At 32.4% G+C, this 72,089-nt stretch overlaps 3 protein-coding genes and 1 long non-coding RNA gene across 4 annotated transcripts; 2 read left to right on the top strand and 2 right to left on the bottom strand.

The window, feature by feature from the left end:
• Positions 1–20,710: 20,710 nt before the first annotated feature.
• On the top strand, positions 20,711–23,325 carry LOC139516023 (uncharacterized). Its single transcript, XR_011662901.1, has 2 exons — positions 20,711–21,241; positions 21,598–23,325. It is a non-coding gene; the product is annotated as an uncharacterized lncRNA (long non-coding RNA).
• A 20,839-nt stretch (positions 23,326–44,164) lies between these two features.
• Positions 44,165–45,468, bottom strand: LOC139514808 (uncharacterized). Its single transcript, XM_071304425.1, has one exon. The coding sequence runs from the start codon at positions 45,439–45,441 to the stop codon at positions 44,395–44,397; it is 1,047 nt and encodes a 348-aa protein (XP_071160526.1). The 5' UTR covers positions 45,442–45,468; the 3' UTR covers positions 44,165–44,394.
• A 1,294-nt stretch (positions 45,469–46,762) lies between these two features.
• On the top strand, positions 46,763–47,779 carry LOC139515116 (putative nuclease HARBI1). Its single transcript, XM_071304678.1, has one exon. The coding sequence runs from the start codon at positions 46,763–46,765 to the stop codon at positions 47,777–47,779; it is 1,017 nt and encodes a 338-aa protein (XP_071160779.1).
• Positions 47,780–48,255: 476 nt separating this feature from the next.
• Positions 48,256–49,459, bottom strand: LOC139515115 (myb/SANT-like DNA-binding domain-containing protein 4). Its single transcript, XM_071304677.1, has 2 exons — positions 48,997–49,459; positions 48,256–48,590 (listed from the first exon to the last, which is right to left on the bottom strand). The coding sequence occupies exons 1-2, from the start codon at positions 49,457–49,459 to the stop codon at positions 48,256–48,258; spliced, it is 798 nt and encodes a 265-aa protein (XP_071160778.1).
• Between the last annotated feature and the right edge of the window lie 22,630 nt (positions 49,460–72,089).

Here is a 72,089-nt window from a genome sequence, read left to right as displayed (position 1 = left end):
TAGTTCCGTAACTTTCTATCCAGTCGTATAAACGAATCGTCGGCAAGTGCGTACATTTTTTTAAATCAATATTTCTGGTCTGTTCCAATATGTCCTTCACTATTAACAATGACTATATATTACATTTTCCCAAATTCACCCTTGGAAAAAATATTTAAATAGATTTTAATTTCATCAAATCTTATTTTTTGGGTATTATTTATATGTTTATGAATTATATTCTTTACACCAGAAATGTTATTTATAAACAAGCGTATGAGTTTAGTAATGACAAGTAACAGAGTTGTATATTATTCATCTGATAGTTCAAAATGGAAAGTTATAAGTTATAAGTTATCAGCCGTGTGCACTGATCAATACCTACAGAAGTGAAACGATGCATGAACTTGCAAGCCCGACAGGAAATCGCTTGAATACCTGGACGTGTCACCTCACACCCCTCACAATACCTTTGGAAGTAATACCTTTAGCCATGCTGGTGATCAGATGAGGGAAGATCAAAATATATTTGTTTATTACTTTAAAGAATTATGAACAAATTAGATTTTCGAAAACAATTTTCACGGAATACTTATTTATGATTTCAACTTTGACTTTTCACCTAATTCCAATATCAACAGTTTAAAAACAACAGACCATGGTAATTTAAAAAAAGTAAGAATATTTTTCGTATCAAGTTAGTTAGTCGGATAAAACAACCGTACGATTGACAAGATATCGACACGCAATTACGACTACATCGGTTACTGTAGTTTTGTTTCTTTGTGGTTTATAGACATATCGTTTTTATTAATCGGGAAAGAAGACAAAATGGCGGATCGCAGAGAATTGATACTCTAAATTTAAAATCGATGGTGATCGTTTATCTAGCGGAATAAAACTTTAATTTCTATGAATGTGAGCATTTTTATACAGAATGAACATAATATCAATTTTTGATTTTTTTGCGAAGTTTCCCTTTAATTCTTAAAAAAAACTAATATATAGCGCGATTTCTTTTTCAATGCATTGTATAATAAATGAAAAATACTTTTGTTTATAATGTAAATGGAAGCGATAGTTATATGAATTTTCAACCTTTATAAGGATAGATTCTGAAAAAAATCTGCTTTCGATATTTTCGAAATTGTCAGAAACATATCCTTTTAAATATTTTCCCCGAATAAAAAGATCGGTACGCTATAAAGAAAGACAGAAAATGTATAATTTGGGCGTCCATCTGCAAAGTATATTGAAAAATAATGTTAATAATCAAAACCAAGAAAGTTAACTTATAATAGGTACGGGATATGTTTGTTATGTGATTTTATGTCAGTAAAATAAAATTGGGAATCCGGAAAACCACGTGATCAATAAAAATGCAATATTTCTATCATGTTTCGTGATAATGAAAAAAATATCATATGAACGATTATGCAAGTGTGGGATTATTTAAGTCTTGGAATACTTTTTTTAAACTTAAGAGACGTATTCAATCAAATTTGATGGTTGGCAATAACCCGTCCCATTACGTCCGTACGTCGAGTTAAGTGCATATGTCGTTTGATTGGAAATCTCTAATACGTAGCGAAATAACGGGACATTTTTATTCAAAACGTAGTTGAAACATATCATTTTAAAACGGAATAAAACGTGACATTGTGACTGGGGCTTAAGAAAATGTCGCGGCGTATTCAAATTGCGATTGAATTTGACTGCCATTGTCTGGAGAAAATGGTAAGTTACTACTGCAATATTCTGAAGTTATTCCTGTCTCTTGCAATCTTAATGTAAAGTTTAATTTAACTTGTATATTGAGATGTTATACCAGTTATTACTAAAAAGCGGTCGAGTGAAAATAACACACAAGGGAAAATAATATTTTGCAAGATGTTTACTATCTTTATTTAAATAAAAAACTTATCACAAGTTTGCCCAATCGCCGGCGCAGAGCTCACATCCGTTCCGTACTTACTTCGTATCACTAAACTAAATATGACCTCTGCCACACGTTGTGTGGAATTTGTCTCCAAACCGATTTACAACGCTCAAGATTACATAAAATCTAGTGCATAAAGATGGCCGACTACAAATCGCACCTTCGTGTACTGAACAAAGAAAGTTTTAATTTAAAAGAAAGGCAAATAGAAATATTGGATATGTTACAGAAGGGAAAGAAAGAAATAATTGGAATTTTACCCACTGGATTTGGAAAAAGTTTGATTTATGAAATTGCACCACTTATGCTTAGCGGCACTGTTATTGTAATTTCTCCACTTACATCAATCCAGGTGGAACAGTTTCAGCGTTTGAGAGAAACACCACTCAAAACTTGTATTTTAAACGTGAAGGTGACCGTAAATTGTAGTTAGGCCTACATTAATGTTTCAAAAACATTCAATCACTTTAACATTACGAAAAAAGTAAAATCCCACATATAGGAAAGTAATAACCTTTGAACGTACATATTTTTACTCAGTTTTTATACGACCGCAAAAATTGAAATTTTTTTGGTCGTATATTGGTATCACGTTGGCGTCGTCGTCGTAGTCGTCGTCGTAGTCCGAAGACATTTTGTTTTCGCACTATAACTTTAGTATAAGTAAATAGAAATCTATGAAATTTTAACACAAGGTTTATGACCACAAAAAAAGGTTGGGATTGATTTTGGGAGTTTTGGTCTTAACAGTTTAGAAATTACGGGCCAAAAAGGGCCCAATAAGCATTTTCTTGGTTTTCGCACTATAACTTTAGTTTAAGAAAATAGAAATCTATGAAATTTTGACACAAGGTTTATGACCACAAAAGGAAGGTGGGGATTAATTTTGGGAGTTTTTGTTCAAACAGTTTAGGAATTAGGGGACAAAAAGGGCCCAAATAAGCATTATTCTATTCTTGGTTTTCCCACAATAACTTTAGTATAAGTAAATAGAAATCAATGAAATTTAAACACAAGGTTTATGACCACAAAGGGAAGGTTGGGATTAATTTTGGGAGTTGATTTCCCAACAGTTTAGGAATTAGGGTCCAAAAAGGGACCCAAATAGGCATTTTTCTTGGTTTTCACACCATAACTTTAGTATAAGTAAATAGAAATATATGAAATTTAAACACAAGGTTTATGACCATACAAGGAAGGTTGGGATTGATTTTGGGAGTTTTGGTCCCAACAATTTAGGAATAAGGGGCCCAAAGGGTCCAAAATTAAACTTTGTGTGATTTCATCAAATATTGAATAATTGGGGTTCTTTGATATTTGTTTACCAATTTACTGTTATCAAATGAATATCGTTCATTTTTTTAACGCCGCCAGGGTATTTGCCAAAAGGATATGCCTTTTTTACCCTCTCTGCAGTGGTATTTGCCAAAAATACTCTATCTGACTGGACGCTTGGAACGTCACGATCATCAATGCGTTTTTGAACATTAACATTCGGTGTAATTAAACAGATATATCATGTTCTTGAGGGGTATTTGCGAAAAATACCAGTCTTGAGAATGAATTTCCTTCGCCTTACGGCTCGCGAAATTTAACATTCTCTCGACTGGTATTTTTCGAAAATACCCCTCCTATACATGATATATCTGAATAAAATCATTTAAAGATAAATGCATGTAACAGAATAATTTATACTTACACACTGTCAGTTCTTTTGCACTGTATACCATCCCCATTTTCTTGGATTTCATGTAAAGATGCTGGAGATCTATATTTAGACATAAAGTTAAAAGAAAGAACATACTACATTTGTACATACATATTTGAGTCATCATTAGTAACTACCTAAATAACTGAATTTTCTTTTATCTTAATATGACACACATGACACAAATTCTGACATAAAAGAAATGAAGCAAATTTTTATAAGATGAATAAAGTCAATAGAGCTTTCTTAATATACTGAGAAGATACAAGCCTATGAACACCTTTAAAACATGGCAATTTTCAAGGCAAATAGCTTTTAAATTTATCATATTATATAGAAATATTATAAGCTCTTTAGAAGCAGTCAAATGTGTTTAATTTTTTTGGACATTTGTGCCATTTTAAGTCAAAATACTCATAGGAAGAAAATTTACTTTTATAGCACTATCAAATAATAACTCAAATGAGAGATTGTTACTAATTTGATGAATAGTTCCTGATTTTGGGGTTGCCCCCACCCTGATAAATATAATTCAAAACATAACCTTAAAACTGAAAGGGGATATCTTTGATATTTCAAAAGTTCAGTTAATCACAATACATTTTTAAAGGTATCTGTCCCAAAAAATGATATAATTTCATTTTACTGTTTAAGTATATCATTTTGTTTTGTGTGTTGTCTCTTTTTATGGTTTTCACTTTTGAGTTTTGTACCTTTGTTACTGTTATTATCAGTATAAGACTTTTTGAGAGTAAAATTAGTAGGCCACAACTATGACTTGAAGATGCTATTTTGTGTTGCAATTTAAGTTTTGATTTTGAAGAAGATTGTGTCTCATAATTTTCTCTGTATTTTTTCTCGCGTACATTATTACATCTGGTACCTTAGCTTTGCCACAAAAGTGTTGACCCTTGTCATAAATGATCTGCAGTTGTAGCAAAGGATTACATTCTCTTGGACTTGATCAACACAAAATAAGGAACAATTTTTTTTTGTAAAACACTTCTTCATCTCCAGATATGTTTATGTATCTCCATGCCTTCACTCCTTTACAGGCCGAACAGATTTTCATGATACTATTGTTTTCTGTTTACATTTTCATGGATGATTGCAGACGACAAAATGCCTTACTCTCAAAGCACACATACACCTTTTTTATGCGCATTTCCATGTATTTTTATTATATTTTTTAATTATTAAAAATACTTTTAATTATAACTTTATCTTTATCTAAAAGTTTTGAAGCTCATTATTTTTTTTTAGTAATTATATTTTTTAGAGACTTGGAAAGTAGTGCATTACTTTGCATAAAGAAGCGGGGCTTAAAACAACGTACGGCAGAGGTCATTGTATTGTAGTGTACTAAGTATACGGAAAGGAAACGAGCGCTGTACGGAGATTGAAGTTTGCTAGCAAGGTCAACCATTTAACTAAACAAATACGTCGTCTTGCATTGATACATTAAGGTTTTCATATTTATTGTAGTATAGTGTGTATTCTAAATTAAGCTACTTTTTTCTCGACCTTGGATAAGAACCTGCAACACATTCCCTTCGAATTTTATAGATGACTTATCTATTGGCATTTAGTACTATTTAAAATATATTTTTACCCGCATTGATCATGAAAAAGGCCATATGTGTGTCAAATATGTAGATAGGGCTTAAACCTATTCATCAAATTTGAAGTCTTTCGCGCACGTGTTTAAAAAAGATGTCAACGTTGACCAATTTCTATCAAAAAACTTGAGTTGGGTCGTCACATTAAATTTTTTTAATAAAGTGTAGGTCATGTCCGAACTTAGAAAAACTAATTGTCATTGTTTATTTACATCTAGATACACGATTGAATTATGAAACTCAACATGTTTTTGATTTCGTGTACAGTAGATCCTGCATATACTGAGGTCAGATATTGTCAATTGTTAACAATAATACGTCGAATATCTCTGATGTTTACTAATAATTCACAGTTTCTGTGTCTATCAATGTTTTGAATATGGCAATACTATATTAGACAGAGAAGGTTTATTTGATATCTTATACCGAAGAAAACAGACACAATGATATCCCGTCATCACATTAATCCATGGAAAAGTGTAAGATTTGGTTATAGATACCAAAAATGACTAGTTAACAAAAATATAGTATATGTTTGATGGCATTTTTTAGGTAAAAACTCATTCCTCAACATAATTCGAATAAAAACAAAAAAGCTGCACACTACCATTTACGGTTTTAGATAAGAGAAAGTTTCGATACATTCTTATTATGGGTTAAGGAGAAAAGAATTAAAACAAATGTAAAAAATATCACAAAAGTCCTGTCGACGCTAAATGTTTGGCTTTGAGCGTTCCTGATGAAGGTAAATCCAAAAAAGCGCTTCGGACGCAAGAAATTATTAAACGTGTGAATGTATTCATTTTTTTATGTCAATCCCAACAATTCCTTCGGACGAAGAAATGAAATTAGATATGGAAAAGTACACATGGTTTGTTGTATTGACAATACATGAAACACATAATAATGCAAAAGACGTACTGTAAACAGGAAAAATGCGAAGAAAATCATTCACTACCAGTCCGCAAAAAAACTGTCTGATATGTTACATTATCGATTGCCGGTATTACGTTTAAAGTTGTCACTGTGAATTTTTTGCAGATTTTAATTTTTTTTAGAAACAACAAACGTTATTTTGTTACACTTTTTTCATCCATTTTAAGTCCCCACCTACTATATGGACCCATAGTTTTGCATAACTTTCTACCAATCCCCGAGGGTATCACCAACTTAGAACTAACTACCATTCCCCGAGGGTATCACAAGCTCGGTAATTAGTACTTCGATACTGTTTTAACAAATATTCTTAAATCTCCTGTTATAAATTCATAAATTTTTCAAGAACTAAAGTTTTAACTCCCCTAGGACCTTAAGTGCCTATTAGTTTTATGTTCTTTCTGAAAAACTAGTTCTTCAGCTGTTTCTTACACACTGTGTTTCATCGCCACCGGAAATTGGGTACTAACGAAGCGGAGAGAAATAGAAAAAAAAGTAAACAAGTTAAGAATTCATTCAATTTAAAGCATTTCCACTCATTTGATGAGGGTGTCGCTTAAAAAATGATTTTCTGATATACAGTGAAACCTGTCCAAACCGAACACCCACGGGACTCTGCGTTTTGTTCGGTTTTCACAGGTGTTCGGATTGTAGAGGTAAACGGAAGTCGATACCAAAATAATTTTGGCACTTACTGACAAGGGATAATAGGTGACACAACAGACGGCTATTTATTTTCGTGATGATATAGATGTAAACGTAAAAATATAAGTAGATAAAGATAGACCTATTGCTACATTTTTGTTTATTAATCAAACGCCACTCCGTCAATCACGCTCGTCGTTATATGAAACTACAATGTATAAATCGTTCAATGATGTCCGACGTGGAGCAATTTTGCTTTTAATAATTATTTTCTAATCCATTAATTCACTGACCAATTCATATTCCAAGCCACTGTCAAATGACGATTCCGTAGTTGAGTCGAGATCGTCATTGTACACACGAGTTCTCGGACTAAACTTGCCACCCGCTGACTGATACTTCGCAACACGCTAAGAGTGAAACAACAGCAGGGGTCCAGTTGTGTCCAGTTTATTCTCGGACTTTATCGTTGTTAAATAGCTTACGGAAGTCTTCAGGAGCATCCGAATCAAATATATAGAGCCTCTAAAGGGAAACCAGCAATCGAAAGCCATTGACCTTGTCGTGTAGCATGACTTCCTAATCCAGTGAAAGGCTTTACAACTTTAAAACTATTACTTAATTAAATAGTTTAGCTACAGAATGGCAGTCACGATAATTATTTGAGTAACGTACATTTAATTGATCTAAGGGAAAGTTCCTTTCTTGTCATTTTCGGCGATGGGGGCAGCTGACCAGTTTAACGTTTCTTTACAACATAAATCATTTGATCACTGAATACATAGACACAAGCATGCTAATTAGTTTGTCATAACAACTCACCAGTTAATTTAACCTCAAATACCCTCGGGGATACTCTGTCATCCTGTGTTTGTTTAATGACATCATGCAAATAATTAAAAATCCTTTTTTGTTTTGATTGCTATCGATCGATTTTTACAGGTAATTTTTAAATACATATTTACTATCGAGCCTTCAAAAATCGTTCGGAATTCGGTGTTGACAGGGTTCGGGTTTTTCAGGTTAGATTAACGTTAATTGATAGGGAAATTTTGTGGGACTTTGAAAATTGTTCGGTTTAAACTGAAATTCGGTTTTATCAGGGTTCGGTTTACCCAGGTTTCACTGTATAATTCTTTAAATTATTAGGCCGATAAGTACAAGATTAATACAAGATTTTGTGTAATACTCCAAAACTTGTCTCTTAGTGCCTGAAAATTTCGAGGTCGATCGTCCTCTGTCGCCCCATTCTCAAGATATTTAACTGTTTTTCATTATTTTTCCAGACACGTTTTTAGATTATTATAGTGTGACATCATATTTACTGAAATTTGTTGTCAAAACATGTTTTTAAAGAATATGGACAAAATCATTGTTTGTTTGTTGTACGGCGAATTGCAAAATAACAACTTTTGTCTGTACGGCGTCTTGCAATATATTAGTAATTTTAAGAGGAAATTAATCACTGTTTAGATAATATCAAGTGATGATATTTTGTTGATATCAAAGCTTTTTAGGCTTACAAATATACAAAATGTCTTGCTTATCAACTATTATGAAATATATTCCGTTAATTCAGTTCAGAAGGCCTCTTTGCCTATCGATTTTGTACAAAAAGTTTTTTTTTCAACCATATTAACCTAAATACATCCATAGATCGTTATACTACTAACGACTGTTGTCTTATTTGTTGTTAGGGTGAAGTTTTGTAAGTTCAATAAAATAAACCGTCCATTCATCTTTTGTTGGTGCTAGCTGTTTTTAGATAAAAACAGTGGAGATGTGGTATGATAGCAAATAAGATAACTATCCATCAGGATCAAATAAAGTGTATGTAAGCAATTATATGCTATCGTACGGCCTTCAACAACGAAAACTCGTATCTTATAGTCGGCTATAAAAAGCATCGACCGAAAAATGTGAAAGGACTCAAGAAAACTAACGGCCTAACTCATAACAAAACAATTTATGAAAGCAACAAATAAGATAGAGATGAAGCAACGTCAACCACAGAATTCGGACAGACACATAAAATTGTTTAATTATTTAATTTCTGAAATGATTCGTTTGTAAAAAGAAAAATTAAGAAAATACTTTGTTTTCACCGAAAGTTAGGAGAAACAAATCGTGAATTGCATTTCGAATTAATTTTCTTGTCAGTTTCTTTTTGAAAATATATAATTTGTATACATCTTAAACGCTGTCAAGCAAATGGTATTTCTATCTAAAGCATTTTATCTAATGCATAATTAGAAGGGGGTAGGGGGTCTGTTAACATGTTAACAACACCTCGATTTTGGCAAAAACAGTTAACAACAAATTTTAAATGCTGATAAGAGTTAACTGCAACTTTAATTTACCCTTTTTTCCAAACGAACCCGAAAGCAATGAAAAGGAGAAGTGCATATCTTCAATGTATTAAAAAATTTGAAAACCACTGTACAAAGTCGCAGAAATGCCAAGCTCCATAAGGAATCTTTTATAAAGCTGACTAATTTTCAGAATACACACGCAAGTACCATATTTTTTTATTGACACATGGACAGACAATTGAAGGGATGGAAAATCAGACAGAGTGATTGACTCCAAGAAAAAGGACTTTGTCATGAATAATCAAAAATGCTTTAAACAGCAAAAGGAGGCTTCTTCTAGTTATGTATATTGTTGAGTAAATGTTTTATGTCAATCAGTCGTAGCAAACTTGGGTTATCGCCATGACGTAGGAAAGTGTAACAAACAGATAGAATGAGTGAATACTATAGGGCGCGAACATTATTTTTTTTTATGGCGGTGGCTCTCATAAATTATGGTTACAATCAGTCAGGGTATTCATACGACTCATTGCTTACATAATTTTATTAAAAGGAATTACGAAGGTTTACTATAAAAAAATTAAATCATCAAAACCAGTGTATAAATCAGAAAGTAACATGTAAGGTGTCACAAGTTGAAGCACCCTTTCATCTCCAAGTCCCAATTAAGAACTTTGAGCTGATATAAAAAAAGCCTTGGTCCATCTTTACATTTCTGAAGTCATAGACTAGCAAATTTGACATCAATTTGAGAACCAAGTCCTCATTTTTCGACCTCTTCTACCAGGACACACTGTTCAGTTATTTTACGCAGTGCAAATTGAAAAGGTACTTTATTTTTGAAAATTCCGTCCAGGTACTTTTGGTCAATATAACTTATCAAACATTCCATATACATCTGAATTATTTTCATCATAGGACTGACCAGGGTTTTAGCTGGATAAGAAGTGGCCTTTCCTTTTCACGTTTTGGATACGTTCATTACAAATAGAAGCCAGAAATAACTACATTGGTTAGGCGTATAAAGAGGGGCATGAGATATCCCTTAACATGTTTAACACTGTCGCATTTGTTGCACCTGCATGACCCAACTTGAGTCCGTAACCTTTGCTTGATAGTCTTGTATTTATTTCATTTTAAAAATTTTGGTTCATTTATATGTTTCAAGAAACAAACATTGAACTTCTGCCCCCTTTTTGTAGTTAAATGATTGCTCACTTAGGAGACAGTTTCAGGTATACCAATACACAGTTACAAGTTTAGTTTCGCATTATAGCCATGGTGAATTTTTTAAATAAATTTTGTACAATTGAATTGATTTGTAGATACTGTAAACCAACTTATTTTCGCGGATACTTTATTTCGCGTTTGACCCTTTCTTGACCACTTCGCGGCTATTTAATTTCGCGATTTTCTGATTTACTTGATGAAGTTTAATAAGGAAAGATCCAAGGTTTACATATTCGCGACGATTTATATTCGCGTTATTTTTGTACTCGCAAAAGTCGCGAAATTAAATCGCTCGCGAAAATAAGTTGGTTTACAGTAGTTGAATAATAATATAGCCTTCCTAGTGGGTTTATATGAACATTTAGATTGTTTTTAGCATGTTTTATAAGCCATTTTTCAGTTTGACCGTCCATACGTTCCTATCCGTACCGCCATAGATTTAGAAATTTTGTATTGTTTTTCAACAAAGATATGAGGCTCGATCTTATCAATTCAATTTTATGGAAAAACAGCAGAAATGCATATGATTTTTTTTTACCTCTTGATAGATATATGTCTATGGTTTCAGGAAAGGTATAACTCTTATTGATTGAAATTTTCCTTTGGACCAAATTTTTGAGATCTTTGTGACATGTTCAACCCCCTATTTTGCAATGTATGGTATCAAATAAATGCTGATTGTTGCCATGGTCACACAAAAAAAAAGAGATTATATTTCACCATTATTACTATTGGAAATCAAATCTATGGACGATTCTCTTTCCATAAATATACACATGCATAACTCAAATATTAAGCCTTATTTATTAGGAAGGACGGGAAAGAGGGTGTTTAAAAATTATGAGTGTCAATTCTGAGTTTTTTCCTATCTGTGAATTGACACCCCACCCTAGTGCATAATGTTCTCGCTGCGTTGGGCTGTTTCTTCTATTTGGTCGGCCTTCTGTTTCTTTGACATTTTCCTCATTTCCATTCTCAATTTTATCATAAGAATTTACTATACTCAAAGATTTTTTAAGACATGTACAGTTACATATATGCTGTTTATATCCCTCCTTTGCGGAAGCAACGCAAAGAAAGAGATGGACAGCAAATTGTAATGTGATTCTTGTAAATAACTGTTAAGATCAGTTAACAGAGAAAATAATGTCAAAAACAGTGAACACTTTAAGTATTAAGTAACAGATAACAGGAATCTCAATTTCAAATAAACAGTTAACAACATTGCAAATTTTAACTTAACAGATTACAGACAATGTGTCGAAAACAGTTAATAGTTTTTAAAATTTATCAGTCAAATAACAATTTTAAACACATTTAAACCTTGAAAAGGACAAAACAGTTTAACATAAAAAGGTACCCACCCAAAAAACACCTTAGATATTTGAACTTAATACTTTATTTTCTTTAAAAGGACGGTAAATAACTATTCTAAAATTAGCAAGTTGCCATACAGTTGAAAACAAGTTGCCATACAGTAAATTTGTCAACACTAACAAGTTGATGTACCATAGACTTTATTTTTTATGATCTATATTCTTTAAAATACATCTTTTTGACAACAGATTTCAGTAAATATGATGTCACACTATAATAATCTAAAAACGTGTCTGGAAAAATAATGAAAAACAGTTAAATATCTTGAGAATGGGGCGACAGAAGACGATCAACCTCAAAATTCCCGGTACTAAGTGGCAAGTTTTGGAGTATTACACAAAATCTTGTATTAATTTTGTACTTATCGGCCTAATAATTTAAAGAATTATATATCAGAAAATCATTTTTTAAGCGGCACCCTCATCAAATGAGTGGAAATGCTTTAAATTGAATGAATTCTTAACTTGTTTACTTTTTTTTCTATTTCTCTCCGCTTCGTTAGTACCCAATTTCCGGTGGCGATGATACACAGTGTTACACATCTTTCGATAATACAGAGTCTGCTTTGGGCATTTCTTTACATCAACATCACTTTGTCATAGAGAAAGATAAAGATATTTACCAAAGTAATAATTTGAAAAAAGAACCGGGAATGTTCATTGCAAAGCAAAAACATTATCAAAACAATTATATTACTCAAAGGTTATGTATTGAATGAACACAATATTTCATAAGGAATTTTGCATTCTCACTTTTTGTAAATATCACAAAAAAAATCAGCCGAGAAGTTTATTAATTTATCATTAAAATACCAGTTAACGTTACTTTATGCCATATATAACTCAGAACCTTCAAGATGACGTAAACCACTGAAAATGGATCACTTAAAATCTCCTTTATGATAAAAATTCCTTTAAAGTATAAGCTGACGACAGTTAAATAAGACTAATAGCTCTTAGTTTGTATTGTCATGCTATTGACACAAAAATAAGACCTGACATTGAATCGTCCTATACAAAAGGCCTTCTTGTCATCATTTCTTTTTAATTTTCCGTGATTTATTGCAATAAAATGCTAAGTAAAGATGTATTGATGAACGTTTATAATTTATTCACAAATTGAAAGCAGAACTATAGTACTGTTTATCCATATGGGCCATTCAGAAATATTGATGAAACCAGAGGAATAGTGTTGATATAATTTATTGAAAGTGAAAGCGTCATTCTGTATATTATGTAAAATAAGGGCGTTTAAAGTTTTCGTGTTTGTTTTGGGGACCTATTCTGGTTTCAGTTTGATACCTCTGGGGACAACATGACTGTTTATCTATATAAATGTCAATACTAATATCTGTGTATAAGAACTTACGTTTCAGCTTTAAGGGTAAAACTCTGTTTGAGAAATTCAATGCATAGACGAGTATTTCATATAAAAAATAATACCGAGCTTGTGATACCCTCAGGGAATGGTAGTTAGTTACCGAGCTTGTGATACCCTCAGGGAATGGTAGTTAGTTCTGAGTTGGTGATACCCTCGGGTATTGGTAGTAAGTTGTGCAAAACTATGGGTCCATATAGTGGGTAGGGACTTTAAATGGATGAAAAAGGTTCAGCGATGAACATCGTAGTAAAGAATTAGCTTAGAAGAATGTTTACTTTATTTCGTATATTAGAATTTATTGCAAAGGAAAACATCTTCTTCATAAAAGGTGTCTAACATTGTCATGATAGGTATATATATTTTGGTAGCCCTCTGGTATCTCATTTCATACTTTCATATACGAATATCATGAAAAAAGGCATCAGTAGTATCCGCTGTTCAAAAGTCATGAATAAAAACGCGGGTTTCAAACTAAAACCGAGGGAAACACATCAACTATTAGAGGATAATACAAGGAACACTGAATTACAAAAAAACACCCAACGCCAACATACATAGAAACGAACAACTTGATAACAGCATACATAAAAACGAACTATTTAATAACAAATGTGTTCAATTTTTAAAAACAAATATTTTGTACTGATGTCACAACACGGAAAAAAAACCCACATTCATATGAAACTGAACTGGATGCATTAAATGAATGAATTACAGTTATTTGGTTTTGAAAGCATTTAGAAACGGATTTAAACTTCAATACTATACTAGAACACACCCGTGAAATCTCGGGCATTTAAGCTTGGTTGAAAGTATGTAAACTGTTGTAGGGAGAACTTTTGTAAAAGATACTATATCTGGAGAATTTCAGAAAAGGTATCAAAATTCATAGCTACTTGGAGGCAAGACAATTTTATTAAAGCCCTCTCCCTTTTTTCCAAAGTCCGTTATTTTTTTGTTTTCTTTTAAATTCCATTATTTTCGCGTTTCTGTATACTATGAACATACGTATACTATAAATAAAGTGTATTTGCTATTAACTATCAATTTCAAGTTTCTTCTCGAAGGCTATCACTGCTATATTATATGTATGTGACCTACCGAATTAGACTAATTACCGGATTTGGTATCACATAAGCAACACGAATGGGTGCCACATGTAGAGAAGGATCTGCGTACCCTTCCGGAGCACCTGAGATCACCCCTAGTTTTTGGTAGGTTCGTGTTGCTTATTGTTTAGTTTTCTATGTTGTGTCATGTGTACTATTGTTTGTCTGTTTGTCTTTTTCATTTTTAGCCATGGCGTTGTCAGTTTATTTTCGATTATGAGTTTGACTGTCCCTCTGGTATCTTTCGTCCCTCTTTCATATAGCGAAAGGGAGAATTTTAGTAAAAGATTTTATGTCAGGGCAATTTCAGAAAAGGTATCAAAAACCATATGTACTTGGAGGCAGGACAATTTTTAAAGCCCTCTCCCTTTTTCAAAAGCCCGTTATATTTTAGTTTTCTATTAAATTCCATTATTTTCGCGTTTCTGTATACTATGAACATACGTATACTGTAAATAAAGTGTATTTGTTATTAATTATCAAATTCAAGTTTCTTCTCCAAGGCGATCACTGTTATATAATATTTATAGAGAGTCTCTATTAACGCGAAAATTATTGACCTGTCCCCGAGTACTCGGCTTACTTATATTCTTCCGACTCGGGTTAAAAGATCGGTGTTGATGCGCATGTGCGCAATATTTCCGAATCGAAGTCAAAATTCTTTCATCGCTTTGACTATCATAAGGGAAGTGAAAAAAATAGTATCTATTGACTGAGCATTCAAATCAAAGAGAAATACATTATGTTTCAGAAAAAAAAGTCCTGATCCTGTATGCTTTAGAGAAAAAAATATCTGTTTTATTTATAAACATCACCGACAGTTGATACACACATGAACAATATTTGTTTATTTAAAAAAAAAACCAGACAAAAATAAAATTCCCATTGTCAGCCACTTTCTTCGGCTGTATTTTGTCAAAAACCAGTTATTTTGAATCAATTTTTTGTGTTTTCCATTAATTGAAAAGTATGTGCAAGTTTAAAACTGGAAGTCTTGTATGACTTATAAATTAAAAAAGCCCGTTATATAAAAAAAAAAGCCCGTTATATAAAAAAACATAAATAAAAAAATTAAAAGGCTAATAGATTACCTTAGCCGTATTTGGCACAACTTTTTGGAATTTTGGATCCTCAATGCTCTTCAACTTTGTACTAGTTTGGGTTTATAAATATTTTTGATTTGAGCGTCACTGATGAGTCTGATGTAGACGAAACGCGCGTCTGGTGTACTAAATTATAATCCTGGTACCTTTGATAACTATTTACACCACTGGGTCGATGCCACTGCTGGTGGACGTTTCGTCCCCGAGGGTATCACCTGCCCAGTAGTCAACACTTCGGTGTTGACATGAATATCAATAATGTGGTCATTTTTATAAATTTCCCGTATAAAAAACTTTGAAATTTTTGAAAAACTAAGGATTTTCTTATCCCAGGCATAGATTACCTTAGCCGTATTTGGCACAACTTTTTGGAATTTTGGATCCTCAATGCTCTTCAACTTTGTACTAGTTTGGGTTTATAAATATTTTTGATTTGAGCGTCACTGATGAGTCTGATGTAGACGAAACGCGCGTCTGGCGTACTAAATTATAATCCTGGTACCTTTGATAACTATTATAAGTTGGTCTGATGACAGAAACAATATCCGGACGCCTTTATTTTCGTTTTTCTCCCAAAATAACCCAAACTGAATAGTCATAAGAATAGGTGACAAATGCGACTATGCATGGTACTTATACAACACAGAGGTATGATGATTAATTTATTGTGGAAGGAAGAGAAGCGACATACAAATTAGGTCTTCTCGTTTAATAGTATAGATGAACACACGTGGATCCTACACTTTGACAAAACATTCTGTCTTACTAGATTAGATTACCATATGGTAAAACTATTTAGAATTCCGGGTCCTCAATGCTCTTTAACTTTTAACTTATTTTTTTTTTTAACTTTTTGATTAGATTGTCACTCATGAGTCTTATTTTAGACGAAAGTGCGTCTGGTGTACAACATTTAAATACTGGTTTCTTTGATGAATTTATTCATCCCAACGACAAGTATGTATTTGTTTCTGCAGATAAATCCGTAAAAAAAGTATTTGTGTTTGTATTATCTTACAATAGAACCTGGATTTGAATGCAGTTCGTACAATCCAACAAATACACATTCATCATTTACGAACAAGTTGATTTTTTTAAACATATCAGTGTCCTCTTCATTTCAAGTTGGAAATGTGGCAGTTGTTTTTCCCTTGTTCATTTGATTGATAGCGTTTGATTATGTCAGGTTTAAGTGACTTATCCTTTAGCAGATCACTGTGAAGTATTGTTACAATACTGTTACTGTGAGTGTTTAGTTTGGTTGTTCTTTCACATTTTCCATATTTCCATTTCAAATTTATAGTAGGCACGTCTCGATGTTGAACTAAACACCTTCTTTAATTTTACTGTCATTCTTTTTGTGGTAAAAAGGGCCGTCAACATTATTGCGACTCATTTTTTTCTCACTTTGTTTGTCATATACTTTACTTTCAACATTGTGCATCAGCTGACCCCTACACAAAAATGATAAAAGACGCCATACTAAACTTCAAAACATAAAAATGAACAAAAATTAAAAAAAAACCAGACAAGACTAACAATTAAAGGGTAGAGGGTCCTGACTTGGGACAGACGCAAAAATACATATGTCTACTTGAACTTCCTCTCACTCTGTTCGTCATTCAATAGCATACTTGCCTCCTTTCTGGTCTTGTTTTCAATCTCACTTAAAATTTAGAATTTTTCTTGGTGTTTGGTATTTTTGTTATTTTACATGTTTCTCAAATATAAGTATATATAGAGAAGAACTCACTAGCATAACGAAACAAACAAGTAAGGTTTTTTTATTTTTTTTATTTCAGGTTTTGATTGGAGTTTATTTATTTCAAGGCTTTATATTTTGTTTCTTACTGCTCTGTTGTTTTATACATCTGTCGCTTTGTTTTAGAATTGATTCAAAATATGTGGTTCTCTAAATCTCGAACTTTAATTTATCTAACGTTAGTTCAGTTTTTTTTTAATATCATTATCAGAATATCAGTGTTTAGTATCAACAATAATTTGGGCGAAAAAAATCCAAGATATATATAAATACACTAACATTAAATAAAAATAAAAGCCATAGCTTTAACATGGATCACGAAAAGCACAATAAAATGAATCGCAATGGTAAATTTTAATTTTGATATAACTGCATTTGCTCAAAATAGATGCAGAATACCAGGAGCCGATATTTTTATACTGTACAAATATGGTATACACAAAATTTAGTTATCTTCTATCTGTACAAGAATAAGGTGATTGTAGGAATATTGGTACATTTTTAGACATTATGGCTAGCCTTAGAACAGGCAATTGATTTGAAAAAAGAAAATCCAAAACAAAAACAAAATGGTCTTGCTTGTAAAGATATATTTGTACATCCTTTTAATCTTATAGTAAATAAGTTCGACACAATTAAAATAATCCTCTTGAACATTGAAGATATAAATTCCTTGTAAGTAACTATACAAACAAACAAATGTTTGATTAATTCTGATTTTTAGATAAAACACAAAAATCCATTTAAAAACAAACAGTTTGTCAAAACGTACGGTACTCGCTTGTAGTAAAGACGAATATTGGTCTGATATTCTACTTGAAAACAAATCTGCCAGAAAAATATTGAGAAATCTATGTATGCAAAGGTTGTTTTTTTTGGTAATTTTCAAATCAAAAAAGAACTCGCTTGTTCTTTGATTAATTGTATTGTAATTATGCCATTTCCCTGAAAAGATTATTAATGCACTTAAAGAAGGATTATAACACAGCTTGAAACAGTTCCACGTGTGTACAACAAGTGTTTATGAAATATCCTTTCCAGTGTCCATGTCGTTTGTTTATGTGTTACATATTTGTTTTTCATTCATTTTTTATTCATAAATTATACCGTTAGTTTTCTCGTTTGAATTGTTTTACATTGTCATTTCGGGACCTTTTATAGCTGACTATGCGGTATCGGCGTTGCTCATTGTTGAAGGTCGTACGATGACCTGTAGTTGTTAATTTCCGTGTTATTTATCTCTTGTGGAGAGTTGACAATCATACCACGTCTTCTTTTTTTCTATATTAAACCAAAATGTCTGGAGAGTCAAAAGATACAATATCTGCGATCTAAAAATGCCAAAAGGGATTAAACAAAACCCTATCCCGTCACTGTCAGTCGAGTTATTTTCCATTCGACAATTTTGGCCTCTTGTGGAGAGTTGGCAATCATACCACGTCTTCTTTTTTCTTTTTTTTTTTTTTTTTATATTAAACCAAAATGTCTAGAATGTCAAAAGATACAATATTTGCGATCTGAATGCCAAAAGGGATTAAACAAAACCCTATCACGTCACTGTCAACCGAGTTATTTTCCATTCGACAATGCACCTCCTACACTAGTATGCGTTAATTTTTCACAATGTTTTCCCTTGCAATGGATTATAAAGGTTAATACAGAAAAGCTTCGAACGCTTTTAATATTCGTTAAGTTTTTACACAAGGATAGTATGAAAGACCCATATCAGTTTGATATTCATTGTATAAAGAAAGGCAATAGTAGTATACCGCTGTTCGAAAGTCATTAATCGATTGAGAGAAAACAAACCCGGATTACAAATTAAAACCGAGGGAAACACATCAACTATAAGAGAAAAACAACGAAACAAAAACACTAAAGTGCAACAAAAAACAACAAACGACAATGTACCACACACAGAAACGTATATGTGTTTTTCTACTTTATAATAATTAAATTAAAGTTCAAAGTAGTGCCTTTAGCTAACATTGAAAATGTATTTTGTATATCCCTGTCGCAATAGAAGTGTTATCGTTGTCCGTCCGTCTCAAAATTTGTTTCCGTTCTTAGATTTGCCTCAACTAAACTTTACAAAGACTGCTGATTACCACAAAACACAAAACACCAACCAATTCCGATTTTGGTGTGGCGTGACGTAATATCACTTTTCAAATGGAAAATTGCTGAATTTGTCATTCCCGTTCTCTCACTCTCTCTCTAAAGTTTGCCTCTATCAAATATTATGAAAAATATAAATATAAACAATACTTATTACCACAAAAACATATCAAGTTCGAATTTGTGTGGCGTCAATTTACCCGTACTTGAGTAATGTCTCTTTACAACTTTGTATGCAAGCGGGTGTATGGGCAAATGATCCATTTATTTAAATATCGGATGATATTAAGAGTAAAATCCATCGCTTCCTGTTGCGTAAAAACGTATATCGATAAAACCGAAATGTTATTTTGGGCAATATACATTGATGAAGGTAAATCCAGAAAAGCGCCTCGGACGCATTGAAATTATTCAACGTGTTGTTTTCATTTTTTTACAATCACTGGGTCGATACCTCTGCGTGTGGTCTATAAGTTCCCGAGTGTATCATCAGCTCAGTAGTCAGTACTTCGGTACTGACATGATTTTACAAACTTTTCAAAAATTGTCCGTTTATAAATTTTGAAATTATTAAGAAACCAAGGTTTCAACTGCCTAATCCAAAGTTGACTTGAGATGAATTAGGCTCTCAATTTTAGGTATTTTTGTCATATAGTTTTTGACGCTTTCTGTACTTATACATCCTTAGATTTCAAATGTTTGACTTTGAGCATTCCTGATGAAGGTAAATCCAGAAAACCGGTTCGGACGCATTGAAATTATTTAACGTGTTGTTTTCAATTTTTTACTATCACAGCTAGTGCAATTTTGAAACATAGATACATTCTAAAGATACTTCCATCTTTGGTTTCAAAGAGATTGGACATAACTTCTCGAATCTGTGTTGATAAAAATAAAAGCTCTCTATATAAAAATCATAGTTAGTGCAATTTTGAAAAATAGTAATAGTTCTATAGATAGTTACATAATTGGCTTAAGAAAGATTGGACTTGGCCTCTCGAATCTGTGTTGATGCGATAAATCCAGCTATATCGAATGTAGACTTCAGTTAGTTAAATAGTTCTTGGGTATGTAAAAAACAATGATTAAAATCTATATTTTCATGAATCAGGGAAATTTCGATATATGAATATTGTAATAGGCCGTAGTTTGAAGATCCGTCGTTTCCTTAGTGCGAATATACATAAATAATGTTTGGTATTCAAATCAATTTGCGTTAGTTGATCAAATTTCTTTAAAACTATAGAAGACGAAAGGAAAATTAAATTACTGATGTTTAGGTCTGAAAGTTAAGAAAGCTGCGTTTGACCCATACTGTATTAATAACTGTGGAATATCAATTAACGTTTTAACTTCACAAATTTAATTAGTTTCGTTTTTGTTTTCATTGTTCCATGTTTGAACCTTTAAATAATTAAATGTTATTGTTACTTCTAATATTTCCGATCATTACACGTCAGTGGGTAATTGTGCAGACATGTAAACTAAGCTTTATACTGACAAAGTTCACATAATTGGAAGGACGTCAAACCTCGAAATGCAAATCACCGAATGTTCAAAAGGTTAGGAAGAAATGTATATGTTTTATCGGAAACATTTACAAAAGTGTTGTTAGTTTAAAGATTTTTTGACATGTTGGATGACCATTTAAAGTGATTTAAAAGAAATTGTGATAGCTTATAAAAATCTATCGTGAATGGTATCTTAGGCTCTTGTCGCACCACAAAAAGTACTTTAAACATATCAGTAATGGATTTTTCACTATGTTGAACGACCTTTTCAGACGACAGGTAATTATTTTAACATAAACACCGCCCGTCATGTGTATTGGGTATAGCTAATCCGATCACAAATACACCTAAATAGATCCATGAATATTTAAACATCAACAATGCACTGATTTCATATGTTAGTGATTAATTTGAACAGTAGGTTGAGGCGTGTCGGTCTATAGATATTGGTTTGCTCCTTCATCTTCCATCAGTTGGAAAGGTATTTTACGAGCAGACGGTTGAAAATGGAAGGTAAGCACATAATTAATAATTATAAAGGTTTTCGGTCCATTTGAAAGAACGGTGTGATATTTTTCGGCTATTTAAAATTTAATTGGATGTGTATTGAACATATTTTTCAATTTAAAATGTGTATAGAAATGAGTTCGTTTGGATTTTGGAAAGATATTTTCGTAGATTTTTGTAGATGTTTTCCATAACATACAGAGTTCAATGGAAAAAGAATTTAAATTGATGTAGCTTGTAAAAAGAACAATTTGAACCATACATGATTATCTAAATCGATTTTTCAGTTTTAAATGTAAAATTCACGACAGCTTGAAAAACAAAATATCTCCATGAATTGATTTAAAAAAATACTCTTTCAGATTTAAGACAACTATTCATTGGTCTGTTTTAATGAGAGAGAAAAAGAAGAATTGTGATTCCAATGTAGAAAGAAGCCATGAGAAGAGATAATGTGATAGGGAGTGTTAAAACCATTAGATTAATGGATACACTACCAAAAACTACGAAACAGCATTCCAGTAAGCATATAACGGGGACAACATCAAAACCTAAACAGAAAGACAATGGAGCTGTGAGTCGTCCTAGACGATATAGTGTTGATATCGTGAGCTCAAAGCCGATTGTAAGTCACAACAATAAAAATGGTCATGAAGGTGCAAGTGACAGACGATTCACGCAGAGACGATTTTCTCTATGTACAACTAAACTTGAAGGTGACAAGTCAAAGGAAAATAATATTTCAAATAAACAATCCGAAGTGAGATCAATATTGAAATCTGGAGTGAGTTCAGTGTGTAGTTCTTCTGTTCATTCCTCAGAAACGGAATCATCAATATCGGAAGAGAAACAATCATCTGATATAAAGTGTTCATATAGATTACCGAAAAGTACAGGCACAGGAAAATTAAGGAAGTGTGTATCATTTAGGGAAGATGAGTTTAATGGTGAAAGTAGAACACGACGCTTTTCCTCGCCTGCTATGGATTTGTCTGCAAATTTCTTGTTATCCCCATCACCTGTTTAAGAGATATTGCTTAAATGTAATTTCGATTATGCTTTTAAAGATTCGAATACTTGATCATATACTACTCTGCAGTCAACTCCTTTTTATTACATTTTTTACAAATACCGTTGAAAGTTCCTTATACGATTACAATTTAACACGTGTCATTGTATTTTTTCGACTGTTTGTCGTAAGTTATCTATCTAGTTATATTTGATGTGGTTAATAACAGACAATTTAAATTCATTTAGACTTTCCTTTAGTACGATTCACCACGGACTTTCTATACTAACTAGTATAGAAATTCCCTGGATAAAACAAATTTCAAAAGTCCATTCGGGAGATTTACAAGGGTGTGTTACCAAGTAATACTTTTGCCGATCGTCACTGACGGTAGTTCGTTTCGAAATTTTCAATGCAAAATTGACAAAGAAAAAAGGTGTTTATAGTCATAGTAACTATTATCCAAAGGAATCAAATATACTAGTATTATGTTTACTAAGCTGGGACAAGATACGTATAAAAAGAAGAGAAATGAAATGGAACCTATTTACTTTTAAGAATCGGCATCAGTATCAAACCATTAAATTTAGGATACAGTTGATTTCAATATTCACCATTTTGATTTAAAAAAAGAAAAGACAAAACACCAAACATTGTCGATTATTTTCTTCGTTAGTTCTACAAATGGATTAACCCATTTTGATCCTGTTACATATTTTCCGTGTATTAAAGTTAAAAACATGCATTTAAAATATTGATGATAAGTTTATGTTCATTGAGAATCATTTTCTGAAAAATTCTTTTGTGTTTTGTGTAATCGAGTTGGTGCCTTTATGATTTTAATGACTGTATCAATGATGTTTACCCAATTCTCGTTAAGTTTATTTATACTATTAGAGAAATGAAAGTAATGTTGTAAATGTGAACATGAAGCAAGCGTGTGAGCTGTGTGATGTATGATTTAATGAAAATATGTGTGAAAAGTCTGCATGTTCAACTCGATTTTCTGAGCTGTTGCATTATTTTGTCCGACATGCCAATTTTGTTTATTTTGTATAGTATATAAAAGTGCTAACTATGTTAGATGTGTAACTTTTTATCAGTCGTTAAATTGAGGTAAAAAAAAAACCAAGAACCGAATATCAATGTGTGCGCAAGTATAAAGTATTCATTTTTTGCTGAACCCAGTATACATTTTCGTTTAGGGGCCGGCTATTGCCTGCCTCGGAATGCTGGATTTTCTTGCTGTGTTGAAGACTCATTCCCCTTTTCCACCTCAAAACTTATTTGGGTCTCCTTTTGACTATCTGTACGTTGTTTTTATACACCATTGTACCGAGACACAAAACATTTCTTTTATTTAGATTACAAACTAAATGAATGAGTAAATATTCAAATAAATACCAAATTAGAGATAAGAATTTACAACATAAAAAACAACATATCTTGAAAAAAAGAGGAAAAAATACAATATATTCATTTACATGATCATTTCTTCATGCATAATTTATGAAATTGATGTTGTGAAAACTACATCTAAATCCGATGTTATTAAATTTTGAAATGAATGTTATTACCGGTGACTTCAACATTGTCAATACAACTTCCCTGTGAAATGTGTTATCCAAAGGTCCGAAATATCGTGGGCATCAAATGTAAAAACACTTCAACATACTGGTCGATTCAGTCGAGGATTATTGGGTCTATCAATACCCATCCTACGTCACTCTTTAAAGACCAAAAATGTTGCAAAACATTTGTCCTAACTACATGCCAAATAAATTGTCCCAGCAGATAAAGCCCCAAACAACATTGTCTGTGTGTGTAAATATCATTACCTTAACTGCCTGATAAATGAATTAGGTATAGACAATTCACTTGGAAACTCAACATATACCTTACCAAAGAGGAAATCCTGGATAATCATAGGTCTGTTCTATGTTCCTTTGGAATTTCAACCAAAGATAAAGAACTGGATCTTTCATCATTGTATTGGATACCTAAACTACATACGTGTCGTTACAAACAACGGTAAATCGCTGGGTCTTCGTAGTGTTCCATGAAACCTCTCTCTAAATTATAAACATCAATGTTATCAACAACAAAGCCGGGCTTCATCGATATTGAGAAACACTAAAAAAATCCAAAGATCTTTTAGAGTACATACAATTTAAGACTCTTTAATCTTGCAATAGCATTAAAACGACTTTGTTCACTTTACACAAATACTCCCAATTCCAAACAAAAAGATAATTTGTAAGAATTGGTTTGATTTGTTTCATAAAAAAAGAATGACCAACGTTGAAACAGGTATCTTATCTTAGGGAGGGATAAATCCTACTTTGTAAATACTCACTCTGATTCAAACAAAACATTTTCTGAAACTGACATTATCAAGATGCTTCATTTCTTGTTTGGCAAAATATTTGTTACGTTTGGAGGACGTGCTTTTCAACCAAATATCGGCATTCCCATTCCTAATTGTGCCTGTCTTCTTGTCGACTTGTTCCTTAACTCTTATGAGGCTGAGTTCATACAGCAACTTCCTAGAAAGAAAGAAAAGTAATTATCAATATCTTTTAACTATTCTTTCCGCTAGAAAGATGATGTTCTCTCACTAAATAATTCAAAACTTGGTGATTATGTTGAACGCATATATCCCATCGAAACATGATAATAAGGATACAACAGATACAGTTAAGTCTGTCTCAACAGTTAAGTCTGTCTCATATCTTGACTTACATCTAGAAATGAGGGTTGGTTAAAAAAAAAACCTTATATCTCCTAATAGATACGATATTCCCTGGCTTGTTTTTCCTATCATGATTTCCTTTATAGAGAGTTGCTACTCAAATAGAAGCTATCACACTAAGAAATGCATATAGTGAAGTTGTAATCATCCATTCGTCAATTGTATGAACGCCATCACGAGTTGGTTGACAGTTATTAAATATCCGTTTCACAGATGATGTTGTAACTACAATCCCGTTTCCTTTTCGTGAATGTGATCTACTGAATTAGACTGTTTACCGGAGTTTGTAATAACATGAGCAACACGAAGGGTTCCACATGTGTGACAGATTCTGCTTACCCTTCCGGAGCAACTAAGATCACCCACCAGTTTTCGGTGGGTTCGAGTTGCTTATTCTTTAGTTTTCTATGTTGTGCCTAGTGTACTATTATTTTTTCTGTTTGTCTTTTTCTTTTGTATGCTCTAGTTGACTATATTTATACTGTTTTAAAAATTCGAAAATTAGGCTTGAAGACTAAAGGTATGCCTTTATTTTACAATTAACAAAAAAGTTATGTTCTTTATATGCAAACGTCCTCTGCTAAAATGTTTATCAAAACAATATGTAATATTGTGTTCTCGTTTTATTTATTTACCAATATGACCTACGTTCTTATTAACGGGGAATTATATTGACGTTTTTAAGCTTAGTTATAATCCAATTATGGGTATTTATTCTTATATACTTTAACAATGAGCTACATAGATTAAGATTCAAATCCTATTATTCCAGATTATTATCTCTTTATATTTAGTGTAAAACTTTCCACCTTAGTTTAAAAGGACACACAATTAGTGCAGTAGAATTAAAAGTTGAGACTGTCGAGTGACACATTATCTGAAGGTGGTATATGCGAAGTTTTACTCAAAATCGAAACGGAAATTCTAATATAAATGTATAGTTATTGTAATAATAGGTTAACAGTACCTTAATTTTTGCAAAACTTTCACGAAATATATATTTTATCAATGTCGTCGGTTGTAAATAGTTATTCTGTATCTAGTTCACAAGATCATAATATAAATCTGACTTTCCATATATTATGAATACTATGTAATTCAAGATTATATAGTTATATTTTACTTATACAGGAGTGTGCTCCTTACGCAAAAAGTGCTTCAAAAAAAGTTATGAGGAGGAAAGATTAAAATAACACTCCGTAAATTTTATCGACACCATCACGAATTGGTTGATCGATACGATGTGTCTGTTTCTAAAATAATTAAGACATTTTACCTTGTCTTAGATTATGGTTTACCATTTACGTCGTCTGGTCTTTTAAGTACCGAACATGACCTATTCTCGAATATGACTGTTTTGCTGAGTGTGAATTCGCACTGCTATAAGACGTGTTACGGTACTTGTTTATCAAACATTCATGTATTTAATTATGATAGTGTATTTGTCATTCGGATCGGATATTGTTATAATGTTATAATGTTTATCGTTTGTAGTTGTAACTTCATGTTTTTTTTTAATTTTCTATTCCATATAAAAGAAAAGATAAGTAATCACCCAGTTCATTTAAAAAGATTTTAGTTTAAAGCAACAATATGTACACGATTTATTTGTTTTACAGTTGATATAGAAGAAATACCGACATAGCTAGATAATATAATTAATTATCTAATTACTAACACAATTCTATATTAATATTCTTGTAATTGTTATAAAATACATCATATAACGTAATTACAACCCTGATCTTGAATTATATCCAATTTTTAGAAATTAACCTGTGACGTTACTTTTGTGCCGTTGATCCAGTCGTGTGACGGACAGTTCGTGGTTGTGTTGTGCAGTTTTAGTGTGCTGTCCTAAGTTGTTTTACGTGTTCTTTTTATTCCGTAGTTAGCATGTCGAAATGTACTATTGTATTATTTATTTGTGTATTTATCTGTCCTGCTTGTTCTTGCATTTATTTGGTATGTATTCCTCTCATGTAATGTTGTCATTTTAGTGTATATTTAACTTTGCCATAAAAGCGCGAGGTTTGGCTAGCCACAAAACCAGAGTTAACCCACCATTTTTCATAAAATGTCCTGTACTAAGTCAGGTAAATGACAGTTGTTTTCTTATAGTTCGTTTCTGTGTGCGTTGCATTGCCGTTTTTTGTTGTTGTTGCACTTCAATGTTTCTGTTGTTTCATTGTTTTCCTCTTATAGTTGATGTTTTTTCATCGGTTTTAGTTTATGACTCGGATTTGATTTCTCTCAATCTTTTTTTGACTTTCGAACAGCGGTATACTTCTGTTGCTTTTATTTATATTCAGAAAAACACAATCTTTCAGGACCCGACAGATCCTTGGTTTTTGTATGTACATGATTTTTTTTCCAATTTTTTAATCAATATGCATCAAAGATTAACATTTTTTAGAATTCAATTTTACAACCTTTTCATACAGTTATCTCGATAACTTCTAAACATAATACATCGTGTGTTTGCATGTATATTTCTAATAACAGAGTTTAAAAAATGTACAATTGTGGTTTAGGAATTACTTTAGAACTGTGTCGTCACCGGCATTGTTTTGTTATTGATTTTTAAGACAACTGAATTTTCTATTGTTTTCGTTCACTAGACTCCAGACGTTTCGAAATGCAAGTACCTAGATATATAAACTATGACTTTTCGGGAAAAGATTCAGTTTTCGACTGATCTTTATCATTCAAACGTATCTATTCATGGACCCCTCTGTTTTTAAAATGCCATTTGGTTTGATTACGTAAGAAGATTATGTGTGCCAATTTTTATAAAAACGTTAATAGTGCAATTTTTTTAAATTTGATAAATATACAGCAAAAAATGACGTTTTATATCTACTTGCGTGAACATTTGATAAGTATGTTATATTTGAAAAACAAATTGCACAAATTGAAAGGACATTTATATAAAACAGAATTTACAAATGATTTAACAAAAAACAGCTTGTGTGTTTATCTGTCGAAAGAAAAAACACGTCCACAAATTCGAATTTTCAGCAAGAATATAAAATTTGGACCAAACATCCTTAAAAGCTTATTGTAGGTGAATCTTTATCAATCAGTATACTAACTTGAAAACAAGTTCACACTGTGATTTATGTAGTAGAGAATTGATAAGACGTAGTGGATTCGTAAACGATAATCAACGAGCGACTTTAGTCGCGAGTTGATTATCAATTTCGAATCCACTACGTCTTATCAATTCTCTAGCTTAACCCATTTCTAGTAAAAAGACTACCTGTTTCATGATCTGACAATGATTCAACGGAATTTCATGAAAAAAAAATCGTTTTTCGTCTTTTTAATCTTCTAATAGCTGGAAATGACAAGATCCACACGGTTTACATTTATATTTAACTTAATATAAGTTCAATTTAACTTAAATGTATTGTTATCTCCCCTTTTTATTACAAGATTTTATATTTGTAAATTATTATTTCATTTAATTTTAAATTATTACAAATAATTTATTACAAATAATTTATATTGATTAGATTTTAGTATTTATAATTCATTCAAAAAGGCATATAATTACAAAAAAGATAAAAAAAATTCCATATATTAATATATATGGAATTTTTTTAATCTTTTTTGGAAAGTAAAATAAATGTAATTACCAAAATTTAGAAACCTGAAATATATACATATATAGTATTTAGCAACCTAGTATGCAGGTCAAAGTCGTTTATATCTCCCATTTGGTTGAATTTACAACCCACATACAAAATGACTATAAACATTTTATATGTAAATGAAGTGTTAATTTCACACTAACACCACTTCACTAGACACCAGTTGATGACAATATATACAATGATTGGTCTTAATTGAAAAAATATATATAAATTTTGTGTGAACTGGTTCCCTTTCATTATGTTTTGATTGTTTTAACGTTATTATATTTGGCATCCAACGTCAATCAGTTCATGAACTAGTATTATTTGTGGTACGCATTCTGAAACCCAAGCATAGTTGCTTTTGCTACAAATGTACAATATATAATTATGTCAATTTTGCAATGTATCATGTAAGCTGTTCATAGCCGTGATCGTCCAGTCGTTGGTACCGAAAGAAATAACTGTGATATTAACAGTATCAAGTTCAAGCCTAGTAACCGGAATTTATTTGTAATGTCTTTCTCTACCAAAATATTGTTTTTAATCTTAGAAGTATCTGTATTTTATTTTTACTATAAAGTTGACGATTTTGTTTCTGGTTTTACCGTCAAAGAAGTAGTTTTACAGTCGTAGCTTATCACACTTTATTCACATAAGAGTCAGTTAAATGTTGGTGTATATTTGGACCATTTATAATCAAACAAAGAAAAACTAAGTGATCATAGTATGATATCATTATAATCCTAAAACCAATATAAGCATTTGCTATGATGAAAAGGGAAAGGCCTTGCAAAGCGATAAGTGTAATGTGTACATGGGTGTTTATTTTATCAAGTTATTGTACTAATAAGTAATATTTACAACTCCTTGATTTGATAGAGTTAATATATTTTATTAGATAACAAAAAGACAGAAATACAGTTTATTGACATGCATTGACAGCTATACGCTATAAGAGTGATATTTAAATAATAATTTATATCAGCACTCGTGGGCTAGTGGTAACATGCATAGACTACAGACTTTGCTGTCGAAAATACGTGCGAGTTCGAACCTTTCAATAGTCATTCGTTTTTGAGAGGATAACATATCGTAAGTTAAAAGTTTAAAGATATGATATAAGTTATCTTAAGTTAACATGATGGTCAGTGGATTCTTGAAAAAATAATCCACCATAAGAACAATACACTGACTTCAGAGAAATTGGTTAATATATGGTAGTATGTATATAGGGACGTACATAGGCTGTTTAAATTAGTTCTATATCATCTAAATGTAACTAATGTATTAAAAGAATTGTTCAGGTTTACCATTTGAAAAAAATCACATAAAAGTGACATAGACTTGTTTACACCAACAAACCTTAATGCCGCAGTGTTATTTGAACTTTCGGTGGATTTGTACTGACTAATACTTTAATCTGGGAGAGCATGATTTAGGTTACTAGATTTTTTGGCTTTGGATGAGTTTTCAAAACTGCTAGTTCTCTTAAAATGATTGGTACTTTGTATATTTGCCGGGTCTGGCTTGAGGGCGGGAGGGTGAACGGTGGAGAAGTGAGGACCGAATTCGTATAATCACGTCCTTGTGTAGTTTTCAACCTAGATCCCTGAAAAATAAGAAGAAGAGTGCACATATGATAAATTTGTACACTTGCTATTCTGAGAGTGTTGTGTTCCCCCTTCCTATTTCCAGATTTGGAAATTTGATAATCTATTCAAATATTTAAATCTTTAATTTAACGCATTCTCCATTGTTTAAGAAATATTCTGCGCAACACAAACAATTAAGTTTTTGATCTGTTTTTGTCTGTTTGTTACTTGTGTTTGTGCATTATGAAAACAACAGTGAAAAAAAACCCCTTATTAACCTTAAGGTCATTTATACAAAATGAAATTAGTCAAGCCACATCTATTTAAATAGACCAAACTGTTGTTAGCACCTCCACTATCTACGTTACAAATGTGTCACACAATATTCTTACGTCTTTCGATCTAGGATAGAACCTCTTCACTTCTCTCTCAGGCAAGGGAAGGTCTCATATTAAAACCTTTTTTATTTGAATATAAAAGAGTAAACTACACATTGTTATTTGCATACGTCCGAAGCTGATAAAACAAATGGTGTTGGGTGGCTTACTACATAATTATTATGATAGATCGGGTAATTGTTACTTTTTGCAAATATAACATGCAATTTGGAGACGAGAACAAATTAAAAAAAAAGTATAGATTATGTAAATTTGGAAGACCGGGATGACAGTGGCATGTTTTGGATTGCAAATGAAGGTATTTGGTAGAATAAGTTTTATCAAAGAGTTGTTGCAATATGGTTCGTTATCGAGGCTCTCTGCTCAAACAGGCATATTAATAGACTTGGTTGATTTAAACATCTCTAAAAATAAAATCAAATGCGAGGGAGTCGTATCCCTCAGACGGAGAGACTGGTATCTGTTGTTATACCCCGGGTTACCCGCGTGGCAAGATAAGAATGTTCAGCATCTTTTCAATCTATTGAGGATGAATTGTAATGTACTAGCACTTTTTAATTTTGGTAACTAGTAACTTTTAATATTGTGTTGCGGTGTCATTGCCTTTTCCGTCTTGTTACTTATTTTATTAACATTTTTAACAAACGTTGATAAAGACATTTGATTTATGACACATATGCATTCATTTAATGCCTTTATCAATTTATGATCAATAAACAGAAGGCAAACTAATCATATGCTATTCCTTATTACAGAATAAGTCATAAAAAGGTTATCACACATAAAACCTTTAAAGGGTAACAAAACATCGCTTATCAAATCATGGTAGGAATATCGAGTCAATATAATACATTCAGGATCAAATCAACCTGAAGTATACACATTTTAGTTCTTTGTTAATCTGTCCGTTTTTGTGTTGGTTCAATATTATTTCATATCTACGATCACTATTATTTATTTAAGATTTGTATTACATAATACCGAAATACTGAAATATAATCACACAAGACAAAACACGGATATGTATGGTGTTGTTTATTAATAACCTTGTGGTACCCTTTGATTACATAATGTGGATGTCTTTATATTTTTTTGTTACACTTGACTTATATTTCATTATTAAAGGCGAAAAGGGGGGGGGGGGGGAGAGTGTAAACAGACACAAACACGCGTACCCAAATACATCCGTACGTACATGCATATTATTAGTTACATAGTGTGCTAGTGACCTAATACGGGAGATATGGGGTCAGTAAATTCCATATGGGATGAGAGCGAAGCTCGAATCCCCATATGGAATTTACTGACCCCATATATACCGTATTACGTCACTAGCACACTATGTAACGAATTTATCTTACCGACTATCTTAACGTGTGAAATTAAGACTAGTCATTTTCAAAATGAGCAAGTCTTCAATACTGTAAGCATTAAGAAAATTCTTCCATTGATCCTATGAAAACAGATGCCAATAATAACGACTTGTAACGTTTAAATGTGTTTTATGAATTTATTTCAATCTTAATCGTCAATTTCTTCGTCTGTTTGAACTTTTAAGATTTTTCTCAGTACCGTTTTGTTTTTATAAAGGGACATAACACCATTACTAACCGTGTATGAAATAAGCCCCGCCCCTTCTTACGGCCTAATATGGAATATAAAGGGACTTAACTCCACTACTAACCGTGTATGAGATAAGCCCCGCCTCCCTACTAACCTAATATCAAATATACACGGTTTGCACGCGGACGATTTTAACCAATCATACTCCTGGAAATGTATAGGAGGTAAGATAAACATATATAAAACTTCAAAACAAATAGTTTAACTATGGGTGGAGACTTTGGTACGTTATTTCATCCGCTGAAGAAAACTAGGATTAAGTTTTTCGGATGCATCATTTTAACAGAATATATAATTTTATTATTCGACACTACCTTACAGAAATTACCCCGTGTTATGTAAAGATGTGGGTCTTTAAGATAGCAAAACACATTATTAATATCTATGCACTTTAAAAGTAAACATTAACAACACTTTACCTTGATGTAATATATGATTTCAATTACAATATATAAACTTCTTATTCTAAAAATATTTGAACCTAAAAAAACAATAACTAAAATAGCTAAAAAGTGCCTTGTTTTATATGTTCCTAAAGTGGAAGGATTCTACTTTATCATACTAATCCGTTTAAATGACCCATCCGAAACCGTATTAACTTGAGTTTATCTTCTTTTATGTTTTAATTTGAAAAAATAATAGATACTTCGAGACAACACAGAATAGTTTTCATCAAATATAAATTGATAATAAATAATCATAAATTGAAATTCATATCATAAAACTTGCCTCAAATCATTTACCCTAAGAAAGGGTATGAAATCGTCACTGAATTGTTCCATTATCTCATTGTTGCGTTGTTAGAGAATTTATGTTTTTTTTTGGTTGGGTTCGTGTTGCTCAATCTCAAGTTTTTCTGTGTTTTGGAGGACAAAATTCAGATCAACGTTGATTTTTTTTTTATTTCAAACTTGGGAAATTTCCACCCATTTTATCTAGAAGCACTGGTGTACAACTAACTGATGTCCTGTGTTTTATATACAAAGAATTTTACTTTTAATAGAAAATGCCAGTTATACGTTATCGAAGACTTAATGCTTTTACAAACATTAAGTTCTCTCTTTTTTTTTAAATTTTATAGAGACGAAGAAAAACTTGTCATATGATATTATTTATTTCATCACTCGATAAGATCAGGTTGTTTGCAGTTTTTAAACACACATTTACTATCGTGTAAAACAGGTTAGTTCGCGCAAATGGAGGTCGCCCGATTTTATAATAAATGTGAAAAACATGTATATATCCCAAAATGAAACAACACAAACAGCTTCTGTGGTCACTGTTCAATTTGAACGAACCCTTTTCGACGATCCCATTTGGTGCCAACGTTTTTATTTTTGTTTTCCAAAACTTTATTTGATTCCACTGGAACCAAGCTGAGGTCAATGTTTGTATTAGTCCGTTGATCGAGATCTGCGTGGCTAGGATAACTCATACGTCGACTGAGAAATATCTATATTAATCTGAGTATTCCATTTATAATACTACATTTTTTTCAAAGAAAACAAGATTATAACACAACTTTATATTGATTAACTGTTTCATTTCCGAGCTCTTGATGAAGTAAACCAACAAAAGCACATACTCGCATGCAATTCGTGAAGTGCTATATTTCTTTTTTTTTGTAGTTTTGAATAAATGTGAAAATTCGAAAATTTCACATTTATGGATTTTTTTCACCATTAGGTACAGGGGATGCTATTGATTTTTTTCTTCATTTGACTTCAATCTGATAAAAATTCAGATGTACTCGTCTCATATGAGCATAACAAAATCGTGGATTTAGATTTCAATTAGATTTGTTTGACACATATATACCAAATTCCTATATGTGTCTCTCTGGTCTGGCAATCTTTCATTTTTCTTTGATCTTATTGATGCATCATAAAAACCTTGATCTTTAAATAGATGTCGTTTTTGAAATAACACTTTAAGAACCTTTCTAACTTTTGTTCGGTTTTCGTTTGAACAAAAAGGTGTTTTATAATAAACACATTAGAGTTTTAATTTTATGTAAACATATCAAATAAACAAATGTTATCTGTTCATCTAAACGGAACACCAGTTGAACATCAAATTTATCAAGGATGTTAGAAATATGATTGTATATGTCGTGGGAATTAAATAGCAAAACATTGATTTTGGAATAATTAATCTTTGGTTCATTCATTCATTACATCTAAGTGCAAATTTTAAAGTTTGAAATTTACATATACAAAAAATAAACATACAGACTCATCTCCCCAACAACCAATCAATAGAATTCAGATGGTTATGATGTTCTTCTTACGTCCTTGGTCTTATTGATATAATAGCCCAGGGGTTTCAATTGTTTTATACCCTGTATTTTAAAACATCGACTTGTCTGGTGAAATTTCGAGTTAACGGTTAAACACTTCAATACCACGCTGTTATTGCTTATTCATAAGCTATAATAACCGTGGTCATTCAAAACCGGACTTTTTTATGTTTGGATAAAGATTTAACTTAAAACGTTTCAAATTCCCCTAAAAAACAGAAAAATAGGAGAAGAACGGTTATATATACAGCAGGAAGAAGTTCTCACTAAAATACAAACTCATTTTGTACAATCATTTAAAGACGAGAACCATGCTAAAGCTCATTGAAAGTGAAATGCCAATACTTAAATATGAAATTGATGTAAATTATTACAATATTGACAAGTTTTCCTATCAAAAGAGTTTTATAAAGATGCATTAGCCGTTAATAGTACGTACAACGGATAGTTATCGATTTAACTTGTTGTAATTCAGATGACTATACCGGATTAATTGGATTTTAATGAATATTTCATTGCGTCCTTGTTATTCCCTGCCAACATCATGATCAAAATGCAAAGATGAATATATATGAATAAATCCGGTAAGGTTTAATATTAAAATAATGATCGTAGAACATGGAAACCATTTTGTATAGCAATTTTACAGATGAAATGAAGACTGAATATAGTGAATTAGTTATAAGACAGACTACTTTGGTAGAAATAATGTACGATATAAGGATATTTAACAACTTCCGACTTACAACTTCAATAGTTTAAAAAGTAGCTTTAAAAGGAAGAAATTTATTAAATACAATTATGGTTCTATACGGTGTTAACCCCTTGTCACCCCCCCCCCCCAAAAAAAAAAACCACAAAAAAAAACAGTTACGACTTATTGAATATGAGAAACATTTATGAACCGGAACACTAAGTTATCATCTGAAAACTTTGTTTTTGACGGACAGATTGTGAGACAAAGCGGGAAATATCATAATTAAGGAATATAAATTATAACTACACATATTAGAGGAACACATCGTTTATTTATGTTCTTTATGTTAACAGCTGCTGATCATGACGATCTCATCTCACTCCAACGTACAAGGGAAATAACTTCGCTCTAACCATTGAGCACGCGAATATATAAGTACCATGTTTATGGTTTGACAACATAGAGACGTACAATTATTGCTGACTGTACAAAATTATTTTGATAGGGTTGTTGCAATAACTGGTTTTGATAACGTTTTTTTTTATCGATTTGAATGTCTAATACTGTAATGTTTAGGGTCATTATATAAAGGAACGATTTCTAGATAATAATATTTTCTCACTGTGTATCATCGCCACCGGAAATTGGGTACTGGAGAGAAATAGAAAAATAAAGTAAACAAGTTAAGCATTCATTCAATTTAAAGCATTTCCACTCATTTGATGAGGGTGCCGCTTAAGAAATGATTTTCTGATATATAATTCTATAAATTATTAGGCCGATAAGTACAAAATTAATACAAGGTTTTGTGTAATACTCCAAAACTTGCCACTTAGTACCGGGAAATTTCGAGGTCGATCGTCCTCTGTCGCCCCATTCTCAAGATATTTAACTGTTTTTCATTATTTTTCCAGACACGTTTTTAGATTATTATAGATAATAATTACAATACAGTGGCATCATATTTACTGAAATTTGTTGTTTAAAGAATATGGACAAAAACATTGTTTGTTTGTTGTACGGCGAATTGCAGAACGTTGTACGGCGAATTGCAAAATAACAACTTTTGTCTGTACGGCGTCTTGCAATATATTATGATTTTAAGAGGAAATTAATCACTGTTTAGATAATATCAAGTGATGATATTTTGTTGATATCAAAGCTTTATAGGCTTACAAATATACAAAATGTCTTGCTTATCAAATATTATGAAATATATGCCGTTAATTCAGTTCAGAAGGCCTCTTTGCGTACCGCTTTTCGATTTTGTACAAACAGTTTTTTTTCAACCATATTATCGTAAATACATTCATAGATCGTTATACTACTAACGACTGTTGTCTTATTTGTTGTTAGGGTGAAATTTTGTAAGTTCAATAAAATAAACCGTCCATTCATCTTTTGTTTGTGCTAGCTGTTTTTAGATAAAAACAGTGGAGATTTGGTATGATAGTAAATAAGATAACTATCCATCAGGATCAAATAAAGTGTATGTTAGCAATTATATGCTATCGTACTGCCTTCAACAACGAAAACTCGTACCTTATAGTTGGCTATAAAAAGCATCGACCGAAAAATGTGGAAGGACTCAAGAAAACTAACGGCCTAACTCAAAACAAAAAATTTATGAAAACAACAAATAAGATATAGATGAAGCGACGTCAACCACAGAATTCGGACAGACACATACAATTGTTTAATTATTTAATTTCTGAAATGATTCGTTTGTAAAATGAAAAATTAAGAAAATACTTTGTTTTCACCGAAAGTAAGGAGAAACAAATCGTGAATTGCATTTCGAATTAATTTTCTTGTCAGTTGAAAATATATGATTTGTATAATACTTCTTAAATGCTGTCAAGCAAATGGTATTTCTATCTAATGCATTTTATCTAATGCATATAATTAGAAGTGGGTAGGGGGTCCGTTAACATGTTAACAACACCTCGATTTTGGCAAAAACAGTTAATTCAACAAGTTTTAAATGCTGATAAGAGTTAACAGCAACTTTAATTTACCCTTTTTTCCAAACGAACCCGAAAGCAATGAAAAGGGGAAGTGCATATCTTCAATGTATTAAAAAATTTGAAAACCACTGTACAAAGTCGCAGAAATGCCAAGCTCCATAAGGAATCTTTTATAAAGCTGACTAATTTTCAGAATATACACGCAAGTACCATATTTTTTTAATGACACATGGACAGACAATTGAACGGATGGAAAATCAAACGGAGTGATCGACTCCAAGAAAAAGCACTATGTCATGAATAATCGAAAATGCTTTAAACAGCAAAAGGAGGCTTCTTCTGGTTATGTATATTGTTGAGAAAATGTTTTATGTCAATCAGTCGTAGCAAACTTGGGTTATCGTCATGACGTAGGAAAGTGTAACAAACAGATAGAATGAGTGAATACTATAGGGCGCGAACTTTATTTTTTTTTATGGCGGTGGCTCTTATAAATTATGGTTACACTCAGTCAGGGTATTCATACGACTAATTGCTTACATGATTTTATTAAAAGGAATTACGAAGGTTTACTAAAAAAAAAATTAAATCATCAAAACAAGTGTATAAATCAGAAAGTAACATGTAAGGTGTCACAAGTTGAAGCATCCTTTCATCTCCATTTTCCAATTAAGAACTCTGAGCTGATATAAAAAAAGCCTTGGTACATCTTTACATTTCTGAAGTCTTAGACTAGCAAATTTGACATCAATTTGAGAACCAAGTCCTCATTTTTTGACCTCTTCTACCAGGCCACACTTATTTTACGCATTGCAAATTGAAAAAGTATTTTATTTTTGAAAATTCCGTCCAGGTACTTTTGATCAATATAACTTATCAAACATTCCATATACATCTGAATTATTTTCATCATAGGACTGACCAGGGTTTTAGCTGGATAAGAAGTGGCCTTTCTTTTTCACGTTTTGGATACATTACCAATAGAAGCTAGAAATAACTACATTGGTTAGACGTATAAAGAGAGGCATGACTGAGATATCCCTTAACATGTTTAACACTGTCGCATTTGTTGCACCTGCATGACCCAACTTGAGTCCGTAACCTTTGGTTTATAGTCTTGTATTTATTTCATTTAAAACATTTTGGTTCATTTATATGTTTCAAGAAACAAACATTGAACTTCTACCCCCTTTTTGTAGTTAAATGATTGCTCACTTAGAAGACAGTTTCAGGTATACCAATACACAGTTACAAGTTTAGTTTCGCATTATAGCCATGGTGAATTTTCTAAATAAATCTTGTACAATTGAATTGATTTGTAGATAGTTGTATAATAATATAGCCTTCCTAGTGGGTTTATATGAACATTTAGATTGTTTTTAGCATGTCGGCATCCCAATGGGAACAAACTGTGCCCCTCTACTTGCCGACTTGTTTCTTTATTATTATGAGGCTGACTTCATGCAGGAACTTCTTAGGAAGAAAGATAAGAAGTTAGCAATATCCTTTAACTCTACTTTCCGCTATATAGATGACGTTCTTTCACTAAACAATTCAAAATTTGGTGACTATGTGGAACGCATCTATCCCATCGAATTGGAGAGAAAGGATACTACAGATACAGTTAAGTCGGCTTCATATCTTGACTTACATCTAGAAATTGACAATGAGGGTCGGTTGAAAACAAAACTTTACGACAAAAGAGATGATTTCAGCTTTCCAATTGTGAATTTTCCATTTCTAAGTAGCAACATTCCAGCAGTACCTGCATACGGGGTATATATCTCCCAATTGATACGATATTCCCGTGCTTGCATTTCCTATCATGATTTTCTTGATAGAGGGTTACTGCTCACAAGGAAGCTATTAAACCAAGAGTTCCAAATGGTGAAGTTGAAATCATCCCTTCGTAAATTTTACGGACGCCATCACGAGTTGGTTGACCGTTATGGAATTACCGTTTCACAAATGATATCGGATATGTTCCTTACGTCGTAACTGCAATCACCTTCCCTTTCATGAATGTGACCTACCGAATTAGACTATTTACCGGATTTGTAATCACATAAGCAACACGACGGGTGCCACATGTGGAGCAGGATCTGTTACCCTTCCGGAGCACCTGAGATCACCCCTAGTTTTTGGTGGGGTTCGTGTTGTTTATTCTTTAGTTTTCTATGTTGTGTCATGTGTACTATCGTTTTTCTGTTTGTCTTTTTCATTTTTAGCCATGGCGTTGTCAGTTTGTTTTAGATTTATGAGTTTGACTGTCCCTTTGGTATCTTTCGTCCCTCTTTTATTTTCTTTAAAAGGACGGTAAATAACTATTCTAAAATTAGCAAGTTGCCATACAGTTGAAAACAAGTTGCCATACAATAAATTTGTCAACACTAGCAAGTTGCCGTACCCTAGACTTTATTTTTTATGGTCTATATTCTTTAAAATACATCTTTTTGACAACAAATTTCAGTAAATATGATGCCACACTATAATAATCTAAAAACGTGTCTTGAAAAATAATGAAAAACAGTTAAATATCTTGAAAATGGGGCGACAGAGGACGATCGACCTCAACATTTTCCGGTACTAAGTGGTAAGTTTTGGAGTATTACACAAAATCTTGTATTAATTTTGTACTTATCGGCCTAATAATTTAAAGAATTATATATCAGAAAATCATTTTTTTTAGCGGCATCCTCATCAAATGAGTGGAAATGCTTTAAATAGAATGAATTCTTAACTTGTTTACTTTTTCTTCTATTTCTCTGCGCTTTGTTAGTACCCAATTTCCGGTAGCGATGATACACAGTGATTTTCTATTATGAAACATTTTATAGATTATTTTAACTGTACACCTTTGCAAATGCATATTGATAAGTCAAATATAAAATTATGCAATATTTCTTTGCTCTTTTTGTACAAATAAGATTTTTCTAAAATTTCGAACGAGAGTTTAAGACAAAAAAACTTCATTTAACCAACCACAGTAGCAGTTTACAAATAATACAAATGTGTTCTAAGAAATACTATTTAATAAATTGATGAAATAAGGGGGAAAATAGTCTACATGAATGGTTAAGGTTACAATATACCAAATAGAATTACATGGGCGCAGCCATTTTATGAAGGGGAACATGACATAGAGATAAAAATAGATGGCTCTCTGTGATTGGTTGTTATATCATTTATGCATTTTTTCCCTGGAAAACATTATGAATAAAGTTTCATGCAAGCACAAATTTGTCCTTAAATGTATAGGATGAAGGGTCGGAATTTTTTTTTAATGTTGATCAAAATTAGGGAAAATTTACTGCGAAATCGTAAGGTATCGTAAAAAACGCCCAAATTCACCAAGAAAAGCCATGGGACCATATATATTTAAGTCGGTAAAATCACAAATAGATATCGAGCTCCAATTAGACAACAGCAGTTTTTCCATAATTAGTTTATTAAAGACGCCTTTTAAGGAGATCATTGCTAAAAATAGCATTGCCGGTAATAGGGCCCCCTTTTAGTACTTTATAATCTTAAGTTCGGATGGGTGCAAAATACAATGATATCTCATAGTTTTTTTTATATTTAGCAAACCTGTTATCCATGCGTTTTTTAAAATTCTATATATATTTTGCTGCTTGAGTGGTTTATTTGATCTGTAGATGAACATTTCAATCTCCACAATTAAAAATCAAATAGAGGAAAACATTGATGATATCATTTAGACTGAAAAGATTTAAAAAAAAAACTTTAAGAAAAATAAATACTTTATATTAAATTGAAATATTAAAAAATTTGTATAAATTTATAATGATTTAATTTCTAAATATGCACTTCTATAACCTTTCAATATTTCACTTGCGTAAGGCCTTATTAATATTAATTAACCATGATTGTACAAAAAGTCGTATTTATTAAAAAAATACTTTGAACTTAAATGTATTGATGCAAATACAATAGTATTGTATTCCAACAACCATATTTCACAGCGTCATTCATCTATTTATTTATATTGAAAAGTCGGAGAATTTTTTTTATATAGAGGAATGTCGTATTACTTCCCTCCTGTGAAGTATCGCATTTTCTTATATTTACCAAACAATGTCTTTTTATACGAAAATATGTCACAACAAAATAAAACTATACTGTAATACGATTAAGGTATGTTTTAAGATGAAGTTTTTAGCATCTGCATTAATAATACATTAAGATGAAGGATAATATTATAGGTTTTTTTCCAGTCTTTTGTAGTTGCATAATAAAAACACTTTGCGTTGCTGGTTTTTTTTTTTTTTTTTTTTTTTAATCAAATTAACCATTCTGCAAAGAATTGGAACAGAATGATAAAAATCTTCTTCTCGTGATCATTTGAGTATTTGATATTATGTAAATAAGTGTTAAATATAGCTGTAAGAGATGGAATAACTTCTTTATGTAGAGTCCACTCAAACCTTATCGCACAAGAATCAAATAACATAATACTAGTATAAATATTTTAAAATATATTGTGTTAAACCTGCTAAGGATTGTGCCTGATGTTCATATGATGAAATCATAATCTTTCAGTCAGTTTAATTGAAGTCTGGAGCTGGCATGTCAGTTAACTGCTAGTAGTCTGTTGTTATTTATGTATTATTGTCATTTTGTTTATTTTCTTTGGTTACATCTTCTGACATCAGACTCGGACTTCTCTTGAACTGAATTTTAATGTGCGTATTGTTTTGCGTTTACTTTTCTACATTGGTTAGATGTATAGGGGGAGGGTTGAGATCTCACAAACATGTTTAACCCCGCCGCATTTTTGCGCCTGTCCCAAGTCAGGAGCCTCTGGCCTTTGTTAGTCTTGTATTATTTTAATTTTAGTTTCTTGTGTACAATTTGGAAATTAGTATGGCGTTCATTATCACTGGACTAGTATATATTTGTTTAGGGGCCAGCTGAGGGACGCCTCCGGGTGCGGGAATTTCTCGCTACATTGAAGACCTGTTGGTGACCCTCTGCTGTTGTTTTTTATTTGGTCGGGTTGTTGTCTCTTTGACACATTCCCCATTTCCATTCTCAATTTTATTATGAAAAAGGGTAATCATTCATCAAGCAACGATAATGATATTTACATCCCAGCTCCTGTGTTCTAACAGGGTGACGTGAGCAGGATCACCCCTACCAGATCACCCTAGTTTCTTTGTTATGCATGCTTTCCTTAGTTCTGTAACATGTTGGCAGGAATGTCAAATCCACTATAAAACTTATAATTAATTAAACGGAAAAGACTATCTAGAATGAAATTCAAAACAGTGTGGCTGTGGCCATTGATTGACACATTAAATTCATTCATTGACTGGGACAATTTAGGTGAACGTTTGTATGTAACGACCACTGCTCACTATGTACTTTTTAAAGACACTTAAACTATGGGGTCACCAAAGGTTCTCAACACCTTAATAAAGTAATTTGGTGACCCCACAGTTTAAATGTCTATCGTAGGTACGTCGTGAACAGTGGTCGTTACAGACAAATGTTCACGTAAATTGTCTCAGTCAATGGATGAATTTAATGTGTCAATCAATGGCCACAGCCACACTGTTTTGAATTTCATTCTATCAAAATTCACTGACTCACCGCGTCCTCGAGGGATAAATATTACTAAATATAAAAAAGGAGATACGATGTGATTGCTAATGGGACAATACAAATAACTGCAAATAATGGCCTTCAGCAATGGATGAGCCCCTGTTATGTAATATCTCCCAATATAATATAAGATTTGGCATGATTGCAAATGAGACAACAATCCAACAGAACCATGATGATGTAGATTTAAGCAAGTATAGGTCACCTTACGACCTTCAACAATGAGAAATTTCGTTTAAATAGTCAGCTATAAATGATGCCACAACTACAAAAATGTAAAACAATACAACGAAATAACCAAACGGCCTGATTTAAGACAAACAAGTGGAAGAAAACCAACAATAACACTGAATCATAGGTTCCTGACTTGTCAATCTTGTATTTATGATAATTTTTCTGTACACAGTTTCTCTCTAACTTCTTTAGTTTTTGTCAGGAAATTGTAAAAATCCTCATTAAAGAGCAAAAACTACAATATAGAGTCTTACTCGGCAAATTTTTACTGATTTGTAGATCTTATTCATGTATAGATAATTTTTGCTTATAAATGTTCATCTAATCTATCATAGTTTTCAAGTTGATAGGTACACACATTAAACTTAGGTATACAAATAGTCATTTAAGAATAATAACTCCAATAAGTAGTAAAATGACGATTTCGGTGAGCTTAACAATCTGACCACAGTGTAATTCAAATGTTGAATATTTTTTAGGAATATGGTTTTCTATGCCTGGCATTTTTTCCCTTAAAATATTTTAAAATTGATCTATACCAAGAGTGCTTTATTGTTTAAAATATCTTTTTAGAACAATAATATGCAGCTTTTAACAAGGGAAATGATGAGCCAATATTTTCTAAACAATAAGAAATATAGTGTTTTTGTATAGGCGAATAGTTGCTGTTCTAAAATCATATTATAAGATAATTTTAATCCGAACGCATTATCGTGCGTAACGCATGCCAATATCCTAAAGCATGTTTGACTATATCATAGTGCAGTGGAAAACGGTCTAATGAATAATTTAATTATATAGACATATAATCTCAGGTATAAGGTCAGGTTTCGTCTTTAGATCATAGTTATTGTTTGCTATTTTAGGAATTTTAGGATTAAAAATAATAGTTCATTCTCAATGAGAGGATCGTCTTTTAATATTATTTTCGACTTATTATTTTGCCAGAATGTCCCTGTGGTATCTTTTGCCACTCATTAATTAATGTTAATTGTTTTCATGAGATCAGTATAACAACATTATTTGCGTTTGTTAGTTTAAATCGTTTCGTGGCAATTCATCAACAAAATAAAATCAAAACTGACAAAAATAAAACAAGAAAAAAAACCAAGCCCGGTTTTGATTTTTTGAAATAGTACGGAACTTCTACTATTATACATAACTCGACAATAAATGAATAAATAATCGAATTATTTTCTATTTTCGTCAGTAATATAAAAGACCTGTTTTCAAAATAATTTGACAACTCAGAGCATTTATCCAACATTTAAACATGTTAAGACATTAATCAAAATTTTTGAACAAGTAAGAAAACAAATACGTCAACAGAGATCGTTTTCCTCCAATTGTAGCTGAATTGCTGGATCAAGTCGTAAATACCGACATCGTTTTAATTTTTCAACTTCTTCTGGTGTTAAAAGTTTCACAGTTTTTGCCGTTCTTTTAAATCCAAGTTTGATCTCCTCTGTTGTTTCTAATATCCTGTTTTTTCGTTCCTTTTCCTTCTCTGCAACAGTTTGTGCTTTCTTAGATTTCACTCTGAATGGGTCAGGTTTATTCATATTTGCAAAGTATGTAGTTTTCTTTGTTGGGTCCGTACGTTTCCTGTAAAGTCTTTTTTCTATGCTGTCAACAGAATCACATATCACCATATTCTGTTTATGTGCTGTTTTCACTAAATCTCCAAAAATTTTGCCTTTGTTTAATTCCATGTTTGTTTTTGAATAACAAACTTGAAGCTTTCGAAGTCCCGGTTTTGCCGGTGTTAAATACTGACTGGCTTTGGCAAATACTTTGCTCTGTCCATGGAGAAATGACTTTGACCGTTCTAGTCGTGAGTCATAATAAGAGTTAAGGTTACTTATAATTTTCATTTTTTTCTGATAAGAATCGCTGCATGAAGTCTGCGCCTCATCAGGAAATTTAATATTAACTGTTCTTTTTATTGGAGAAGACTGACATCTCTGTAATTTCCCAGACACATCTCTGGATTGAGGACATCCGCTTTTCACATCAGTGTTTTCCCTCTCAACACATATATGAGAATTTCCATTTGAATTGATATGATTTTTTTCCGTCCAGTTTTTTCTTTTGTATGACGAGGCACTTTTTAGAATTGACTTCCGTTCTTCTGATTGTGCATCCGATGCGGATGACACAAGAGAACCAGTGCTTCTGGGAGAACAAGACAAGAAGCGAATGTCATTATCACATTGCTGTAAATGCGTATTCCTCATTATACTCGCTATATCATCTACGGTACAAATTTTCTTACTTCCTGGAGAATTAACAGAATGGTCTTCCAAATTATTGTCTTCTTCAAGAAAACCTGAATCTGACCGAATATCTAGAGAATTATGTGACAACATACCTCCACTGTTAACTAGCACATAAGAAGTAACTGTGTTTCAAGTATAGTATATGACTTTAAAATGCGGGTCCAATACAGTTATAAATCTGATTATCAGTACATTAAGATACAATAATTGAACAGAGGAAGCAAAAACACTTAAACATTACATAGATATTCGGAACGTTCCTTCAGGATCAGTGTTGGATCATAAATTATTACTACTTCACAAACTTAATTTCTCCTTTTAAAGTTATAAATCTTTCAACAGTCCATAAAACTCCTGATATTTATACTATATCTGCAATATATTGCTTACTTGAGGGTTATATGTCCCTCAATAAACAAAGCCTGATAAACTCTTAGATTTACTTCTTGTAAACTTTACTGGTTAAACTTTAGCATTTATTAACGGTTTTCAAATTTTCAAAGCATATTTTTATCGAGAGTGAAGGTAGAAATTATTTATCATGTGATGTGGAAAATTTATATTAACTAAATTACTTTTTATAGACTAAAGTTAATTATTAAATTATTGACTATCAGTAATTCGAAAGTTTTGCCATTGTGCTCGTTTCATGAACAAATAACATCAATGCAATGATTTTAGTTCATTGCAAAGTAATATTGCTACATTGAAAAAAGCAATAAATCGACTTAAATTCCTTTGAAAGCTGTTTATATTAACTCTGCATGTTTTCTCGTTTCAACCAAAAGAACACGTTCATATTCATGAAAAGACCACGTTTCAGTAGATTGTATTTAAAAAGCCTATTTAGTGGGATAGTATAGCAGTCGGCATTCACATTTCATGTTAACATTTATAGTATTGCGTTGTGAGTACTATTTAACCTTTACTTATATAAAAAAAAAACTTTTATCGATTAAAAAATCGCGTATTCTAACACACATTCTTCAGCGCGACTCACGTAGTTCTTCAAGTTTGAAATTCCATTCAATGTCTGATTATCTATCATAATTTTTTATGATGATTTGTGAGCGACTCGTTCTCCTGTTTTCGTTTCGCTTAGATATGTTTGCTGACTTTTTCTACATGGTTCCATCTCGATTAAAAACAATTAGCAATTGCAATTGTGTCCAAATTAATTACTTAATTGATGACCTGGGGCCGTGTCAACGAAGTGGTCTTAGGACTAGGACGTGTCTTAGGATGGTCTTAGGACACGTCTTAGTCCTAATTCAGGTTAACGAAAGTCTCCTAAGTTAAGATATGTCCTAAATTTGGTCCTAAAGTTAGGATATACGAATAGGTGTCTTAGGATGGTCTTAGGATAGTCTTAAGAGTTATGATGTCCTAAGTTGAAATAAAAACAACAAATATGGCCGCTGTGTATGTTCATGTAAGACGACGAGAGAATAATATTCGCCGTAACAGAGTGTTTAGGGACAGAGACAATCCATTAGACTATTTGGACGATGATGATATTGTACGTAAATATAGACTTTCAAGACCAATGATTCTAGAACTTTGTGGAATGTTCCAGAATCAGCTCGCTAGGCCGACTAAAAGGTCCCATGCATTTCCTGTGTCATTACAATTAATGGTAGCCCTAAGATTTTATGCGACTGGGAGCTTTCAACTGGCAAATGCTGATGTTCATCGTAACGTCACCCAATGCTTAAAAAATGTATGCAATCAGTACATTTCGATGCCCACAGATCCAGCATCTCAACAAGCGTTAAAGCAAGGTTTTTATGACATTTCAAATTTTCCAAATGTTATTGGTGCTGTTGATGGAACTCATGTGCGAATCAAAAGTCCAGCTGTTGATGAACATTTGTACGTAAACCGAAAAAACTACCACTCCCTTAATGTAATGGGAGTTTGTGACTCAAACTTGAAGTTTTTAAACATTGTAGCAAAGTGGCCTGGTAGTACACATGACTCATTTGCATTGCGCAATTCAAGGCTTTGTGAAATGTTTGAAGACGGGGATATACGCGATGGATGGCTTCTTGGGGACAGTGGATATCCACTTCGGCCTTGGCTCCTAACACCAGTCATAAACCCAACAACTAGACATGACCAACGTTACAACGCTTCCCATATGAGAACAAGATGTGCTGTTGAAAGAAGTTTTGGTGTGTTGAAATCTCGGTTCCGATGCATCGATACCACTGCAGGAACATTGTTGTACAGCCCAGTCAGATGTTGTGACATTATTGTAGCTGTTGTTGTTCTACACAACATGTGTATTAACAATAGAATTCCGTTGCCTCCAGGAAACGATAACCCAAGAGATCAAGGAAACATTGATGGGCAGCAATATGTTGGTAATCAAAACGACGGTGCAGTTATTCGTACTAGATTGATAAATAACAGATTCAACAATTAATAAAACAAATCTTATCCTTCTTTTTTATGGGTTGTTCATTGCATTTATTATTGTATTCTGAAACATTGATGACTATCTCACAGACATAAAACCAATTAATAACATTTCATTTGTTGGAACAAAGGAATTAACAAGTTGTAGGTTTAAAAGAAAGAAAAAGGATTCTTTAGGGACACTCAAACTCACAAGTCGAAAACAAACTGCAAAAGACATGGCAAAAACGAAAAAAAAATAAAATGTCCAAGACAAATAACAGTATAAAAAACACAAAATAGAAAAGCAAAGATTGAGCGACAAAAACCAGTATAGCGATTATCATTGTAAACTTATAGTTTTCAACGGAAATTATAATTGTATACTTATAATTGTCGAAGAAAATAAGGTTAATTATCTACTAAAATGATAACTATATGAGTATTGAATATTGAACTATGACAAAAAGTATATTTAATCAATATGATAGAAAAAGCTATTTATCACTCGTGATCACTGGCTCGATCTGAGTTTTCGGGAATCTGCAAACTGATACCAAGTTGGGCCAAACGCAACTGTTGGCGGTCAACAGATAGCTTATCTTTTTCTACGCGAAGTCTTTCCTTTTCAACAGTAAGTCTCTCTTTCAGCAGTCCTATCTTTTCTTCTTTCAGTCTCAGTGAATCCTTTTCTACCTGAAGTCTTTCCTTTTCAATATTCAGCCTTCCCTTCTCTATTTGAACCAGCTGCTTAGAACTACTATCTTCCATGGTCGATGCAGTGGTGATAATATTTCTGGTAGGGGTAGTTCTATTAGTAGCACCGCTGATTGATGGTTCTGAAATAGAAAGTTAAACATTAAGTTAATTCATAATGACACTCTTTTGAGTCGACAAAATGCACGGAAAGAATAAATAAAACGTGGATTGACATATTTTGGCGATTACTGTGTGTGTGTGTTGGTGAGTGTGTGTGTGTGTTTAGGAGTGCGCGCGTGTGTGTGTAACGTCTCTTTTTTTCGGTGGATTATCAAATAGTTGAATCCAAAACAGATGGTTATTAGATATATTTCAAATATTGAAAAGATCACAATTTATGATTACAAACAGTGGCAAACATTACAAGAATATCACGAGCGGAAAAAGTGCAAAGACATTTATGTCGAACCAATCATGTCGCCCCCTCCTCCCCCCTTTTTTTTCGCTCGGTTTTACCCAAGAACTATAAGAAAATAAACAAATTACCTGATTCATCAGCTGAAGAGTAGGAGCTTCTTCCAGAAGATGAACATGACGGCATCGACAAATCCATCGACGTTTCTGTGAAAGAGGCTGTATCTATTCCTCCGTCTATTCCATCTATAGGCGTGTCTCCAATAAGTCCTACCACCTGATCTTCCATGGAGGAAATTTCTTCTGGGGGAGGTCCTCCGCCTGTCTTTCTTGCCTCACGTCTATTGTGTGACACTTTCTTTTTTGTGTTGCTCATGTATGTTGTCCATTTCTTTCGAATTTCTTCAACAGTTCTTTGGTGGTGGGTATTTGAAGAATTCATCTTTGTACAGATACCATCCCATGTCTTCTTCTTAATGTTATTTGTCGCAACATTTGACAGCTTGCTGAATAGTATTCCCTTATTTTTTTCAACTTCGGCCAGCATAATTTGTATTTCGATTTCGGAAAAATTTGGAGATCTTTTCTTGCTCATGTTGATTCAGTATACGAATTGAATTCGAGTGGACCTAAGTACAAAACTAGTTTATATAGTAAAATTGCAGCACGACAATAGCCCCGAACATGTCTTAGGATACTTTCATTGACACGGCCCCTGGTGCCGTGTCAATGAAAGTATCCTAGGATATGTACATGTCCTAAGATAGGTCTTATTACATTATTTAGGATGGTCTTAGGACGTGTCTGAGACATGTCTTATGATGTAAAACAAAGCTGTCTTGGGACAGTCCTAACTACGATGGTCCTAGGACCATCCTAACACATATATATTTAATTGAAAAAAATATATAGAGATTTCTATGACATAGATTTTATTGTATTTTAATATTTATATGACTTTTATATGGAAAACAATTAACGCAAAATAAAAGTTAAAGATATAACGTAATACTAATAAATACGTTATTTAAAAGTATGATGGAAGATATAAATGATTTTAATACGAAAAAAAGTGTGGACATAGATGAGTTTGGATAGTATGTTTGGATGTTTGACAGTGTTTTATGATTAATGTAGTTCTATGATTTTCCTATATGTGTTATTAACTGTGTTGCACGATGACAACCAACCTGAGCATTAGGGGTGTTGTTTATTTTATATTTTAGTTTAGTTTTTATGTTCAAGACGGGCATGGAAGAGACACTAATTGCATTAGTTACCAAATGATTATGATAGAATATGTTCCACATCTTTGATTTTGGATACATTTTATAGCTAGGAGAGCAACACATAATAGGTTAAATTTTTCGTGATTTTTTTAAATTGAGAGATGAGAACAGGATATAAGGAGACTGTAATTCAGTGGTTGTCGTTTGTTTATGTGTTACATATTCGTTTTTTTTTCTTTATTTTTTGTACATAAATAAGCCTGTTATTTTTCTCCTTTGAATTGTTTTACATTGTCATTTCGAGACCTTTTATAGCTGACTATGCTGTATTAGCTTTGCTCATTGTTGAAGGTTGTGCGATGACCTGCAATTGTTAATTTCTATGTCATTTTGGTCTGCTGTGAAGAATTGTCTCATTGGCAATCATATCACATCTTTTTTATATGTATTTGCTAATTATTTGTATGGTTCTATTTATATATCTTTGTGGTGGCTTGTCAGTATCATTAGTAAAACACTTTAAAATGTTGAATTGATCCTCAGATTAGAAGACATTTATTTGTTTTTAGTAATGACATTGCCTAACATGATGCTTGGGCCTATTGAGCTAGAAAGTAAGCTTCTGTGCTGTTTTCTATCAATTCTTTGATAATATCTCCGTCAAAGCTGGTGAAAGCAAAACAAAGTTTTGACCAATATGAAAATGATATCACCGAAAGAACCTTTGTGAGCATGCTTCAAAGACTCATAACTGCTCCAAAAGTTATCTGAAAGAATTTCAAGTATGTCAAGTGGATATTAAAAACATTTACTTAATATGTCTAAATATCTAAAAAGTTATATAGTATTCAATATGAAAATGGTATTGCAAAATTATTCTCTTTTCATTTTTTTTTGTTAATATGTGGATACAAATATAAGTGATACCAATACAGTATGTGTTGTGGTATGAAAGTGTTACTGTTGTAATTAACATTTACTGTTACAATGTTAATTCACACAAAATAAACAAACGAGTGAAAAATGTTGAACTTGTACAATGAAATATAGTTTCAGAAATCAATTAAGCCAGAAAGGCCTTATAATAATACGAAAACAAAATGAAATAGTCACAAAACTTTGTTAAATGCGATATTCGTGCTGCAATTTTAGTACATAAACTAGTTCTGTCCTTAGGTCCACTCGATTTCATTACATGTATCGAATGAGGATTAGTTACGCTAGAAACTAGTTTCCAGAAACCCCGCTCGTCACACCCTGTGGTGAAAATCTATGGAACGCCTTGACTGCCTTATGTTGATGATCAGCATTATATGCAGTGGTCACACCATTATATGCAGTGCTCACACCATAATTTGCAGTGCTCACACCATTATATGCAGTGCTTACAAAATTATAAGCAGTGCTCACAACATCACTGGGGTAAAGCTGATGACCGTAACTGCATTCACGGTCATCCCAAGATGTCGGATGAAAAATTAGGTCAGTTTCTGTATTGTCTGTTAAAGTGTTTCTATATTATTTTCTTTACAAATCATACATTGAAACGATGTAAAGTTATAAAAGAATCACTCGAAAATCACTAATTACTTCCGAGAAATGTGCATGAAACGGGAAATTCGATTTGAAAAAATCGTTAAGATGACCGTAAATCATAATCAAAATATTTTCAAGATGACCGTAACATAAAACAAGGATGACCGTGATTGGTAAAAAGATGACCGTAACTTGTAAAGGATGACCGTAAATTGCATTTTTCTCGTAAACAATGAAATATTTATTGATATCGACGTTAAAATTTTAACACAAATTGACAGCGATACGACGAAAATTTGAAGAAACATGAATGTGTTCCTAGTACACGGATGCCTCATCTACACTATCATTTTCTATGTTTAGTGGACTATGAAAATAGGATAAAACTGTAATCATTATTTGGCATTAGAATTAAAAAGATCATACCATAGGGGAAAATGTGTACTAAGTTTCAATTTTATTTAACTTGAAGCTGGACAAACGGACAAACAAACAGACGAACGGACGAACGTACGCAAGGACCAGAAAAACATAATGCCAATAAATGGAGCATTAAAAACATTAATTATACATACGAATATTTGGTAATCGAGCCCATGTGTATGGTTCCAGAGGAAGCAGATTAAAATCTTAATTTGTCTTGATATATGCAGGCGGAAACACTTTTGAAATAGAACAAAAGAATCGAAGCTCTGTGTTTATCGAGAAAGCGATCAATGTTAACTGTAATGTTTAATATAGTAACAAAATTTTAAAAAGTTAATAGAAACAAATAAAACGACAATTTTCTTATTTTAAAAACACCATTTGCATAAGTTTTCAATGTATCTATTACATAGTAATGCAAAACAATAAGATATCAAGTCGACGACATGGTTCTTATCGGGGCCTTTTATAGCTGACTATGCAGTATGGGCTTTGCTCATTGTTGAAGGCCTTACGGTTACCTATAGTTAATGTTTGTGTCATTTTGGTCTTTTCTGGATAGTTGTCTCATTGGCAATAATACCACATCTTCTTTTTTATATATAGTATCTATAAGTTGGATGTAGAAAATGCATAACCTCCGATTTTTTTTTTATCACGGACGGAGAACATATCAATCTTTTAGTTCAGAAATTTTCGTGTCTGTCCTTCCATTATGTGAATCAAGAAAAAATTCCCCAAAACAGGTAACGATTGTATCGATTATGTTAGGGCATGTTTGGGGTGTATATTTTGTCTTTAAAACGTACAAAGCAAGAGTATTTTATATAGCATCTCGCTTAAGATTCTATCATTATCATATATCAAAGCTACAGGTTGACTTTATAATGTAAAAAAAATGACAGTACGAAAAGATGAAATATATGGGTCAAGTGAGATACCTATCTAAAGAATCACAAAAACAGAGTAGGTGTGTTCGAATAGCTATTTTTTCTAAAAGTACTTGACGACAGTCTTTTAATTTGGATGATGAAAATGGATATCTTCGAAAAAATATGATTTTCTTGTGTGTGATAACTAGGGTTTATAATCTTCAACTACTGAAAATGTTTAGTCTGCCCTTCCACGAAATATTTAATTAGAATTTTTTTAAATGCTTAAGAATTTTCAAAAATTCCATCTGACATCCGAACAGACAATATTTTTAAGTTGAATCAATGCAGACAAGATCATTAACTAATGCTCATTAGCTAGTAGATACATTTGTCTTTTAAAATATAACTGACATATAACGATCGATCGTAATGGTGCTATGTGGATAAATTTATCAGTTTTCAAGAGCAAAATTGGCAGAGCGTCATCCCTACAATGGCTTCCATTTCTACGATTGTGAGCATGAACTGGCGTAATGGGGAGATAATTTTGAAGAAGTAGAATCCTGACTGTATGAATAACATTTCTGTATATATACAAATGGACAACGTTCCGCCTTGTGATACGCTTTTCGTACAATACTATTTTAAGGATCTACTTTGCTGGAGCTCACCTTCACTAGTTTATTCGAAGGATATTTTCAAAATGTTTCTGTTATTTTATTTGCATGACAAAATGAAAGACGATATAATATCAATGGGTGTACATGCAAATTTTTGGCATTTTTAAAAATGTGTATTTATTATATGTCTTTTAAAGGAATCCCAGAAACAAAAAAAAATCTTTTGTCGAGCAATTGAAGGCTGTGCACCGCATTTTTTTCATTATGCTTGTAAGGTGTCATTTTATCGCGCTTTTGTAGCATTTTTTCCCTTCCTGTTCATTTGCATGTCTTTTGTCAAATTCATTTTAAAAATTAAACCCTCTACTGTAAAAAAGATACATATGGTAATCTTTGCATTTGAAGCACGTCTTATTTTCTTCTACCTATAGGATAAAACTCTCATATTAATATGTGTATACCAACACGATTAATCATTTGATATAAAAAGATAGTTATATAAATACGGATATTTCTTAGAATTGAGGGTCATCCTTTAAAAGTTACGGTCATCATTTACAAATTACGGTCATCTTAAAAGCAGTTACGGTCAGCCTTGTTATGAATCTCTGATTCTGTTACGGTCATCTCGATTGTGATTTACGGTCATCTTGGCGATTTTTTCAAATCGAATTTCCCGTTTCATGCACATTTCTCGGAAGTAATTAGTGATTTCCGAGTGATTCTTTTATAAATTTACATCGTTTCAATGTATGATTTGTAAAGAAAATGATATAGAAACACTTTAACAGACAATACAGAAACTGACCTAATTTTTCATCCGACATCTTGGGATGACCGTGAATGCAGTTACGGTCATCAGCTTTACCCCAGTGCCTATATCACATAATTATGAAAACACATTACATAGATAGGGAATACTGTGCTTGTCTACACGTTTGAATGTGTAGGTGGCACACTCAGAATGATCGTCTCTAGATTTTTTTTTGAAATTCGTCCCTGCCTTTCCGGGTTCACGTAGCAACACGTTTCTTTCCTTCCCAGCTATTCCTGATTATGAATTAATCCAAAACATGCATTTATCACAATGCAACAACTATTAAACAACTCACCTATACCAATGGTGATCGTCTAATTCCTAGCTGATTCCTTTAAATGTGTCTTTCTTGACGACACCCATCGTTGTAGCGTCTACCATTGGAGGTAGCGAAATTACATGATTTGACAGGAGAGCGAAATAAACAAGGGGAGCAATTTTATCGAACCGCATTCAGGACTGAATTGACCCATATATTTCATCTTTTCGTACTGTCATTTTTTTACGTTATAAAGTCAACCTGTAGCTTTGATATATAATAATGATAGAATCTGAAGCGAGATGCTACACATATAAAATACTCTTGCTTTGTGCGTTTTAAAGACAAAATATACACCCCAAACATGCCCTTACATAAAAAGGTGCACTCGATTTTTCTCTTTTCGATACAATCGTTACCTGTTTTGGGGAATTTTTTCTTGATTCACATAATGGAAGGGCAGACACGAAAAGATTGATATGTTCTCCGTCCGTGATAAAAAAAAATCGGAGGTTATGCATTTTCTACATCCAACTTATAGATACTATATATAAAAAAGAAGATGTGGTATTATTGCCAATGAGACAGCTATCCAGAAAAGACCAAAATGACACAAACATTAACAACTTTAGGTAACCGTAAGGCCTTCAACAATGAGCAAAGCCCATACCGCATAGTCAGCTATAAAAGGCCCCGATAAGAACCATGTCGTCGACTTGATATCTTATTGTTTTGCATTACTATGTAATAGATACATTGAAATCTTATGCAAATGGTGTTTTTAAAATAAGAAAATTGTCGTTTTATTTGTTTCTATTAACTTTTTAAAATTTTGTTGCTATATCAAACATTACAGTTAACTTTTATCGCTTTCTCGATAAACACAGAGCTTCGATTCTTTTGTTCTATTTCAAAAGTGTTTCCGCCTGCATATATCAAGACAAATTAAGATTTTAATCTGCTTCCTCTGGACCCATACATATGGGCTCGATTACCAAATATTCGTATGTATTATTAATGTTTTTAATGCTCCATTTATTGGCATTATGTTTTTCTGGTCTGTGCGTACGTTCGTCCGTTCGTCTGTTTGTTTGTCCGTTTGTCCAGCTTCAAGTTAAATAAAATTGAAACTTAGTACACATTTTCCCTATGGAATGATCTTTTTAATTATAATGCCAAATTACAGTTTTATCCCATTTTCATAGTCCACTAAACATAGAAAATGATAGGGCGTGTTTTTTTGTTCTACGGTAGTGAGCAGGAAGAGGTCCATTTCTATTTTTTTGCATTGGGAAGATCTTCTGACTCTCTTCCACCTCTTCTTTTTAAATAGGTGGTTTAGACAGCAGAGACACAAAACAAACATGGCGTCGTTTAGTCTAAATGACATTCATAACTTAATGAATGAAGATATACTAGAATGTGAGCTTTGTTATAAACGTTTTTATGGTATGACAGCCTTAGTAGGACATATCTGTAGGATGATAAGTTGGATGAATATAAGAACTACACGGACAGTAACAGTTAAGGGACAACTATTTGAAATCAGTCTAGAGACGGGATTTTGATTCTTCTTTAGGTACAGAAAACCATCAACATTTTGAAGATTACTTTCCGGTGCTTGCCTGATTGAGGTTGCTAGTTCATTTCATTTTTTTTTTAATTTATTAAACTTTACAATTTTATTGAACTTTTGTACATTTTTTTATTATATTTTCATTAGTGATTAACGCTAATTTCAATACTCATGATTGGGCTAGTAGTTAGTTTAAATCAAAAGATGAGGAATGAAGAAGGAAAGAGGACATCATTATTCATTTTAATTTGTCGATAATCATGCCAATTTTGTTTGCTCTTACCAGACAACCATATTCATAAACGAAAATCTCCTGTCCCCCATGCCAACAAATAAATAAATGTCAGATGTTTTTTTCTTATCTAACACAAGTTTAAATTGGTGCTAATTTTTCAGTAACGCCTAGTGACAAATATTTCATGCATGTTCAGGAAAACACGAGAGAAAAAGTCGGGTTTATAATATTAAAAAGAAGAGATGTGAGTGATATGATTGCTGATGACGCAACTATCATAATATGAAGTAGTGGATGGAAGCAATAATAGGAAACCGTAAGGCCTTCAACAATAAAAAAAACCGATACTGTAAAGCCGTTTATTATACGCGATCAAACGATAAAACTAATACGGCCTAATTATACAAAACAAAACAATTTGAAAAATACCAAATATGAGTTGAGACATGAACCAACCACAAACACTAAACTACATGCTCCTGACTTGGGACAGGTTCATAAAGAATATGGCAGAGGTTGATCATATAAAAACGAAGATGTGGTATGATTGCCAATGAGACAACTCTTCACAAGAGACCAAATGATACAAAAATTAACAGCCATAGGTCACCTGACCATACGGCTTTTAACAATAAGCAAAGCCAACACCACATAGTGAGCTATAAAAGCCCCCGAAATCATAAATGTATTTTTAACAATTCAAAAGAGAAAACAAAGAAGTAACACATCAACAAACGACAACCACCGAGTTCCTGTACCAAGTCAGTAGCCTGTAAGTCACTGACTTACAGGCTACTGACTTGGGACAGGCACATACATACAGAATGTGGCGGGATTAAACATAGTAGCGGGATCTCAACCATTTCCTAACCAGGGACAGTGATTTAACAGTACACCAACAAGTTTGTGAGCGCTCGATCCTCCTCGAAGCGGAAACAGTAGTGTAGCAGTACAATTTAAGAACAACCTGTGCAAATCAGTTGCAATTTGATTAACTGAAAAGGTCGGTACGAGATACTCAAAAGAAACCTGCCAACTAACATTAAGACCATAGACTCAAAACATTGAACTAAGAGTATTTGAAATTACTGCAAGTTTGTTCAAAGCTAGTTGCAACTAGTTTTGAAATAAATCTTGTTCTCCCAGACTGAAGTATCAATCAGTACACAACTAACTGATAAAATTTATTAAAAAGAAAAGTATAGGAAACCACAGGCACTTGTTTCTAACCATTGGAAGACCCACTATCAACGTATATTTACGAGAAGGTACCCAACTACTTTTTTCACCTCACCGCTTAAAACCCTTATTTCTCTGTCAATTCAGTCTCATTTTTGTTTGTTTTATACACCATTCGATTCAAGAGAAGTTTATCTTTCAGATGATATGCATTGTATTTATCCTTAGAGTACCCCTTACCCCCAGTAAACAAGATTTGTCAATGAAGTTTCGTATGATCGTTTAGTCCTCCTACAAAATCAACGGATAGAAACAAGTGCCTGTGAAAGGAAACGTCTGGTTTACGTTGCATACTAATATATGGATCGATATATAATGAAAGCATTTGAAAAGTGCTAGTCCGAAGGTTTTGACCATCGAAATTTTGCATTAGAAATAATAGTTAGGACCTGAGAAGATTTTCTTCAAGGACCACCAGAAAAAAAATGATTTTGAGAACTTTCTGAAAGCTTTTCTTTATACAAAAATAATCCAGTTCGGTTACTTTAAAAAAATAAATAGATAGACTAAGATGTCCTTTTTGTAAATTGATCCGAGTCATATTCCAAACAAATATTAACGAATTCTTGTACAGAATAAGATTTTTCTTAAAAATCAAAGAGTGGGGGGTAAAGCCTGATTGTTTAGCAACAATGAACTGAAGAAAGGCACAAGGAAAATTGTAACGAACAGAGCACAATTTTACAGTGGACGTATCTTAATTTTCTAAAAGAAATAATCGTAAACTTAATTTAATTCATCCAACATAACAAGAACCTGCTGTATTCGACGGCAATTTTTTTTTTATTTTATTGATCTTCCGTAGAATATCTCCAGAAGAGGATCAGATTAATTTTTTTGAACTCTTCACCAGAAGACATTCTGGTGATGTACAGAAGAGACCAATAAAACACGCCCATAGTGTAGATGAGGCATCCGTGTACTAGGGACACATTCATGTTTCTTCAAATTTTCGTCGTATCGCTGTAAATTTGTGTTAAAATTTTAACGTCGATATCAATAAATATTTCATTGTTTACGAGAAATATGCAATTTACTATCATTGTTATAAATCCTAAATATGGCCAATTATATTATAGTTTAAAAAAAGAAATTTATGAAACATATTTATATCCGCTAACCGAGCCCCTATTGAGATCGACAAACTCAACAAAAAAGCTTTGAATACAATACTTCTTAGAATTGATGGTCATCCTATAAAAGTTACGGTCGTCCTATATAAATTACAGTCAGTCTTTACAAATTACGGTCATCCTTTACAAGTTACGGTAATCTTTTTACCAATCACGGTCATCCTTGTTTTATGTTACGGTCATCTTGAAAATATTTTGATTATGATTTACGGTCATCTTAACGATTTTTTCAATTCGAATTTCCCGTTTCAAGCACATTTCTCGGAAGTAATTAGTGATTTTCGAGTGATTCTTTTATAAATTTACATCGTTTCAATGTATGATTTGTAAAGAAAATGATATAGAAACACTTTAACAGACAATACAGAAACTGACCTAATTTTTCATCCGACATCTTGGGATGACCGTGAATGCAGTTACGGTCATCAGCTTTACCCCAGTGAACATTGTATGCAGTGCTCACGCCATTATATGCAGTGCTCAAAACATTATATGCAGTGCTCACAACATTATATGAAGTGGTAACAACATTATACGCAGTGGTCCAAACATTATATGCAGTGGTCACAACATTATATGCAGTTGTCGGGACATTATATGCAGTTGTCGGGACATTATATGCAGTGGTCACAACATTATACGTTTTTTGTTGATTAAGGCGATGATCGGTGATGGTGATGATGATGTTTGATGTATGATGAGATTGATGTATGATGAGATGGTGGTGGTTCAGATTCGGTAAACTTCGGTGTTTTTTTTTTATCGGAAATTACCGAATACATAATTGGTAATGCCTAGCAAACAAATTTAAACAGTTATTGAAGTCATGTTATCATTAAGGCTGTATACAATATTTAAAACTGATTGAAATAAGGAAAATAAGAAATATGATTAATTTTCCACAAATTTATTCCACACCAGGGCATTTTAAACTTATTTTGATGATCATTTTCATCATATTCACAACTAAATATGTATACACTTTAAGTGTTGAATTGCTTCGCCGAACGCAGCTGGATACGACCGCAGAGCTTCAACCCTGAACTGTTGGGACAAAAATGGACACACTATTCACGCTTGATACAGGTCTGAATTTGGAATGTAATTAAACATTTGACAATAATAGGTTTCTGACACAGAGTAACTGTAATCAAAGAAATTAAAATTGGTTATATAATTTGAATTTATACTTAATTTTTTGCTTTTGCACTCCGCTGTTGCGAATTGCCCCACCCCCTAAATTAAAAAAAAACAACATCCTCCCCCTTATTTTTTGTTGATTTTGTGCAATACACTATGCTGTTGCATATTGACCCCAACCCGAAAAAGAAAGGAAAAATGTTCCCCCACTTTTTTTTGTTGCAAAAAAACAATATGAAGAAATTTTCTTTTTAATTTCTGAAACTGATCAGATATGAAGAAAAAAAATTCTATGCACATAATTTTAAAGCAGTGTAAGGGAGGTAATCAAACACGTTTGGATTACCTCAATATATTTTGATAACCTTCCTTACACCGGTTTCAAATTGTCTTAATTAACCAAGAAACCCTTGTTGATCCTCAATGCTCTTCAACTTTGTATTTATTTGGCTTTTTAACTATTTCGATCTGAGCGTCACTGATGAGTCTTATGTAGACGAAACGCGCGTCTGGCGTATAAAATTATAATCCTGGTACTTTTGATAACTATTTCCCCTCTTTTTGGCCATAACACCTCCCCCTCAACCCACCCCTCCCAGCAAATCATAACCATCCCTTTGTGGTATGGAAACTTGTGGTATGATTTCAGAGAGATTCAAACACTTAATGACTGGAAACTACAAAAATGTTTATCTGGACTTCCTTTTTGGCCCCTAATTCTTAAACAGTTGAGACCATAACCCCAAAATCAATCCCAACATTTCTATAGTGGTTATAAACCTTGTGTTAAAATTAAATCGATTTCTATTTACATATATACAAAAGTTATTATCCGGTGTCGTATTAAATTAAGCTTCCATGAAATTAGGCTACTTTTCGTCGTTCGGAATGTAGTTTTCGTGAAACATAGAGGTATTCCGAACAAAAGCTATGAAACTTTGCAACCTGCAAAAAACTATTGCAGTTATTCCCCTTTTACCATAATTAAAGTTTTCATGGAAAATTTATCATTTTTTTAGGTATTTAAATGCTATCCATGAAAAGAAGATTATACCTTGCATGTATGATATAGTTATTATAATGTAATCCAAGAAAATAAGCTACCTGACGTTCCTCCAGTGTATGATATAGGTATTAAATGTAATCCATGAAAATAAGGTACCTCACGTCCCTGTAGTGTATATGATATAGGTTTTAAAATGTTATCTATGAAAATATGCTACATTACATCTCTGTAGTGTATGCTATAGGTATTAAAATAATGATATCAATCAATAGTCACCATACGTCTCTGCAGTATTAGAATTATATCTATGAAAACATGATAAATTACCTTACGTCCCTGTAGTGTATGATAAAGTCTAGGTATTCAAATGCTATCAGTGAAACTATATAGATAAAGGCAACAGTAGTATACCGCTGTTCAAAACTCATAAATCCAGGGACAAAAAGCAAAATCGGGGTAACAAACTAAAACCGAGGGAAACGCATTAAATATAAGAGGAGAACAACGACATAACACCGAAACGTAACACACACAGAAACGGACCAAGCATCAGACAAAACACCACGAGAATAACAAATATAACATGAAAACCAAATACATGAATTTGGGATAGACAAGTACCGTGCCACGTCTGATCTCAATATCTCAAAAATAAGAGAAAACACAAACGACTCAACGTTAAAATGCTACACACACAGAAACGAACAATAATATAACAATGGCCATCTTCCTGACTTGGTACAGGACACTTCTAAAGGGGAATAAAAGTGGTGGGTTGAACCTGGTTTTGTGGCATGCCAAACCTCGCACTACCATACGTCTCTGTATTGTATCATGTAGGTATTAGAATGCTATCCATAAAAATAAGCTACCTAACATCTTAGGAGTGTATTATATAGGTAATAGAATGTTATTAAAGTAAATCTCCTTATTCCTAATTCAGTGCATTATATTGGTATCAGAATGTTATCATGAAAATAAGCTACCTTACGTCTCTGCAGCATTATAATTATATATATGAAACCATCTGTGCTTCTTCGGCGACGTTGACGACGACGACGTGATAGCAATATACGACCAATTTTTTTTTTTGCAGTCGCATTAAAACATATAGATTTATACACATATATAATTGTGTATTTCTGATCATTTGATTCTAAATAAATATCTTCAGATTACTCGGGACTGCAATTAAGATATTAAAACGTGAATAATTATAGATATTGATAATGTTTTGTAAGACTACAAATATTACGATATAATTTTACATTGCAACTTGACAGCATTCCAATCAGTTTGATCTCTGATGGATTTGTATTGTAATAATGTGGGATAAATTTTTTGCGCAGGTCCACAATTTGTGGATATGTACAAGTAAATATATAATGATAACCAATATTAAAGTTACATAAATGACAAATTCAATTTTGTTTAGGGATCTTTGCCCATCTTCCTGTCTCTATAGGAAATTTTAAATTTGAGCATATTAACTTACACATATATAATCTATCAGATACAGCCAATCTAAGTAGACATGGTTCCAGTTTAAATTCATGTTTAAAAAGTCCATAAAATTCCCCCCTAGATGAGCTATCAATTTGCGAGAACCAATTTTGAATAAATTGAGCAGTCAAATTCTGTTTTAGAATAGACTTCAGAATATTGTTATCCATATGCATTTGATCATTCCATATAAAACTAAGCCCTGTTTCATCAAAAATAGATTTAACATAAGCAATCCATTTAAAATGTCCTTGCTTACTCTCGTGAAGTTTAAACATAAGTCTATACAAAATACTAGATATTTTGTTACTACTGGATAAAAGGTTGTTCCAAAATAACGCCATTCTCAATTTAATGACAACTTCCATTGGAGAACGTCCAAGTTCTCCATATATAGCTAGGAGTATTGAATTCTCTTACAAAACTGCAAGTGTATTTTTTCTCTATACCCTGTTTATTTTCAAATTCCCATACTTCACTTGAGTAGACAAGAATTGAAGTAATAAGTGAATCAAACAATTTTAATTGCAAATCTAATGGAATTGACAAATTTATTATTTTCTGCAGTAAAGCATACAATGCTTTATTTGCCTGATCCAATAATTTCTTTTTAGCAGTACAAAAACTACCATTATAATTGAACATAACACCAAGATATGAATATGAATCTTGTACATCAATATTTTCACCATAAATATTAAATACAATTTTGGTTTAAATTTTCTCTTGCTAAATATCACAATTTTTGTCTTGTTTATATTAATACGAAGTTTCCATAAATTACAATATTGCTCAAACGCTAACAAGGCCTTTTGAAGAACTTCTTCTGTTTCAGACAGTAGTACAGTATCGTCTGCATACAAGATAATTAGGAGTTTAAGTAGACAAGACAATTCTTCTTCACATTTTGCATAGACCTTTTGTAAACAGTCGACATTGTTGTCTAACAAGAAACTTTCAAGGTCATTTAAAAATAATGAGAAGAGGAAAGGAGACAAATTCTCTCCCTGTTTTACTCCTACATCACAACTGAAATACGCTGAGACTTCGTCTCCTTTCCTTATACATGTTTTAATATTTTGATACATATTATATATAACTTTAAAAATTTTACCCTGAATATTTGATTTTTGCAAATTGTTGCCACAGTCCCATTCGCCAGACTGTATCAAAAGCACTTTTAAAATCTACAAACGAACCAAACAGTTTTTTTTCCTGCAGAAAAATATAATGATATAAGGGCATGTAAAATGAATATATTGTCTACAGTTGAGAAGCCTTTTCTAAACCCTGCTTGGGCCTCAGAAATTAATTCAATTTCCTCTGATAATGTGTTTAATCTACAATTCAATACGGCCGTAATACGGTTTTACTAAGACAGGAGTTAAAGAGTTATACCCCTGTATGCACTAGGATCTAATTTAGATCCTTTATTTTTAAAAATAGGAATCAAAAGTCCCATACCCCAGCTCTCAGGTACAAGACCCGTGTCTAAAATGATATTAAATAGCGAAATATATATAGGCATCATATCATCTAATGTATTTTTAATATATTCATTTAGTATACCATCTTGTCCGGCAGATTTGCTATTTTTTAACTTCTTTACAACATTTTTTATTTCATCAACAGTCATTAGATCATTCAATAATTCATTTAATTCCGGTGACATATCATTAAGGTTAACATCTATATCATTACTACATTCATCCATATCATTCATATTTAAGTCCTTGAAATAATTGTACAAAGATTCCATAGATATAATGTTTGGATCATCTTTACTCTTTTTATTAAAGTTATTCAAGATTTTCCAGAATTCCTTGCCATTTGTTTGTGTCGTATTTCTAATCTTGCTTTCAAGATTAAATTGATAATCATTGTAAGCTTTATTTGTAAGTCTGCTTATATTGTTTGCTAAAGTCAAGTAATTTTTTATGATTTGTTTCATTTTTGTGTAAATTGTATTGTTTTCTTGCTTTGTGAAATTTTTTTCTAGCACACGGCGTAACACTGTTTTGTATACCATGGTTTCTGGTTAGTTCTTTATGTTGTAGTGCGTGGATTTTTAACAAATGTTTCGTTCGCAGTTGATACGAGTATTTCGCCAATACCATCAACAACTTTATCAATTTCGTGTTGAGTACAATGATTACTCGAGTGTAAAATGTGAAGGTCGTTTAGTATTGCCGATAACTGTTCTGTTTTGTTATGAACTGTATTGACAAACTGGTTTCGTTTGTTATCATGCCACCTTGTTTTTTGGTGTTTGGTCTGACGTAACAGAGTTGTTTTTATGTGACGTACTTTGTGACTTTAATGTAATGTGTATTGCGCTGTACACATCAGATAACAGTGGATCAAACTATTGCTGGGATGTAAAATAGTTATCCGGCCATCGCGATGATCTTACACTGACACTAAAAAAAAAACATGACGGAATGAACACGACGTAAGAAAATTTGCTCCGACACAAAAGTAATATTAGTGTATTTAAATGTGGTTCTTGACATTATAGTTGTGCAAATCGATCAGACATATGATCAGATGATTGACATTTATTCATTTTGATGGGAAACAAACGCAAGACCAGGAATAATTCATCGAAAACAGGTTTGACCCCACCAAACAAAGCCGCGTCCAAAATGGCGACTCACAATCAAAACATTTCAGATGTTCTCACTCAAGCACACGAATCACTTCACGGATCATATATTGATCAACCAGAAAAACACAAACAATATTCAAATGAGTTCTAAAGACCAAATGTTTACATGTAGTCCAAATATTCCACTACAATGTCCGAGCCGGCCGATGTTACAGAGCACCCCCCTCCCGGGTTTACCAAACGGTCCACCACAGCCAACATTGGTGCCAAACGTTTTACCTCCACCTCCACCTTTACCATCAGACATCCCAGCACATCTTTCACAACAAATGATATTCAATAATATCAATGACACTAACCAACGTATCCAACGACTTGAAATAACATTAAATCAAAGGTAAGCAAAGTTAGATATGTTAGATGTGTTAGATGCCAGGCTTGGAAATTTCGAAAGAAATATCTCTTCAATGAAAACAGAAATCGAAAACATTAAAACAGTTCAACAAAATCAATCCAAAATACTACAAAATGAAGAACAGCATCATCATAATATTGAAGAAAGGGTCAGACAGCTAGAACAAAAATAATATGGGTCTTGAAAGGGAAAACTACGAAATTCTGAAAGACTTCTAGAACTAAAAACCCACTCAATGAAATACAATTTAATTTTTGCTGGCATTCCAAATGTTCATGGGTATGAAGAAAACACCGAAAATTCTACTACGTGATTTTCTTAATTACGAGCTGGGTATTGCTGATCCAAATAATGTCTCCTTTCAAAATGTACACAGACTCGGTGAACGACAGGATGGAAAACATAGAAGTATAATTGCGCGTTTCACATCCTATAATGACCACGAAAGAGTAAGAAAAGCTGCAGTCGATAAATTGAAAAATAAACATGAATTTTCAGTCTATCAACAGTACCCAAGAGAAATTTACGAGCGACGTAAGCAACTCATACCGAAGCTTAAAGAATTTCAACGTCAGAAGAAGAAAGTCAAACTTGTTTATGATAAGCTATATGTCGACGGCCAGCTCTATAACGAATTTCATCCTCATCAAGAGAATTACACAATACCTGGACAACCGGTGCGCTCGAATAATGAAAGTTAGTACAACACATCAGACAAAAATAAAGGTCATTCTACTGACAATTGTAATCAACTCAAGGTTACTTTTCTAAATGTATGTGGAATTAAGTCAAAATTGTTGAACCCTGATTTTGAACTGCTTATCAAACAATATGATATCTCAATTTTTGTAGAGTCTAAAACTGATGAACTTGACCATTTGAATTTACCAGACGATTATACTGTTGTAGCTAAGCACAGAAAAAAATATAACAAAAAGTCTGGTGGTATAATAATTATCTATAAAAAAAGTTTGTCAACATTTTTGAATTTTTTAAAATCAGAGTCAGAATTTGTTCTATGGGTTGAAATTTTTAAAGACCCTACACAACTTCATAATTTGAACTCTTCTGTTTTACTTGGTTGTTTATATATTCCACCTGAATTTTCTAAATATTCATCAGATGAAGCCTTCACCGAAGTGGAAGAAGAACTGTTAAAATTTTCAAAAAATACTGAAAAAGTTGCTTTGGTCGGCGATTTTAATTCAAGAACCAGAAAATTAAGTGACATTGTTGAAATAAATGAACACTTATTTGAGATTCTAGACATTGATAATGAAGTGACAAACAATCAAAATTTTATGTTATACAATCTTATGACAGAAAAAGGTATTCCTACTGAAAGATTTAGTTTAGACAATACACGTGTCAATAAATATGGTAAAAAACTTGTGGAACTATGTAAACGATGTTCAATTTGTATTGCAAATGGTCGTATTGGTAAAGACAAATGTATTGGTAAAACTACTTGCAAAGATGCAAGCCTCGTTGATTATTTAATTGTATCTCCACATTTATTTGATGAAATTGTAAATTTTGAAGTAATTGAATTAAATCCCATGTTCTCTGATGTGCATTGTCGATTACATTTTTCGATGGACAGTGCACCTCCAGTGGCACTAAAGACAGAACAAAATAATAATAAAGGTAATACTTACATCAAATGGAACCCTCAAAAGGCACCCGAGTTTGAACAGATGCTCAGTGATGACACAGATCAAGTATTACAACAGGTGAACGGTGTACTCGATCATGTAAATATCGACGATGTCACGCCTGAACAGATTAACGGTATATTGCATGATGTTGGTAGCTCATTGATGAATACCGCATCTTCTGTCTTTGGTTCGAGGAAAAGAAAGCAAGAAAAACGAAGTGATTTTAAACCGTGGTTTAATACTGACTGTAAGATAAAATGTAATGAATTTCACAAAGCCAGGGATTCTTACTCAAAACGCAAGTCAACTGAAAATAAAGACTCCATGAATAACATAGCAAAAGAGTACCGAAAGGTTCTGAACACAAATTTCAAAGATCACTCTGAGAAATGTTCCAGTGAGCTTAGGTCTTTATCTAGATCGGACACTAAAGCATTCTGGAAAACATTACATAAATATTCTAGTAGGCGAAAAGAAAATCCAGATATAGATATTGAACTATTTTATGAATATTTCAAAAAATTAAACGCTGGTGACTATGTCGGTGATGATGAAGAGGAGGACTTTAATATAAATGATGTTTGCAATAATCCAATTTGTGATGAGATCTTAAACGGAGTAATAACTGAACTAGAAGTTAGTGAAGCTATAAAAGGCTTAAAAACAATAAAGCACCGGGCTTGGACAAAATTTTGAACGAATATTTGAAACACTCGCCTCCTAGTCTAGTATCTATCTATTGTAAATTGTTCAATATCATTTTGAATACAGGTATTATACCTGAAAATTGGACTTCTGGTATTATTAAACCAGTTTTCAAAAACAAGGGTTGCCAAATTGATCCTGATAACTATAGAGCAATTACTCTCATCAGTTGCCTTGGGAAACTTTTCACGTGCATTATAAATACTAGACTGAATATTTTTTTCTAATGAACTGAATATTATATCTGAGAACCAGACTGGATTCTGTAAGGGATATTCTACACAAGATAATATTTTTGTATTACATGCACTTATTGAACTGTATTTTTCTTTTGGGAAGAAACTCTTTTGTACATTTGTGGACTTTAGAAAGACATTCGATACTGTTTGGCGTACAGGGCTGTGGAATTTTTTTTACAAAAAAGTGAAATTAAAGGGAAATGTTTTATAGTTTTGTATAATATGTACAGTGGCATTAAGTCTTGTGTTCAATTTAATGACTCTAAGTCAGAATTCTTTCCATGTCTTCAGGGGGAGAATTTATCGCCTTTTCTCTTCTCGATCTTTTTAAATGATCTTGAAGACTATTTTTGTCAGCTAGATGGACTGCCCTTAGAATTAATTAAAGAGAAACTTGAAAGTGAATTACATATTTTTTATAAAATTTTCATTGTATTATATGCTGATGACACAGTTATCTTAGCAGAGAGTAAAAATAGTTTACAAAAAGCTCTAGATGTATTTCAGTCTTATTGTTCATTGTGGAAACTACAAGTAAATGTAAATAAAACCAAGGTTATCATCTTTTCTAAAAGAAAAGTAAACCACAATTTCAGTTTTACATTACAAGGTCAAATTCTTGATATTGTAGATACATATCCTTACCTAGGTGTTATATTTAAATATAATGGTACATTTATTGAGACCAAAACTAAACTTGTAGAACAAGCAGAAAAGGCAATGTTTTGTGTTTATAAACTTATCAGAAATGAGTCTATACCTGTTGATATCCAATTAAAGCTATTTGACTCGATGATAGAACCAATTTTATTGTATGGTTCAGAAATCTGGGGATACGAAAACCTCAAAACTATTGAGCAAATCCATTTGAAGTTTTGTAAAAGAGTACTCAAAGTAAGGAACACTAGTACGCCAAATTTTATGGTTTTCAGTGAGCTTGGGAGATTTCCCCTCGAAATTAAAGTTAAACTTAGAATGGTATCATTCTGGACAAGACTTGTACAAAATGATACTAAACTAAGTAGTATTTTATATCAACTGATGTTATCCTTACAAAGTAAAACTAAATATACCTTCAAATGGATTAAATATGTAGAAACTATTTTTGATGAAGTTGGGATGAGTTACATTTTTAAAAACCAGTATGCATTTTGTGATAAAATTGTTGTAAAGCAAATTGTATGTGACCAATTTATACAAAAGTGGTATAGTGATATACAAAACTCCTCCCGTGGCCTCTTTTATTCAATATTCAAAAAACAGTTTTGTTTGGAAAATTACCTATTGAGACTTAGTGACTTTTATCGAACGTGGTTAACCAAACTGCGTACATCTAATTTACATTTACCTATAGAAACTGGTCGTTGGTTCAATATCCCAAGGGTAGAAAGAACATGTAACTTATGTACAAATGGTATTGGAGATGAATTCCATATTATGTTTATATGTAAAAATGAAAATATTGTTTTATTAAGAAACAAGTACATACCTATGTACTACACAGCTCACCCGAGCATTATCAAGTTTGAAGGTTTACTCTCTTATTGTAATACTGCACTATACAAAAAGCTATCATTGTTCATCAGAAAAGTTAATGTATTTCTTTGATTTATGTCATATCGATCCATATATGTTGTATATCTTTTTCTTTATAATCATTCACACTGTTTGGTTCTAATGAGCTGTATATATTGATTTAAATATGTTTAATCGTTCTTCTGTCATGTTGTTTGCATATATTGTATTATATATTTGACCTCATGTTACACGTTTATATGTGTCTGAGTGTTTTCTAATAACCGCGTCCGTATGGGATAACTATTAAGACGTATCAACCGTATCATATACGTTGACGTATCCGCATCTGAAGATATACCAAAAAAACAGTATATGATCTTTAATTTTATGTACTTTCAATAATGCAAATGGGCGACTGATTCATTTCAAATGCAGAAATTTACAAAACAATAAGAATATTTCGAGTTTTTGTGGAATATGTTACCCGACTTTTAAAGATATTCCGGATAGTTGGAACAGTTTACATGCATGATAGGAGTGAATACGGTAAAATCGTTTGTTTGTGTATGAACTTGTGCTCACGAAGAACCAAATTGTTATTTGACAAATAGAGTGATACTCAGTACTGTTTTATTAAATGTTCATGTATTTATATGACATCGGAAGACAACTCGTGTTTCTATTACCTCTTAGGATAACATCGCCAATGAACAATATTCAAAGTTCCTTACATGTATATAAGTAGTACGTTTGATTTTTTTTTGTGTTTATTCATGTAAGATCTTGAAATATTTTTTTTAACTAGATTATTATGGATTGTGTACGATATTCGTGTACCTGCCCTTAATTGGCTCCTTTTTAACGGCATGTAAAAGTAGTTGATAGAACCCCTTATTTAAAAAAACACAAAAACACTTTCATAAATATTGAAAGTGTATGTTTGATTGTTTCGAAGAGATTCCAATTAGTTTTTTTTTAAATGAAGCATGGTCTTATTAATAAACTCGGGATCACATAATATTTTTCGATATATCTACAGATGCGGATACGTCAACGTATACGATACGGTTGATACGTTTGTAAATGACCGACCTCTATTATTTGCGATATTGGTGTTTTGTAAAACAAATAAGGGGGTCTATCAACTACTTGTACATGCCCATAAAAAGGAGCGTACACGAATATCGTACAAAATTCAACATTTATATGAAAAACACCAAACAATTTTAAATATACTAATTATATAAATATATGGAGCTTTGAGTATTGTTCATTTGTGATTTTATCATAATGAGTTGTCTTCATATGTTTAATATATAAATACATTTGAACAAAAACGTATTGAGTATCACTCATAGATCTGTCAAATAATAATTTGGTTCTTCGTGAGCACAAGTTAACACACCAACAACCGATTTTACCGTATTCACTCCTATCATGCCTTAAACAGTTGCAGCTATCTTTAAAATCGGATTACATGGTCCACGAAACTCGATATTAGTTTTGTTGATTTTATTTTTACATTAGAAATTAATCAGGTGTTTATTTTGCATTATTGAAAGTACATAAAATTAAAGCTCGGAATCACATACTGGTTTTTGGTATATCTGCAGATGCAGATACGTCAACGTATTTGATACGGCTGATACGTCTTAAAATAACCGACCTCTAATAGTAAATCATTTTTGTTTACTCACAGTTTGTTTCAATCTTTACCTAAATGCAAAACTTAGATGCATGATTTTTTTTATTAGTTGTTAGTGGCTTAGAATTAGCTGTCAGTAACTGCAGTACTCTCAGATCAGTACTAAGTGTCTTTTTGTTGTTTGGATATACAAGTACCCGGCCACGTCCACTCAGTTTTTTTGTTAGATGTATTTATATTTGTATCCATGCATCTGATGAGTTACATGTAAGCCTTTTTCAACTGATTTTCATAGTTCGTTCTTATGTTGTTCTGTTACACCACTATCCCAGGTTAGACGGAGGGTTGGGATCCCGCTAACATGTCAAAACCCCGCCACATTCTGTATATATGTGTCTTTCCCACGTAAGGAGGAGCCTGTATTTCAGTGGTTGTCGTTTGTTAATGCGTTTCATGTTCGTTTTTCGTTCGTTTGTTTGTACATAAATTAGGTCGTTAGTTTTCTCGTTTGGAATGTTTTACGTTTATCATTTCGGTGCCTTCTATAGCTGACTATGAGATATGGACTTTGTTCATTGTTGAAGACCTATAGTTGTTAATTTCTGTGTCATTTGGCCTCTTGTGGAAAGTGGTTTCATTGGCAAGCATACCATTTTTTTTTTCATATATTAACCGTGCAGACTGACGAACAAACGTAGTAAACGTTTTATTCACCCCCACAAACTCAGTTTTCATAAGAGATGACAACTATAAATGAAAATGTTAAACTGGGTCTTGAAAGGGTAAACTTTTCTTATACAAGTTTATATCTCTATATAAGACTGATGGTCATATTTAGAAGAC

Source organism: Mytilus edulis, chromosome 3, assembly GCF_963676685.1.
Source record: "Mytilus edulis chromosome 3, xbMytEdul2.2, whole genome shotgun sequence".
Taxonomy (NCBI): Eukaryota; Metazoa; Mollusca; class Bivalvia; order Mytilida; family Mytilidae; genus Mytilus; species Mytilus edulis.
This window is presented reverse-complemented; position numbering and strand designations above follow the sequence as displayed.

What these genes read in the sequence shown, in the direction of transcription:
- LOC139515116 (XM_071304678.1), top strand. Translation starts at nt 46,763, where the DNA reads ATGGCCGCTGTGTATGTTCATGTAAGACGACGAGAGAATAATATTCGC.
- LOC139514808 (XM_071304425.1), bottom strand. Translation starts at nt 45,441, where the DNA reads ATGTTGTCACATAATTCTCTAGATATTCGGTCAGATTCAGGTTTTCTT.
- LOC139515115 (XM_071304677.1), bottom strand. Translation starts at nt 49,459, where the DNA reads ATGAGCAAGAAAAGATCTCCAAATTTTTCCGAAATCGAAATACAAATT. An exon ending in CTCTTCAGCTGATGAATCAG is followed by an intron (nt 48,591 to 48,996) that starts GTAATTTGTTTA and finishes TTTCTATTTCAG; the next exon opens with AACCATCAATCAGCGGTGCT.